General features: G+C 38.7%; 2 protein-coding genes across 3 annotated transcripts; both read left to right on the plus strand.

Moving 5' to 3' along the window:
- Positions 1-5,333: 5,333 nt before the first annotated feature.
- Positions 5,334-6,721, plus strand: LOC145125791 (uncharacterized). Of its 2 annotated transcripts, none has more exons than XM_079061203.1 (3): positions 5,334-5,453; positions 5,822-6,404; positions 6,529-6,721. In XM_079061203.1, exon 2 carries the CDS (start codon positions 5,831-5,833, stop codon positions 6,401-6,403), a length of 573 nt encoding a protein of 190 aa, XP_078917329.1. In that variant the 5' UTR covers positions 5,334-5,453; positions 5,822-5,830; the 3' UTR covers position 6,404; positions 6,529-6,721. The 2 variants fall into 2 exon arrangements, with proteins under 2 accessions (XP_078917329.1, XP_078917330.1); XM_079061204.1 differs by having other exon boundaries at positions 5,338-5,453; positions 5,810-6,404.
- A 17,400-nt stretch (positions 6,722-24,121) lies between these two features.
- LOC145127077 (uncharacterized) lies at positions 24,122-58,308 on the plus strand. Its single transcript, XM_079062324.1, has 8 exons — positions 24,122-24,443; positions 24,911-25,467; positions 25,519-25,809; positions 25,960-26,316; positions 26,422-26,908; positions 57,486-57,693; positions 57,985-58,119; positions 58,203-58,308. The coding sequence occupies exons 1-8, from the start codon at positions 24,122-24,124 to the stop codon at positions 58,306-58,308; spliced, it is 2,463 nt and encodes an 820-aa protein (XP_078918450.1).
- The last annotated feature ends 13,781 nt before the right edge of the window (positions 58,309-72,089 follow it).

The raw sequence follows: 72,089 nt of genomic DNA on the forward strand, positions 1-72,089 counted from the left end.
ATTTAAATTAATGTTTTATTAAATTAAAATATGGGCTCTCTCTCTCTCTAAAAGAACGTGGAAACTCGAAAGCCTTGAATCAACCATCATAGCCTACATTTTGTGATTAGCTTCTTACACACCACCTCCGGCCAACACCATATATACCACCGCTGACATCGCCTTCATACCCACTACCACTCGTGACCAATCTTACACACAAATATCGAATCAAGGTCCATCGTCTACATCTATAACACCAAATTTGACCGTGAACTAATAGATCTGTAACATCAAATTCGAGAGAAGAGGGAAGGATTACGATCAATTAGAGAAAAAGGAGTGAACCTAGTGTGATTCAGTAAATATAGAAATAGATGAGAGCTCGATCGATTTAGGAGAAAAGAGAGAAAAGGGATCTACGATTTTTGCCGCCTGATTCGATTAAGAACAAGTCGTAGAAAAGGGCACCGATATCTTCTTCTTGTCGGCACACGCATGAGACGCACGTATCCAAGAAGCATAGTTGACTGTGACCTCCTTTACAGATTGTGTCTTCTCCGATGACGGCAGAGGGGGAGTCTGAATGGGAACCCTAAATTTGAATCAAAAATGAAATCAGGTGTGTTTGTGTGAATGAAAAGAGGATAGAAGGGAAATAAAGTATGATTTAGGTAAAGAGACGAAAAGGGGTAGATCTTTCATGCTCTTTGTGGTTCTTGGTTTCATGTTTGTAGTTGTTTAAGGTGTTTTTTTTTGTAAAATCCGAAATCGGGTGTGTTTATGGTTCTTGGTTTCATGTTCTTCGCTCAAGAACATATTTTTTTTTGTATAGATCTTTCAGATTCATGTTCATTCATCCTTAGATGGTCATAATATATATATATATATATATATATATATATATATATATATAGAGAGAGAGAGAGAGATAGAGAGAGACCAAATTTTAATATAAATAGGATTTTGTTGATTTTGACTATTAATTTTGACATTTTTTTACTATGAATTCGTACAATTGTGCTAAATTATATACAAAAATTGTGTAAAAATGTTAGATTATCAGTTTTTATTTTGAATTTTCGTTTTATGGTTTTGTACTAAAATGAGTTCTACTAATTGTTTTGTTGTGGTTGTAACAGACCGAGGAGGTGGGAGGTAGTTAAATCTCTAGTAGCATATGTTTAGTCACCGGATGGGATTTCTAGAATATGTAATTTGGGTGTGATATTTTTGGAGTATAATAATTTTACTAATTTTTTATATTTGGTGGTTGTTTGGGTAATTTTCTTAAGTTTTGGATATTTCTCGCCAAGTGATTAATGATTTTCGCTAAATTTGTCTTTTCTTCGTATAACGATCATTTGTAAGTCGTAAGTCTTGCTAACTAGCCAAGAAAAATCTATGTGGCAGTGTAACATTATTTGAAAGAGCATTTGAATCCTGCTATGGATAGGGGGAGGAGCCAAAATCGGATATCCATTTTTTTAAACGGAAAGTTTAATATACTCTTAAGTTACTCCTATCTCTACATATGTCTCAAACGAGACTTGAACATTCGTCTCAATGAGAGTGTATAACACCATAAATCCAAATTTCAGATATCCAAACAATCCAGATAATAGATATTGATATCCGAATATGTATCTGAAATTCGGATATCCAAACTAAGAATTTTTTCTAAGTTTGGAAAAATGTGCTAACAACCTCAAATATTTTGGAGTTTTGAATTGGGAAATTCCCGATGTTTAAATATAGATTGTAATATATCAATGAAAAACTCTTGTTATGAAAAAAAACACAATGAAAAAAGAATTAGGTCAAAAAAAGTTCAATAAAAAGATATGAGGGTTCAAATTTGGCAAAATGTAAAATCTAAGAAAGGATGAAATTGGAGCCCATGAAGGTCCAACTGCCATTTTGGTGGTTGTTTGGGTCATTTTCTTAAATTTTGGATATTTCTGGTGATTAATGATTTTCGCCAAATATGTATTTTCTTCATATAACGATCATTTGTAAGTCGTAAATCTTGCTAACTAACCAAGAAAAATCTATGTGGTTGTGTAATCTTTTTTGAAAGAGCATTTGAATCCTGTTGTGGATAGAGGGAGGGGCCAAAATCGGATATCCATTTTCTTTTTGAATGGAAAATTTTAATATACTCTTAAGCTACTCCTAATTCTACATATATCTTAAACGAGACTTGAACCTTCGTCTCAATAATAGTGTATAACACCATAAATCCAAATTTCAAATATCCAAACAATTCAGATGATAGATATCGATATCCTAATATGTATATGAAATTCGGATATCCAAAATTTCGGATATGAATTAATATATTATATCATATTAAAAAAATATTGTCTCTTCATAAAAACCCCTTAACAATATCAACCTGTTACAAAAACAAGCATGGTACAAATAGCTTGAAACTATAAAACAAATAATTTTCTCTACATTCAATCTAAATAAAGGACGTAAACAAATAAAAATTATACTAATTAACAAAGGAAGGGCAATATATTAATTTACGGCTCTCACAGACATAAACCAAAATATATCGAGTTCATTACTAAATTTTATATTAAGTCGACCAATATCTTATAGTTTACTTTTATCCAAAAATAGCAAAATACAAAGGTTGATAGAATTTTAACCAAAAAAATTAGCAAAAATAGGTTAGCAAAATAGCTAAAATTAACCAAAAAAAAAAAAAACTATAATCAATATCTTCAATACAAAGGTTGACAAAATTTTGATTTCATTCTTAAATATTATTATTTGTTTATCATCAAAATCAAAGTCGACTCGGTACAGTGATGACCTTGGGGGCGTGTGGGAGGTGCGATCGCACGAGGTCTCCAATCGTAATCGTAAGGGTAATCCAATCGAAAATTTCATTTAATATTGACATTTTGTATTAATTATAAATTAGAACAAAAAAATAGTACATTAATTAAAGTACAATATATTACATGCTACTAATTTCATTCATAATTTATAGTTTGATTAGTTTTTAATTTAGGAATAGATTCAAAGTTTGTTGAAAAATGTAATAAAAGAATAATTTTAAGAAAGTAAATTTTAACGACACTTATTGATTGGTTAAAACTAAGAAAAACATAATGATAGTCTCAAAAGTCCATTTATGCATTGATTCTTGGTTGCCTTTTTTCAACTAGTATTTAGCTAGCTTTTTATATATGAAATATTTGTTGTGAAAAACATTTTGATTTGAATGATGTTGAGTCATCGTAACTAGTATATGAACTTTTTGCCTCAATAATGATTCATGATTCAATATTTTGTGCACACATGTAATCAAATTAATTGTTCATTAGGAGAAAGTTTGAGCAATACACACACTATGAAAACATTTTTTGTTACAAAAAAAATCAAGAAAATAGGTTACAAAATCGATGGTAATTCCCTGACATCAATGGTGATAATTTATACAATGAACTGTAATTGTTGTAAAAAATATCCAACTGAACATAATATTATATTTCTTAAAAATATTAAACACATATCCAATTTATTCTATAACATACAATAGAGATTACATGCTTAGTCTTTGATTTCGATAGATAACACATTTCTTAGAAATCTTATTTGTGATCTACCATGTTTCAAGAGGGATTATATGTTTAACCTTTGATTTCGATCTAAAACAAATTAATTGTTCATTAGGAGAAAGTTGGAGCAATACAAACACTATGAATACATTTTTTGTTACAAAAAAAAAATCAAGAAAATAGGTTACACAATTGGTGTATCCCAACATCAATGTTGGTAATTTATGCAATGAAGTGTAATTGTGGGAAACAATATTCAACCGAATACAATACTATATTTATTAAAAATATTAAACATATATCCAGTTTATTTTATAACATACAAGAGGGATTAAATGCTTAGTCTTTGATTTCGATAGAGAACCAATTTATTAGAAATCTTATTTGTGATCTACCATGTTTCAAGAGAGATTATATGCATAATCTTTTGATTTCGATTGAGAACAAATTTCTTGGACGTATTGATTATATTCAAGTATAATAGATGAGTTTGTTTATGAAAATAATAGAATGCCAATGTTTACAAAATAACAATGTGTTGACTGTTTATTTTCTTTTGAAAAGTTGTTTCTAGTAGTTTTAATTTATAAATAATGAGTGAAGACCGGTCCATGATACTCATGTAAGGAATTTACCAGAAATGTATCAATTTTAAGTTTTGAATATTAGTTGTACCAAAGTTGCTTAATAACATTTTATAAAAAAAATTATATAGTCTCAAATTGATTTTTGTACAAGGTCTTTGAAATGTTATAACCGAGCCTGCAACTCATACTACGTGACTGCATAACTTGATAGAAACATGTGATGAAATTTTAAATAAGAAAAAACATAAAATATACTAGGTAGCTAAGAATATATAAAAAAAATTAAGTAGTAGTGAAAGAAGAATGATGTCCAAATTGTGAGGGACTGAAAAAGCGAATGAAGGGGTCCAGTTGAAGTTAATAAACAATGCCTAAATCCCCGATTCTCCGCTCATATTCCACCTTAGTTCGATTTTTATACATTTCAGATATCGAATATTCGAAATATCCAAAAATTCAGAAAATGATTATCTGTGTCCAAATCTGAAATACATGATATCAGATAATTTTGTTTTGAAATTTCGGATACAAATATTTTTAAACAATTATTACTGTAGATACTCTTAGACTAAAGGGGTAAATATATTCAAAATTAATCAAATATGAAAACCCGATCCAAAAACATCTTACACATTTCAACTTTTGTTGGGCTCAAATTTGGATAGCAAATTAGCAATTCTAAACTTTTTCGACTATTCAAATATCTTGAATATTATGTGGATGTTTGTGATTGCTTTTTAGCTTAAAAAGTCATTTTCAACAAAAAAAAAAAATACTTTTTGACTTATAGCTTTTTCTAAAATTAGGTTTTAAAATATGTTTGGATTATCTTTTGAAACAACAAAGACAAAAAAGTAAAAAATCACAAATTGTGACTTTTAAAACCATAACTTTTTCTTCTTTGTCAAAAAAAAGTCATTGTAAAAGTACTTTTATAATTGTGAACAAAATTTTAAACTTTTAGCTTTTCACCCAAAAAGTCATTTTAACAACCTCTATATATATATATATATATATATATATATATATATATATATATATATATATATATATATATATATATATATATATATATATATATATATATATATATATATATATATATCTTTAATTATAGAAATTGCCTATTGGGTTTAGGGTTTACTGACTTTCCCGCTCACAATATTTTGGCTTTTTCCCGCTCACAATATTTATTATTTACAGTAACACAGATCACTCTTCCCAAATTCCCCAACTTACGATTTTTCTTCGAGACTTCGAAAATCGACTGTTCACCTATCGTGTTTGAGAATCGACACGTCAACAATCGGTATGCCCCTGAATCATCTTTCATTAACCTTCTGTATCATATTCTCTGATCTATGACTATGGTTGTTGATTTCTTTCCTTGTGCTTCCACTATGGAGCAGTAGAGCATCCGTTGCTGTTTTCATTTTTTCTTTAGACCCGCGAATGTGTTGTTTTATATTATTATTCCACTTCAATAAGCAGAAGAATCATGGAAGTAGATTTCTCTAGGTCTTACATATGATCCATAACCATAGTATTATATAATTAGATCCAATTATATACATGGCTCCTGTGAATTTCTCGATTCCATAACCATGAAAATGGTAATCACTTGATTTCAACAGTAAACTCAAGTAAGTATTGACAGATTTATAGTCTATCTTTCAGGTTGTTGGAATGGAAGTTCCTGATGCAAGCAATTCAGAATGCGAGTTTGTTTCTGAAAACAACGTGGTTTCAAACAACAAAAGAAAGAGACCCTCGAACAAGAAAAACACCCAGAATGCAAAACCTATGAAGAAAGAAGTATCTGAATGGTGGGACCATTTTCAAGAAACGAAAATCCCCAATTTTGCTGAGTGTATCTATTGTCAAGATCTTGTTCCTTACGCAACAAAGAGCACAATCAATCATTTAATAAATCACATGCATGCTTGCAAAGAGTATCCACCAAATGTCGATCTAAGACAAGAACTTCATCATCTTGAGTCGAAAACACATCTGAGTGATGAAGCTTCTGTTGAAACTGTAACAATTCCTAGGTTAAGGGATCCAAACCAAGAAGCTCTTGAGAAAGCTCTTGCAAAGATGGTGATTGTTGATAAATTGCCTTTATCTTTTATCGAAGGTGAGGGTTTTGTTAGATATTGTAAGACTGTTAATCCTTTTTTTGTTATTCCTTCACGTGCTAAGCTACGCACCATGATCTTGGATGGAGCAACTGATGATGAAACACCTGGCAATGTTTAAGGTACGTTTTGAGTACTTGTGATTTTGAATTTCTGATTATGTAATAGTCTAACTAGTTCATTTTGATTCAACAACATTACTGAATTGCTGTTGTTGGAATGGATTTTTTTTGTTGATATTGATAGAATGAACAAAATGCTACTGGAAGCTGGATGGAACAATTGTTAAGAACAAAATGTTGTTGGAAATCTGGAATGAACAAATGATGTTTTGGAACATTTGTCTTTTATCTGTTTGGCTTGAACTTTGAGATTGAATAGTTAATGGTTAATTGTAACTGAGTTTTTGTTTTTAGATTTATTAAATGTTATAGTAGAAGGAATGGGTTTTTGGAGTGCCATGGTATTTGAATCCGTATCCAAAAGTTAGGGTATGGATTTGGATACTAAATTTCTCTATCTGAAATATTCAAAAATTCGGATATCTGGTTTTGAACACCCTTACTAAACAGATGTTTGCTCAATAAGTAATTGAAAAGACTATTAAAAACCCATAATCCAAACAATACAATCGAAATCAATAAACACATAACTATGCATCATAAGGTAAATGGGAATGCATGACACATAGGTTTCCCCTCCCCCCAAGCATGTATATAACACCTTGTAGAGAGCATAGACAATTGGCTATGTATTATTAATACCCATTTGATGCTTTCACTCTTGAATAGAATGGCGTTTTTTGAAAGAAAGAATAGCAATCTCCAAGAAGCTGGTAGATCTATAGTATCAAAATACTTTAATCATTTTGCGTAGAATCTACTAATTAGATACTCAAAACCGATTGTTAGTAATTGTAAAAAATAGAAAAGACTTTCTATGGAATGTTGAACAATATTAATTAGCGATAGGCTATAATCCGTTACAACTGTGCTTAGAAATCTCATAACGATATACCGACACTAATTTCCGTATATGAAAGTGTGTTTTGTTGTAGTAGTATTTTTGTTATTCTAAGTTGGGAAAATGACTTTGTAGGTAATGAACTATTAATTTTGTATATTTAGTTATTTTTTATACCACTTATTACCATTAAATTTATATTTGTTATTCAAGAAATACTATTTTGATAAGTTATTATAAAACTAGTTGGTTTATGTGTTCAAGAAAAACCAGTAACCTTATATTTGTTCTTTAAAAAACACCTTTAAATTTACATTTTCATAAACGATTTATTATGAGACTAACTTTTGTATACATTTATTCACTTTTAACTTTTCCAACAATCATCAAATTTATGACCATTTTCTCCGACCAACAAAATTCAAAAATAATGAAAACAACATTCTACATATTCATTTTATAAAACATTGCAAATCGCATGGTCTCCTCATTCTTCTCTCCGGTGAAAACGACACCGCCACTCATACCTTTCCCGCTCCTCTCCATCTCATGTTACTTAGCAAAAACTGCTATACCCCAAATCCCTCTACTGTATTTTTTATTGAATCGAGCGTCACTGGTAACTACATCCGTTCAAGAATTGGAATCTGAGTTTGAATTCATTGGAAGTTTGAACTGAATTTTAGGTTTGAATTTGGTTTTGAATCAATTTTAGTGCAGGTTGAAGTTGGTTTTAGATTTGTTACTTGGTAGCGGTGAATGGTAGAGATGAGTGGTTGTGGTGGTGAATGGTGGTGATGGAAGGTGGTGTTTGTAGTTAGAGGTGGCAGTCGGAGGTGGAAAATAGTAAGACCATCGCATATACCTAGCACGAGATGGCTCACGGTCTAGCTGGCGATGACCGTGGTCCGTGCACACCATGCCGACCAGTCGTGGTCCAGCGTTGTCGTTGTGTTTCGTGGTCGGGAGAACGAAGGAAAAAAAAAGACGCGACCCACTACTACCCAAGAAAAGGGTGACATGGACAAAAGAGGAAGAAGAAAAGCTAGCAGAGGCATGAGTTTCGGCTTCCCAAGACCCAATCGAAGGAGATAATCAAACCTTCAATTGTTTTTGGGAGAAAGTTTGAACCGTGTTCTATGAGTTAACGGGAAGTGAAAATCGAAATCCCGATCAAATTAGCTCCTAAGTGGTGCGATACTCGACTAAAATGCACCGAATTTGGAGGAATGTACAACAACCTCCAAAACATACGCAAAAGCGGGTCAAACGATTTAGATGTCTTTAAGGCGGCCTTGGAACAATTTGAAAAAAAACACCAACCCACAAAGATTTCCCGTATGTGAAAGCGTGGCTAAAATTGAATGACGCTCCAAAATGGATAAAACAAACGGAAGGAACTTCACAAACCTCTTCCGGTTCAAAGCGTTCAAGAAATCTGAATGCAACTTCCCAACAATCGGACGGGTGAACACACATCGACATCAACGATGATCTGCTCGATCTTGAAAACGAGCAACCTCTTCGTTGGCCCGTTGGAAGAAATAAAGCAAAAAAAGCGACTTCGACGTCTTCGGGATCTAGTGTTATGGATCATTTTGGAGACAAATTTGATCGATATGTGCAAGTTCAGGAGAACAAGGTCGAGATAATGAATCGGGTGGAAAAAAATGATTGAAGCGCAAACATCATTTCAAGAGGCACAAGCGACGCTTCAAACAAAAACTGATATGAAAATCTTGAAAATGAAATTGGACGACCTCGCAGGCGAATATTTGGAGCTTTTTCTCGTGATGAAAGAGTCCGTTCGAGCCCGACGTAGGAATAGGGGTAGTTTATTTTACTTATGTTTGGTATTTTTAGGTTTTTTATTTTTATTGTTATTTTTTTTTAATTTTAATTAATGTAATTTTTTAATGTAATGTGGTATTTTAATTTAATGAAAAAGTAGTGTTTAAAAAAAGTTATATATTTTTAATGTATTTTTGAATTAAATTTAATTAAAAAAATGAATTGGAGTGGTGTGTTTAGTGGTAGATTTCCCATGGTTAGTGGTAGAGAGTGTGGTGATGATGTGGCACCCACTATTATAGTGGTTAGTGGTGAGTATAACAGATGACCTAACAAGAGTGGAGGTGTTGGTTGGATAAGATGACTGCGACATAATTTAACGGTAAGTCATTTACAACAAAATGTTTAATGATAAATCGTGTACACAAAATGACATTAACCTGCAATACTCAGTCAAAATGGTAGATTTTGAACGCCGTGGACGAGTTTAAAGGTAAAATATGTAAAAAAAAAGTGGTTAAAATACGTACAAAAGTAATACTTCATTACTTTATAAAATCATTTTCATTTTTTTATGATGAATTTACATTCAATTTATGTTGATTATTACGTAGGGAAAATCCTAGACAAACTTAAAACAACCCTTATATTAATTTTTTGCTCAATTTAACCATTATTAAAGTTGATCTATCCCGTTTTTATCTTTATAACCGGTTTCAATTTAAAAACCGATAACATAACCCACCTGGTATCATTTACACAAAAAAATAGGTTACAAGGCGAGGCCGCTTCAAAATCATCATCTTATTCCTCTTCGTCTTCTTCCTTTACGTAACTGTTGCAGGAAACCGTATAAGCTATTGAATTTATTCGATAACTTTAGATTAGCCGTTCTTCTCAGTGTATGTGGAGTGTTCGATCGTGGAAGAGTTCAGGGGATGAAAATTCAGAGCTTGATCAGAGGGCTTTAACCACCGATACATGCTAATCAGAGTGCTTGAACCACCGGTACATGAAAAATCGGAGCTTGATCAAAGGGCTTTATCCAACTGTTTCAATGGTTTAGGGTGTTCGGGTGCCGGAAAGTGGGTCCGTGAGGGCTGTTGCTTTCGGTTTTAGCAGGTAACGGTGATGCTGGTATATTTTGGATTTAACAGCCGTGTAGTTTGGAGGTGGTTTATGGTGGGTTGGCGGTTGAAGGAGGCTATAACAGGGACGTATAAGGTGGTAATGGTGGTGTTCAGATGTGACAAGGTCCGAGGGTGGTAGAGGTTCTCGATGTTGTGGTCTCGGATGAGGGAAAGGGCAGTTTCTCGGTTTGGTGTGCAGCAAGGAGAGGTAAACAATACTTTTTCTTTTCTTTTTGCATGTTTCTTTTTCTTGTTCTCGACAACATCAAAGAAAGAAGCAATAATCCTTCACTTTTCTTTTTTCTTTCTTTCTTATCTGTTTGGTTTTTGCTTTCCGGTTTGTGTTGCAGGTTTGAGAATTGAGATGTTCGAGATGAAGAAGATGATGAACAGTGGGCTCTAAGAGGGTGATGGTCTCCAGTTCTGTGATTTTTTTCTTATTCTTTTGATTCACGCAAAAAACAAACAAAACTTTGTTTGGTATTTTTTATAGTTTAGAAAAACGTAATTGCAAACAATAAATCAAACCACACTTTGATTAATTAGAAAATAACTCAAAACCGACTGTTTAAAATTGTGAATTCTTAATCCTAAATCTCGATTAAGACATGTATATATAGATTCTAATCTACCGACTTATAGAATTAGAATAGGAAATTATGACCAACTTGCCATAAACTAGATTGCTTGGTTTCCAAGGTCTTTTAGACTTAGGTGATAACATTGCCATATGATTATGATAGAGAAAAATTACAAGGTTCTCAATGAAAAACATAAAGGCTACAAAGAATAAAGCGGATATAAATACTAGCTAGACAAAACCCTAATGGGCTAAAGACTATAGGGCCCATAAACACGTGGGATAATAATATATAGGCTAACACCCCCCCTCAAACTCACAATGCCACAACAATAAGCATTGAGAGTTTGTCACACAAGAACCGAAACCGAGAAGCCGATAGAGCCTTCGTAAAAATATCCGCAAGCTGCAAGGTTGATGAAACAAACGGAAGCGATATGGTCCCAAGCTGTAGGTGATGACGGGTAAAGTGACAATGAATCTAAATGTGCTTCGTCTGCTAATGGAAAACAAAATTCTTCGCAATTTGTATCGCACTTTTGTTATCACAATGCAGGGGAGTAGATGAAGAAATGTGAACTCCCATATCCGCAAGCAGCCACCATAACCAGATAATCTCAAATGTAGTCATAGCCATAAAACGATATTCAGCCTCCGTGGAAGATCTAGAGACAACGTCATGTTTCTTTCTCTTCCATGAAATGAGAGACTCTCCAAGAAATACGCAAAATCCAGTGGTGGATTTACGATCATGACGATTGCCATCCCAATCAGCATCACTATAGGCACATAACTCAAGAGAAGACGTCGAGGGAAACAAGAGGGTCTGAAACTAAGTGCCACGAAGATATCTCAGAATACAGAGTACAACTCCCCAATGAACTGAGGTTGGAGCAGTAACAAACTGAATAACAACATGAGAAATATCTGGACGAGTAACTGTGAGATAAACCAAACTTCCTAAAACAGTGCGATAAAGATTCAGATCGGACAAAGGAACACCATCAGTAGGAGACTACTGTGCATTGGTTTCAAGAGGAGTATCAACAGTCCGATTGTCAGAGAGGCCCGCCTGTGTAAACAAGTCAGATATATATTTAGTCTGAGAAATAATATACCATTTCTTAGTCCGAGCTACCTCAATACCCAAGAAATAACGCAGCAAGCCCAAATCCTTCATAGCAAATCGATGAGCTAGATCATGCTTCAAAGACTCAATACCACCATGGTCATCACCAGTAATAATCATGTCATCCACATATAAGGACAAAAGAATCCGTCCTGCACTCGAGCATATAACAAACAAAGCCGGATCATGATTACTCTGGAAAATTTCTAAGAGAGGCAATCTGTAACACCCATAAAAATTGAGCCAAATTAAAACATTTTAATTCATTCAAAAACCATTAAGTTCATACTTCTCATTTTCAAAATAGTTTAAACATCAGAGTATCTCCCAGAACCATATCACATAAATCATAAAACATGAGGAGCGGTACGATCATGCCTTCGCCTTGCCACGATCTCCTGAAGTACCTGAAAAAATACACTGAACTGTAAGCCCGAAAGCTTAGTGAGTTACTCCCAAAATACCAACCACACATAAACATACTCATAATCATATCACAAATAGAACAGCCTTGCACATCGGGTCTACTGTGTGACTGGTCCGCCCGCACCGGGCCTTCAGTCCACCTGGTCCACCCTCCGAGTCTAGCCATGTACATCGAGTCTACAGTGTGATTGGTCCGCCCGCACTGGGCCTTCAATCCACCTGGTCCACTCTCTGAGTCTACAGTATGACTGGTCCGCCTGCACCGGGCCTTCAGTCGGCCTGGTCCACTCTCCGAGCCTCGACACGTCTGGTCCGCCCTCTTGGGGCCTTCAGCCTATCCGGACTGCTCGCTGGGCCTTCGGAATATCCGGTCCGCCCTGGGTATGTTGGCCTACAGCACAAAGCAGGACCCGCCTCAACCCAAACCCCCTCAAACAACCATGTGCACATAAAACAATTAACCACATAACAAATCCTTAACCAGACAAACAGTCTAACAGATCACATAGCATATCAACATCCTAACCAGGATTCCGACCTATCCGGTCACTAGCATAACATTACCCTATATACCGGGTACCGACCTTAACCAGGTCACTAACATAACATTACCCTATATACCGGGTACCGACCTTAACCAGGTCACTAACATAACACCACCCTAAATACCAGGATGCAAATCTAGCAACGCAATAACATAACAACAATACCCGGATTTCCATCCGATAAAGGGCCGACCTTGGTGCCGTAGACCCTGTCGATATAGTGAGGATAACTCACCTGCAATTGCCGACTGAAGAGATACGACCAAGCTGCTCCGACCACCGCCGCGAACTTCACCACGACACACTACCAAAGAACCAATACCGAAATTACCAAAATACCCTTGGAAGTCAAGCTGGTCAACTCTTGGTCAAAGTCAAAGTCCTCAGTCAAAGTCAACCTTCCTGGTTGACTCTACTCGCCGAGTCAACCCGTCGACTCGTCGAGTTCTCATACTCAGAAAACTCCCAAAACACGACTCAACTCGCCGAGTCACCCCAAGACTCGTCGAGTCCAACGATCTCCGAGTCCCATCCTGTCCAACTCACTGAGTCACCCCTCGACTCACTGATCCGCGTCTTAAACAGAAGAGGTTAGGGGTTCTGCGACCTGACTCGCCGAGTCCAAGAACAGACTCGCCGAGTCCAAGGCAATCTTCAACAGACTCGCCGAGTTGTTCTTCCAACTCGCCGAGTCCATGCACATGTTCATACAACTCGTCGAGTACACCCATGTGACTCACCGAGTCTCTCCAGTTCTCAATCCATACAGAGGCTTTTCGAGCCATGCAGGGGCTCCAATCCATAGATCCACTCTTCTACAGCCTAACCCTCACATAAAGTTGCAAACTTTACGTGAAACCAAGGAGATATAAGCCCAAAACACTCTAGGGATAGGGTTTATGACAAAGGGGCTTCACCAATAACTGTTAGACAGGAACTTTATGACATTAAGGACCATCACAAGCCTAGATCTGAAGTAGCAACCTCAGATCTAAGCCTCTAACTCGAAATAGCTCACAATCGTACCAAAATGCCCCAAATCTCAAATGATAATATATCTAGATACAAAAGAGCCCAAGCAACAGATTAATACCTCCAATATATGCTCCAACTGAAGTAGATCCCGGATCTACACCACTCCTTTGCAGCAAGTCTCTTGATCTTCAAGCCCCTTTCCAAGATTTTCTCCTCCAAGGCTCTATTCTCTCTATTAATGGAGACTCACCCGAATTTAGGGTTTTCTGGAACTCTCTGGGGGGATAGGAGGCTGGGAGAAGGACATAAAGTCCTTTAAATAGGGTGCAACCCTCGGGATTAGGGTTTTCTCATTCCAGCACCAACTCGTCGAGTACGTCTTCCGACTCGGCGAGTTGGCCACTTAACCCGCGATCAATCCCGCTCCGACTCGACGAGTAGCATACCTACTCGTCGAGTAGCTTCCTTAATTTACACTTAGCACCCTCCAACTTCTTGCTTCCGAACTTGGGATGTTACGATTCTCCCCTACTTAAATTAGGCTTCGTCCTCGAAGCCTGCGGCAACACAAACTTCCGAATGATTCTCCCACAATGCATCCACTGATCTCAAACCGACCCAGATTCCTTCAAACACAGTTATCGAATCCCTAAAATCCATCTCTTCCCTTGCAGGGTCCTGATCAACTGCTCCAAGCCGGCCACCGGCTTCTTTTCTCTGATGACAACACTCATCAACTAAGTGTCACCTGAAGACACTACCTTACTTCCGTCTTACGCATTCATTCGCCACCTGCGAAAACTGTATACCATTCTGAACCACCGGGTCTTGACCCAATATTAACTCTCTATCTTTCGCCCAACTGGCGCTACCTCTATTAACTTGCACCGATGGAAACTCATCCTGTTTCCTCCCTGAATTAAATCCCTTATCGCGCTGACATGATGGAACATTTCACAGCTTCCGAGCAACCCTCCCGAACACCCAGCTATAACGTTCATACACATCGTACCTGGACCAATCAGCCTCGGGCTAGAAGACCAGGCACGCCTACGATGGTCCAGCCATCCCTAGGATGGAACACCACTACATCCATAGCTCATGACCACAACCATAATTCGGAATCCAAGGATCTACCCTTGCATCACTTCCGAGCTCCCCTGACCCCGCGTCACGGGCATCCAACCCGTATGTGCTTCCATACATCTAGTACAATCCCAGTGCTTACTACCAAGCACTTTAGATCATCCATTTACTCCACTGCCTTCCTTTAAGAGGACCCCCACTCCTTCCGGAGCTACATACCCTTCCTTTCCAGGAAGTCTACTCAACAACCCTTACCGCACCTATAAGTGCCACTGGGCTAAACTCCACTCTACACTATCCATGTAGCGCAACTGCTATTCTCGAACTCCCATATACTCCAAATCCGATCACATAACTAACAAAGCCCACGCACAACCTCCAGCCAACTTCATCATCATGATCAATACTTGGGGCCAGACCATATCCATTACCATTGCATGGCGACACAGTCACTCATTCTTCGCATACAGATCTACTAACACATACAGAGTCTTCAGCATGACTGGGCCGCCTTACCAGACCTTCAGCCTATCTGGACCACTCTCAGAATCTTCAGCATGTCTGGACCGCCCTTATGGGCCTTCAGCCTGTCTGGGCCGTTCCCCCCCCCCCCCCCCCCCCCCCCCCCCGAGCCTTCGGTCTGACTGGTACGCCTTCTGGCCTTCAGTCTATCCGGACCGCTCAAAACTGTCGTACTTCACCCTGAACCATCCCTTCCGGGAATCTCTCCCATGCAGTCTGTTCTAACCCTCTTGGGGTTCCGAACTCCAGTTCCGTTCCCGAAATCCTTTCCATGGCCTAAACCCACGCCTCACATCGACCAACTACCTTTCCTAAAACCATGGTCTGTTCCCTGCCCCACTTGTCTATCACTTGCTCCAATCATGCCACACTCTCGGCTAACAACACTGATGAATCTAAACAACTAACCAACCCTAAATACTTGCTGTTTTCACCGGAGAATTTTCCAATTCTCCCCCACTTAGTGTACCAACTACTAACTTCCGCTGACAAACCGGTATAACTCGATCGACCTTACTTGATAAAGTTCCCCCTTCACCAAGAACTAATTCTCTCCGGAGTGAGCAACCTCCATAGTACACTCTCCCGTCATCGTACATCCCGAACTCCAAGGAAGTTCGAATTTCAACTGAACACTTCTCGCATCGCAGTTGCTATTCCTAGCAACGAGATCATAAACCTTATCTTTCGACCAAGAATCCTCCTAACCGCTAACCAACTACAACTCCTAACTACTAAGGTCCTCAATCATACTACGAAACATGCGGAACAAGGTAGACAGATTTACAATACCACATAATCAACAAGATAACAGGATATCAAAATGGAAACATACCCGCAGCTGCTTCCGGCTCTGCCCTGACCTCCTCTGCTGTAAGCTGGAAAGCGCGTCCCTGAGCCCTCGGAGGCTCCGCTCCTCCCTGACCTCCACCTGTAATCCTCAAAGTGGCCGGTGCTGGAGCCTGCACCGGTCTTGCAACAAGCTGTGGACAGTTGACCCTCAAGTGTCCCACCTGATGACAATGATAACAGATCCTCATATATCCTGAGCTGGGACCGACTGACGACAATCCCTCGCATAATGCCCCTCTTTCCCACTCTTGCGACACGCACCACCGGACCTACAAACTCCGGCATGACCCTTCCCATACTTCTCACAAGTGTGGCTGCTCTGACCTCCAACCCTAAAGTCAACGGTTTTGGACCGTTTCGACGCCAGCTGCGACTGCACCGGGGCCTGCCTCTGCTCTCGCAACTGCAACTCCATCTCTAACTCCCGCCGCCTGACGGCCTCCTGCAACTTAAACAAGGTATCATATCTCTGCGTGGACACAAACTGCCTGATGTCCCTCTTGAGCATACTCAGATATCGGGACATCTGAGCCTGCTCCGAAGCAAACTCCGGGCAAAACATCGCCCTCTCAGTGAACATCCTGGTGATCTCCGTCACCGACTCTGAATCCTGCTTCAGCTCCAGGAACTCCTGAGCCAACCTCTCTCTCTCAACCCGTGGAACATAACGAGTACTGAACATCTCCCGAAACTGATCCCAAGTAACCGCAGCCCGCTGCGCATCAGAATAAGATCCCGTAGTCAACCTCCACCAATCCTTCGCCCTGAGCCTCAAAAGGTTCAGAGCACACCTCACCATCTGATCCGCAGGACATGAACACGTGAAGAAACAACCCTCCACGTCCGACAACCATCTCATCGCAACAATCGGATCCCGAACTCCATCAAAGGTAGGGGGCTTCGTATTATCGAAGTCCCAATACTGAAAACCTCGACCGGTTCCTCCCCCTGCCGGTCCCCCTGGGTATGTTGGCCTATAGCACAAAGCAGGACCCGCCTCAACCCAACCCCCGTCAAACAACCATGTGCACATAAAACAATTAACCACATAACAAATCCTTAACCAGACAAACAGTCTAACAGATCACATAGCATATCAACATCCTAACCAGGATTCCGACCTATCCGGTCACTAGCATAACATTAACCTATATACCGGGTACCGACCTTAACCAGGTCACTAACATAACACTACCCTATATACCGGGTACCGACCTTAACCAGGTCACTAACATAACACCACCCTAAATACCAGGATGCAAATCTAGCAACACAATAACATAACAACAATACCCGGATTTCCATCCGATAAAGGGCCGGCCTTGGTGCCGTAGACCCTGTCGATATAGTGAGGATAACTCACCTGTAATTGCCGACTGAAGAGATATGACCAAGCTGCTCCGACCACCGCCGCGAACTTCACCACGACAGACTACCAAAGAACCAATACCGAAATCACAAAAATACCCTTGGAAGTCAAACTGGTCAACTCTTGGTCAAAGTCAAAGTTCTCAGTCAAAGTCAACCTTCCTGGTTGACTCTACTCGCCGAGTCAACCCGTCGACTCGTTGAGTTCTCGTACTCAGAAAACTCCCAAAACACGACTCAACTCGCCGAGTCACCCCAAGACTCGTCGAGTCCAACGATCTCCGAGTCCCATCCTGTCCAACTCACTGAGTCACCCCTCGACTCACTGATCTGCGTCTTAACCAGAAGAGGTTAGGGGTTCTGCGACCTGACTAGCCGAGTCCAAGAACAGACTCGCCGAGTCCAAGGCAATCTTCAACAGACTCGCCGAGTTGTTCTTCCAACTCGCCGAGTCTATGCACATGTTCATACAACTCGTCGAGTACACCCATGTGACTCGCCGAGTCTCTCTAGTTCTCAATCCATACAGAGGCTTTTCGAGCCATGCAGGGGCTCCAATCCATAGATCCAATCTTCTACAGCCTAACCCTCACATAAAGATGCAAACTTTACGTGAAACCAAGGAGATATAAGCCCAAAACACTCTAGGGCTAGGGTTTATGACAAAGGGGCTTCACCAATAACTCTTAGACAGGAACTTTATGACATTAAGGACCATCACAAGCCTAGATCTGAAGTAGCAACCTCAGATCTAAGCCTCTAACTCGAAATAGCTCACAATCGTACCAAAATGCCGCAAATCTCAAATGATAATAGATCTAGATACAAAAGAGCCCAAGCAACAGATTAATACCTCCAATATATGCTCCAACTGAATTAGATCCCGAATCTACACCACTCCTTTGCAGCAAGTCTCTTGATCTTCAAGCCCCTTTCCAAGATTTTCTCCTCCAAGGCTCTATTTTCTCTATTAATGGAGACTCACCCGAATCTAGGGTTTTCTGCAACTCTCTGGGGGGATAGGAGGCTGGGAGAAGGACATAAAGTCCTTTAAATAGGGTGCAACCCTCGGGATTAGGGTTTTCTCATTCCAGCACTAACTCGTCGAGTACGTCTTCCGACTCGGCGAGTTGGCCACTTAACCCACAATCAATCCCGCTCCGACTCGACGAGTAGCATACCTACTCGTCGAGTAGCTTCCTTAATTTACACTTAGCACCCTCCAACTTCTTGCTTCCGAACTTAATGTTACACAATCACTGTGGAGAATTTCTCAAACCAAGCACGAGGGGCTTGCTTGAGACCATACAAAGCTTTGCGAAGCCGACAAACCTCACTCGACTGGTGCTGATTACCTGGGGTAGGAGTCATATAAACCTCTTCATGGAGGTCACCATTCAAAAATGCATTCTTGACATCCATTTGAAAGATCTTCCACTATCGAACGGATGCAACTGCAACCATAGTACGGACTGTCGTTATCTTTGCAACTAGGGAAAATGTCTTCTCATAGTAAAAACCGTACTGTTGGGAATAGCATTTTGCTACAAGTCTAGCCTTGTACCACTAAACAAAACCATCAAATTTTGTTTTTATCTTGTACACCCAACGACACCCTATCGTATGTTTCCCAGGAGGAAGAGAAACCAAATCCTATGTATGAGTCTGATGAAGAGCAGTAAGTTCCTCAGCTATAGCATTCTGCCAAAGGGGATCTAAAACAACTTCTCTATACGATTCAGGTTCAGATAGATGATGGATGCAAATGGTCCTGAGTATGTAGAGTAAGCAAAATCTGGAAGCTTGGTGGACTTGACAGGACAAGTAGATCTCCTGAGGGGTGGTGGTGGTGGAGGTGGATCTTCAATTTCAACAGTCAAAGGAGCAGACTCAGGAATAGGGGAAGTCGAGGATCTCTCTGAAGAAGTGGGTGTGTCATGATCTGAAGGATCAGGTGGCATAGATGGGTCTCGAGCCTCTATCTCTTCATCAAAAGGATCAATATACAGAAGATTTGACTTCGTTACATTGTGGGCTGTAGCAGGAATCAAGTAGAAAGGAATATGTTCCAAAAACATGACATGCCGGGAAACATATAACTTCTGACTCACAGGATCGTAGCAACAATATCCTTTCTGTCCAACACCATACCCCAAAAATACACAAATAGCAGATTTCGGCCCCAACTTGTTCCTCTCAAATTGGGACGAAGAACAAAACAAGTACATCCAAAAACTTGTAAGGAAGAGTAGTCTGGTAGGTTACCATATAACTTCTCAAAAGGAGACATTCCTGAATTCAATGAAGTATGGATACGATTAATCACATAAACACCAGTTAGGACTGCTTCTCCCCAAAAGGCACTAGGGACCTGCGCAGACATGATCAATGAGCGGGCTGTTTCAACAATATGACGGTGTTTTCGTTCTGCCACACCGTTTTGCTGAGGGGTGTCGGTACACAATGATTGGTGTATGGTACCATCAGAAGCAAGTAACTGAGTAAAATAATTAGAGGTATATTCACCCCCTAAGTCACACCTGAAGCACTTAATCACAACCGAATGTTGAGTTTTAACAAGAGCTCTAAAATTGCTGTAAATGCCAATGAAATCAGATATGCATTCGTAAGATAAAACCATGTATATTGAGTATAATCATATGTAAAAGATACATAGTAGGTTGACCCACCCTTTGTGGATACTGGTGCAGGACCCCACACATCAGAATGAATAATATCAAAAGGAGCAGTAGAACAAGACATACTTTTATTGAAAGGCAAAACAGAGAATTTTTCTAGTTTACAACCACTACAATCAGAAATATCATAAGTGTTCAAATGAACCAAAACACCACTAGATGTTAGAAAACTCAAACATGATACAGACACATGTCCCAAACGAGAATGCCAAAGATAAAACTCAGACGACAAAGGACTCAAACGAAAAGAAGACAAATCAATGTTGGAGGCAACAACAACAGATAGTTTGAGAACCTCCAAGACATACAGTTCCCCCACTCTACGTCCAATCCCAATCACATTCTGGGTGTGTTGATCTTGTATAACACAGACAAAATCAGAAAAGAACACCCAATTATCAGACTTACACAAATGACTGACTGAGGCAAGATTCAAAGTAAGTTTGGGAATGTAATAAACATCAAGGAGAGTGATATAAGAAATAAAGACAAACCCAACACCCTCAACTAGCATAGATGTATCACTAGCAGACATAACATAAATATATGACACATGTGACATAGAAGTAAATGATGACAAATGAGGAGTCATGTGATGGGTTGCACCAGAATCTAAAATCCACAAAGATGAGGGAATACATGATGTACTGGATGAAGTAGGACCATAATGAGACATAGATGTAGACATGACAATGGGTTTAGAGGCCAAACACTGTCTGAAACTCTCAAAAACCTTGGGATCCAATGCAGACGGTGGCATGTTTCCAACAGATTCTGTGTCAACTGGTGGTGTAGCAGCAACAACAAACTGTGCAGGACGAGGTGTCCATGGAGGAGTACCAAAGGAACGTGGCTGAAACTTCTGTTGACCAAACCTTTTTTGTTGTCCCGACTAAGGCTGTCCAGATTTACCCTTGTTAACTAACAATTAACACTGAGCTTTCCAACGATTTTTCTGTTTGCAGAATACAAACTCATCATAAGCAACCCTTGAAGTTTGTAGAGACTGATTAGAGGAAACAACAAGCATATCAGGGGTGGAAGTAGGAATGAAGGTTGCTTTAAACCCTTTATCCGTATGAGAATTGATACGAGTCTCCTCAGTAATCAACTCATGAACAACAGAATCCACTGAGGGAAGGGGAGAGCGATGAAGACTCGTTCCACGTAGGCCTTCAAAATCAGAATGCAAGGCCATCAAGAACTGGACCAAACGTTGTTCTTCCCTTATAGCAATGTAAGGCTCAAAATCTTTTAACTCTTTAGATTCAGTAAGAGCCAATTGATCCCACAAATCAGACATAGTAGTATAGAAATCTTGAATGCTCTGGTCATTTTGTTGAAGGGCACGAGTATCATATTCTAACTGATACTGGTTAGCAAAGTTGGACTGAGTATACAGTCTCTCTAAGTGATTCCAAACTTCCTTTGCTGTGTCATATTTATCCAACTGCATACCAATAGACTGAGTAATAGAACTATTAATCCAAGTAATGACCTTGGAGTTATCAGTCTCCCAAGCATAAACCAACAAATCGAAATTCTCATCTTGATGCACCGAGGGTTTAGATTTAGTACCAGTGACATAGCCCCACATATTCTTCCCACGAAGGAAGTTCTTCATAACATAACTCCAATACATATAATTCTTTCCATCTAGACGAGTATTGATTGACTGAAGGGAATCATCCTTTCCAGTCATGTTGGCAATGGATAAATAACCACAATAATAGTATAACAAACTGAGAATGAGAGGAGTAACAAAACAGCAGAAGCAATCAATCGAAGAAACAAGAAATCGAGCAACAACAACGAATTAACAACAACAACAAACGAATATCACCAATGAAGAAACATCAAACAGGTTGAACGAAACTGCTATCGATCCGCGCCACAGATGACTGCTACAAAGTCTTCTAACAACGCATCAAACCTCCGCTCTGATACCATGATAACATTTCCATATGATTATGATAGAGAGAAATTACAAGGTTCTCAATGAAAAACATAAAGGACACAAAGAATAAAGCGGATATAAATACTAGCTTGACAAAACGCTAATGGACTAAAGACTAAAGGGCCCATAAACATGTGGGCTAATAATAAATAGGCTAACATTAGGATTCCAACATTTTGCTGCACATGAAAATCACAGGAACAACAAAAAAACTCTTATTTCCTTTTCTCCTTATTCTTGTTTCTATCGGAAATAGGAGGGTCTCGGGTCACTCTTATTTCTTTTTCTCCTTCTTCTTTTCTGTTTTCCGGCTTGATTAATGATATTGGTGATGTTGGTTTTGATAGTGAGCAGGTACGGGTGATTTGATGGAGGTTGGAATTATTTGGTTGTGATGGGTTTGTGGAGGGTGTAACTGAGCAGGTAAGTAAATTTTTCAGATTTAGATTTCAGTTGCAACAGGACTGAGAGGTGTATGGTGTTTCAGGTGAGTTCGGTGGTGAAGTTTTGAAGGCTGAAACAAATAGAGTGGTGACGACATGATATAACAGGTAAATAGGTTTCTATTTTTTTCTTGTGCCAGAATCGAGAGGTATTCAAGTGGTTGGTTTAATCGGTAAATGAGGTGGGTTTAATGGTTTAGTGATTTTGGTTTTCCAGGTGGAGGCTTTGATAGCAGCTTGAATATATGTAATATAACTTAAAAAATGAGGAAGGAGATCACAATATTTGAAGCATTAGAATTATATGCACATCATATATAGCATATACCGGATAATATACTTATGTTAGACGGTTTAAAATTTAATAATGGTTAAATTGAGCACAAAATTAATATAAGGGTTGTTTTAAGCATTGAGGTAAAATACATGAGGTTTTTCTAGGGTTTTCCCTATTACGTAAGAAATAACCATGTTTAATATATTTTTGAGTTAAATGTGATATTTAATGTGGTTTTTGTTTGCTATAATAACCAATAAACAATCAACATTAATCGAATCCAAATAATGACAAACAAATTTTATTGTAATTATAATTTGATAAAGATCGTAAAGAATAGATATATTTACGAAAAAATGCCCACTTCATAGCCTAAAACAAGAAACTTAACCAATATTTTTGCCCTTAACCGAATAAATATTCAGTCTGGAACATGAGGTTCTGAATTCTGAACACTATATAATGTCAATTTGATTTTCATTTACACCATCCCTCTAAAGAAATTTCTCTCAACCCTTACCACATATATGTTTAGATTTATTGGGTTTCCTCCGGAATGGAAGCATGTTATACTCTTAGATCGTATAATATACTTGTCATTGGTAAGTTTTTTTTTTGAGTTGTAACAATGCTATTCTACATGTTGGAAGTTTCAACATTAAAATTTCATCCTTTTTGTTTTTGTGTTTGTTATATTGCATTGGGTATTGGAAGTCATGTTGACTTTTGTTATATTGACTTTTTGTTCGTTAAAGTTCGTTATGGTAAGTCTGTTAGAGTTGGTTACTTCGGGCACTTAGAAGATGGTTTAACCATATTTAACTAACTTAACTAGCATTAGTTAGCTGTTAGATGATGAGTTAGTAGTTAGTTAAGTCTTTCTTGTATATAAGCTTTGTACTCTGTATTCATTATGAAGGAATTCAATACATTGAACATTTGGTTCTTCTATCTTGTTTTTACTCTGATAATATTGTATCAGAGAAGTTTTTTCTTTGCTTCCGAATTCATCATATCAATGATTCTTCAAAATTTTCCTCTTCGTGATTCATACTCTGTTTTTCATCTCTTTTCTTGTGATTTTTGATATTTGATCATGTCTGAGTTAATTCCTTCGGTTTCTACACCTAGTTCTTCCCAAAGTGGTGCTAGATCATCTGATGATCCGTATTACATTAATCATTCTAATAACCCTGGTGCATTGCTTGTTAATCAAGTTCTCACAGGGGACAATTATGCCTCTTGGTCACGATCGATGACGATTGCTTTATCCATGAAGAACAAACTTGATTTTGTTACTAGAGATCTACCACGACCTTTGCCTACTGAATTTAATCGTTTAGAGTCATGGAATCGAAATAACAACATTTTTATGTCCTGGATCTTGAATTCAATATCAAAAGAGATCTATGCTTCTGGTATATTTGACTACTGCTTCTGCTATTTGGAAGGAACTCAAGGAATGTTTTCAGCAGAGCAATGGTCCACATATCTTTCAGATTAAGTGTGATCTGATGAATCTCACTCAAGGAGATGATTCAGTAAGCACTTATTACACTAAATTGAAGGTTCTATGGGAAGAATTGTCTAATTTTGAAGTTCATTGCACCTGTGGTTTGTGTACTTGTGGGGCAAAGGATATCGAACACACTATGATGTTCTTGATGGGATTACATGAGAAGTATGCTCAAATTAGGGGACAAATTCTCCTAATGGATCCAATTCCCACTGTTAATCAGATTTTTTCTCTATTGATTTAGGAAGAATGTAAAAGAGAGATAAGTATTCCATCCATCAATAATTCTCCCATTTGTTTCAATGTTTCAAAGTAACTCAAGTTCAAATCAAAGGTTTAAATCATTTTCAAAGAACTGATCATCTCCAGTTTGTTCTCATTGCAAAATATCTGGTCACACTGTTGACAAATGTTATAAACTCCATGGGTTTCCAACTGGTTATCGTTCTAATCAAGACAATCCACGTGCTAATGCTGTTTCTGATCAAGCTCCAGTTCCAGTCAACAATGCCAAGGAGGATAATACAAGTGATTCCATTACTAATCTTACCACACATCAATGTCAACAGTTAATAGCAGTTCTTACAGGTCAACTTGCTTCTATTAACTTTGTTACTGCTGCTGATGACAAAGAATCAGGTACTCATTATGTTCTTACTTGCGAGTCTGGAACTTACCAATCTAACATTTGGATTTTAGACACTGGAGCAACTAGACATGTGTGTAACAATAAAAAGGTTTTCATAAACCTCAAACGAATCTTTGGAACCAAAGTTCGTTTACCAAATCATATGCTTATACAAGTAGAATATATGGGAAATATTAAGATCAATGAGCATATTGTTCTTCAAAATGTTTTATATGTTCCTCAATTTGAGTCGAACTTGATCTCTGTGTCCATGTTAGTTGCAAACAAGATGATTAAAGTATCATTCTATCACAATCGTGATATTGTGAAACATATTTCAATCAAGTAGCAGATTGGCACTGCTAGGATTGAAAGTGGACTCTATTTGCTTGAAGATATGATTGAAGAAGTTCCTGTTCATGCTGTTTCTCTTCAACATTGGCATCAAAGATTTGGCCATCCTGCAAATGAGAAATTTAAGTTCATTGATAGTTGTTTGTTTTCAAATAAAGATTTGAATAAACATTTTTGTACTGTGTGTCCTTTGGCTAAACAAAAGAGATTGAAATTTGACTCTCTTATTCATGTGGCTAATAAACCTTTTGATCTCATTTACTGTGATATATGTGGTCCTTATCATGTATCTGATTATAAAGGTTTCAAATATTTTGTTACAATTATGGATGATTGTACAAGTTTCACGTGGACATACTTTCTTAAGCATAAATCTGAAGTTCAAGGAATCATTCCAAATTTTTTTGCACTGGTGTGAACACTGTATAATATCAAGATCAAAGTGTTCAGATCTGATAATGCTAAAGAATTAGCATTCACAAAGTTCTTCAACAAGGAAGGAGTCATTCATCAATTTTCATGTGTTGAGAGGCCTCAACAGAACTCAGTAGTGGAAAGAAAACATCAACACATTCTTAATGTTGCTAGAGCCCTTTTCTTTCAATCTATAGTTCCTACTTCTTTTTGGTCTGAATGTGTTTCTTGTGCCACTTTTCTCATTAATAGAACACCATCTAAACTTCTCAAATTCATTACTCCATATGAGAAATTATATAACTGCACTCCTGATTTTTCAAGGTTTAGATTTTTTGCTTCAACTCTACCTAGTTCCAGAAACAAATTTACACCAAGGGCAAGATGCTTTGTTTTTATTGGTTATCCTATGGGCATGAAGGCTTATAAGTTGATGGATATTGAAACAAAATAAATTTTTGTTTCCATAGATGTTACATTTCAGGAGGATATTTTTCCTTTTACACATTCATCAAAGCATATTCCTCACAATCCTTTTGATTCCATAGATAATCCCAATTCCTATAATATAGATGATTCTTTTCAAACAGATCATGATTCTTCTAGTTCTTCTCCTGTTTCTTCATTGAATCCACATCCTCAATCATCTTCACCTAATTCATCATCACAACCTTCTGCGCCATCACAACAGCCTACAAGACCAATTCAGGCACGTAAACCACCATCTTACCTACAAGATTACCGTTGCAATATTATAAATAACATCATTATGGAAAATGGACCAAAATATCCTTTATCGGATGTTGTGCCTTATTCAAATTTATCACCACAATACATGACTTACACTATTTCTATCTCTTCAGAAATTGAGCCCAAGAATTACAAAGAAGCTTCTCAATCGTCTGAATGGGTCAAAGCTATGAATGAAGAGTTGCAAGCATTAAAAGCCAATCACACCTGGACAGTGATGGGTTTTGAGCATTCTAACACTCCTAAGGTGTGCATGCAACCCTAGAAACCTTGGATATATGTTTTCTCTATTATACATGCAAACTTTCATTTTTCCAAGGTTTCATCCTAACTAGCATACCATTAAGTATATGTAATACAAAAAACTAGTAGAATGACATACCTTTTCTTGTAGCTTGATTCCTTAAGCCTTTAAGAGCCTAACACCAATAATGTGAATGCCTCAAATGGAACCAAAAATCACCACCAACAAATGAATGAACTTGAGAGAGTATTACTTGCACTCAATTTCGGCTAGCACTCTTGTGTGTATGCTTAGGTCCGATTTTGCTAGCTAGAGGGGTTCTTATATAATGTGGCTTAATTAGGGTTACACCATGCAAACCCTAATATGCATCACTTTCCACATTCCTCATGCTCCATGGGTTTTAGCCCTCCATGGAGTATCCAGGGGTTACCACATAGGTTTAGCCCAACATAAGGAATCATGGATCATTAGCCAACTTCATAAGAATGAATGATTTACACAATCAATCCCCATATATTTAATTAGTCTCTTTTGATCACAAAATTAATTCCAAATTAATTCTTGATCAATACTAATTAAATAATATGAATTCATATTAATATATTAGAACTTATAATATATTAATAAATCATAATTATCCTCTTCTCAAAAGTCCATCCTTCAAATTCTCCCGGTGAAGTGCAACCTAAATAGACCATGCTACTCTCGGGTCAAGTACATACCAAATATAGTTATAGACTTAGACACCTTATCCAACAGTCTCCCACTTGGATAAGTCTAATATCTATAGTTGTAAGTGTAACTTCAGGATCCGATTAGCAATCGTGGCTCTTAAATGCCTTTGTCGAACTTAGACGTACCATTTTAGATAAGTGATCATAGAATCCTCTGTTCTCAAGATATCAGCCGGAAAAACACATGGAACACATTCAATCTTATTGTCCAATAGTTTGTTTCCCGATTACTGATTTGTTTGACATAGAACTAAATCGAACACATCAATTTAGTTCTGACCGGGCCCGACACATAAGTCAAAACAAAATCATCGAGGGGCCCAATATATCGCTTTTAATCCTCCAAGGACTAAAAGGAACGGATAAACTTTGACAGTATATGCTTGTACTGACTATTCACTGAGCCATACACAACAACACGTTTTATAACATCGAGTTACCGATGCGTTTTCGTACTGTCAATATACGACCAACTTATAGTCAACAACTCATATATCTAGGTTTGAAGATTATATGATATTATCGTCTCACGATCACTCGAGATAAATTCCATGAAGTGATACTAGTGAGCGTGGGTTGAATCCAATACTTATACCTTGTGAGCACTCATGAATGTCATATCAATGTCTAACCATTTATGACAATCTACAAGCCAAATTCATGACAGTCTTGCTTCAATACCTACTTCTAAAGTATGATCGACTGTTGATGGTTTTAATAATCCAATTATTCTGGAAATCAAAACATGCAAAAATGAAACAACAGTAAAACAATTGACATGAGACAGTACCATACTAGTAAATAAAAACACCTTTTATTTAAGCATCCAATGTCAATTACAGTTTATCTATTACAAGTTTCGAAAAAGCTATCTAATCATAAAAACTAATATCATCCCTCAGCCCAATACGCCTCACATGCTGTAAATATGTAACGCCCGGGTTTCGGGGCTAATCATTTTAGATGATGTAATAGTCTAGGTCAACTATTGTAACTCTTTTGAAATAATAAAAATGAAATATTTGAATACTATGTGAATTATGTGTATTTGTGTGCTTATTACTTATTTATAAATGAATAATAAATAAAGGATAAAAATAAGCGTCAAAATTAAAGTGTGAGATAAGCCCGATATCTTTACATAAAGTTGTAGTGGTCGAAACAAGGATTCCGGGGATATAAAGAACGCCGAAATCCGAGTTATAACGAAGAAGTTATGACCCGTCGAAGTTTCGCAACGGAACCGGCACGACACCGGGAAATGTAAATAGTGAATTTACGATAGAGTGAGTTTTAGCCGTAGCGATCTAAACAAAAGTCGTAGAATACGTTAAACCGAGAGCATCCATAAAAAGAACGCCTAAATCTGACTTCGTATGAGGAAGTTATGATTTTTCGAAGTTTCGGCTTAGCAGTGTACAACCCGAAGTTCGAATATTAGATCGAGCGGTTTTTAGCCGACACAACCTAAGCGAGAATCGAAGATCTCGTTAATAGTAGCGTAACGATAAAAAGACAGACGAAAACGGACGTCGGATGAAGAAGTTATGAGATTTTAACGGACCAATCCTGTCCCGACCTGTTAATAATATAACTTTTAAAATAAAGTCAAAATTAGCCGACGAAGTCTAAACGAAAGTTGTAGAGTACGTTCCCTTCCTACGCGTGGATATAAAGAGCGTCAAAAACGGAGCTCGTATGTGAGAGTTATGATTTTTAGAAGTCGGAGTGTGAATTTGCGAAGCTGTGACAAGATCGATGTTGTGGCTGAATCCCAGCCGTCCGATAAGCTCGCACCGGATGAAGACACATCGCCCCTCGCAGATACCCCCCGCGTCCGAGGCCAAGTACGCCCAGCGTACTTCGGCTCTTATCCACTTCCGAGACTGGCATATGCTAGACAGTTGGATGCGATCTGGTATCTTTATCCGAGCATTACGCCCAGCGTAACCGAAGGCTACGCCCAGCGTAGTCCGAAGTTCCAACACTATAAATAGGAGTGCGAGGCTGCCATTCTTCTTCACTCCATTCTCACTTCTTTCTCTCACTACTTTCTCTCTCTAAGGGTTCTAACCCCCCCTAAGCCTAGGTAAACCCCCTAGCATCCAAAGGAAGCCCCGAAGCTCCCAGAGTCCCGAGAAAAAGGGTCTTTCGGTTCGGAAACGCTGCTCCAAGCGAAGCCCGGTTTTCTTTAAAATCCGCTGTAAGTGAGCTACGCCTACCCAATTTTTAATATAGCTTTTAATTAATTATAGTAACATTATTAGGACCTTAAAATAATTATTTGGGCTATTATTATGAGTTATATAGAGTGTTGTTTAACACTTATATAATAATAATAATAGCTAGAGTATTAATTAGTCGCGGTTAACATTGGACTAAACCCTAGTGGTATTGATACTAGGTTTTGTCAAGGGAAAACTTATTTTGAGATAACGAAGCGTTGTCCGAGTTCCGAGTCACCACCTTAACAGGTGAGTGCATAGTCACTTTCATCTTACACATAGATATGAAGTATTTAATATAAATTACGTGCTATGTGTGCATATTGTCTGAATACTTGCTGTCTATGCTGATGAAAGATTTTTATACATGTTTTAAATGATTTAAACTGTATATGTATTTTATATCTACAAAATGTTGGGGTAAAACATGGGTAGATGTAATATACGATGTGTGATAAAATGATGAGAGGCCTCGATGTTGTTGTTGTTGATTCTGTCATCTAGCGGAGTATAGATGACAACCACGGACTCTTCTAGACAGTCCAGTGGAACGCTAGCAGGCTCGCAACCTGTAGGTGTTTGTGAACGATGTGTTCACCGGTGTACTCCATCCCCCTCATGGTTGCCTTTAGGACATTTATTGCTGAGGAACCCCTTAGCAGTAGTGTCCATCCCGATGATAATCCTTAGGCTAGGTCCCTTATGATATATGTTTAGGGACGTAAAGTGAGGATAATGGGAACAGGTAATCGGGTTATTGTTGGTTGATGAAATTAATAAACTTATTTATTGTGGGTTGAAAACCCTATGTGCTCACCAGGCTCCCAAGCCAGACCCACTCAGTTTCTTGTATTACAGGTAGTGGTGCACGAGTATAGATATGATGTTTGGGATGAGAGATTACGGATATAGGCCTGTAGATATGAATAAATGTAATAAGTCTTATATTGTACTGTTTATGCTTTTGATCTGTATCGAACATGACATCCCGAGGTTTTTATTGAAATACATTTCTACGGAATTGCTTTGATAAATCTTTATCATATTTTATTTTGGGAACAAATTCCGCAACACTTTTATTTAAAATGTTACTCTGATTTTTAAACAAAGCATAAACAAAATTCGGTCTTTTCTGGCCGTGAAAATGGGGATGTCACAGTTGGTATCAGAGCATTAGTTTAAGCGAACTAGGAATTTGTAGGATTTCTAGACTTAAACTTAGAATGCTAAGCGATGATTGTGAGGTGTGAGCACTAGCTTATTTTAGGAATTTTGCCTAAATACTTTTGTGTGCTAAATGCTTTATGCTTAACATGCTGTTATTTGTTCGGATCTATGGTCTGTTGCCGACCGGATCTGGAAACCTTATGTGTTTAGGATTCTAAACGTACGAATACAATATTAGAACTAGCATGTAAACGTTTCAGAGAGATAAGGATGATTTAAACGTCTATCCTGAATAAAGATCTAAATTCACCTTATTCGGTGTATAGATCAAGATGACAAGAACCCGCAGTGGACCTGGGAATGCGAATGGGAATAGGAATCAACCCCCAATGATTCAGCAAATACCTGTTGTAGTAGAAGTTGCACCCAAGCCAATCACCATGGCTGGAGTACAGGCCATGATTCGTGGTATGTTAGCAGAACAAAGGGAGGAAATGAAGCAGATGTTGCACGCAAATAGGGACGAACCTACCATGCCCGTTGAGCAACCCGAACTGAGTCCCGAGCAATAGGAGGAAGGGAACTATAGCCGCCATGTGAGTCAAGTTGGGACTCAAAGAGAACGAAGGAATGACCCGGAGAGGGGAAACAACAAGGATGGGTGGATGTATAAGAACTTCTTGGGTGCCAAGCCACCAAGTCTCTCTGGAAGCCCAAAGCCTGTTGAGATTATGGATTGGATCTCCGAAATGGAGATGGTGTTCGAGAGCTGCAGCTGTAGCGAGAAGCAGAAGACCGTCTTCGCAGTAAGACAACTAAAAATTGGAGTCTTGAGCTGGTGGAAGTTACTGGCAGATACAATGCCGCGAGGAGAAGCCCTAAATATGTCATGGGATGAGTTCTTGGAACAACTGAAGGCGCAGTACTGTTCAGAAATAGATCTGATTGATCTGAACAATGAGTTCCCAAACCTGAAGAAGGGGAGAATGAGCGTTGACGACTACGCTACTGCATTCACGGAGAAGATGAAATTGTTTCCATACCTAGTGCCAACCGAACTCTCCAAAATTGAGAAGTTCACAAATGGACTGCCAGTCGACTTTTTGGTCCGACAGTCAAGATGGCAACCACTCTGAAATCAGCTGTTCGAGCAGCTAAGAATGTGGAGATCCAGCAAAAGGAAAGGGATCTGGAGAGGGTCGAGGTTGGTGAGAAATGGAAATTCGATGGATCTTCAAGGTCCAATAAGAAAAGTAAATTCTCGAAGTCCGGTTCGAAGGGAGGAGGAGCCGAAGCAAAGTGGTGTGACAAGTGCAAGAAGAAGCACTCCGGAAAATGCGACGGAGAAGTCACCTGCTTTAAGTGTGGAAAGACCGGGCACTATGCCAATGAATGCACCCTCACCAAGAAAGTCTGTTATGGGTGTGGCGAGGAAGGGCACATTTCGAGGGACTGCCTGAAAAAAAAGGAGGCGGGAAGACCCAACATTCCACCAAAGCCGAAGACAAGAGCCTTCCAGATGACGCTCGAGGCTGCAAAGGAGGCAGCAGACGTCGCTTCAGTTATCTTTCTTGTAAATGGATTTCCTTACAATATACTATTTGATTCCGGAGCCAACTATTCCTTTGTGTCGCATAAATTTGGTGGGAAATTAGCATTGCCTGTAGAAAAACTTAATAATGCCCTAATTGTGGAAGTTGCCAGTGGCAAGTTCGTACCTGTTAGTAACCGTATTAGGAACATCGTCATCGACCTAAACGGAAACGAATTCCACGAAGAGCTATTTCCCATAGAGTTGAACGGTTTCGATATCGTTTTGGGTATGGATTGGCTTAGCGCCAATGATGCTGAGATTCAATGCCGAAAGAAGAAAGTAAGGGTAAACCCACCCGAAAAAGAGTCATTTATGGTGTACGGGGACAAACGCCGAGTAAATTATGGAATCATCTCCCTGATGAAAGCCAGAAAATGTTTGTCCAAGGGATGTGCATCATACTTGGCATTCGTAATCGATGCTAAGAAGGAAAAGAAAGAGGTACAGAATATACCGGTTGTGTGTGATTATCCGGAAGTCTTTCCCGAAGATCTTCCCGGATTACCACCTGATAGACAAGTGGAGTTTCGGATAGACTTGTTACCAGGTACAACACCGATAGCAAAGGCACCTTACCGATTAGCACCGACGGAGATAAAGGAGCTCATGACGCAACTTCAGGAGCTGTTGGACAACGGTTTCATTCGACCTAGTTCATCACCCTGGGGAGCTCCGGTGCTATTCGTAAAGAAGAAAGACGGAAGCATGTGAATGTGCATAGACTACAGAGAGCTGAACAAGGCAACTGTAAAGAATAAGTACCCTTTGCCAATGATTGATGACCTATTCGATCAGCTACAAGGTTCGAGCTATTTCTCAAAGATCGATCTTAGGTCAGGGTATCATCAGCTGAAAGTGAGAGATCAAGATATTGAGAAGACTGCATTCAGAACGAGATATGGACACTACGAGTTCTTGGTTATGTCGTTTGGACTAACCAATGCTCCAGCAGCATTCATGGATTTGATGAACAGGGTTTGTAAACCATTCCTCGATAAATCCGTGATAGTGTTCATCGACGACATTCTGATCTACTCGAAAAGCCAGGAGGAGCATGGAAAGCATCTACGAGAGGTGTTGGAGGTATTGAAGAAGGAGAAGCTGTATGCAAAGTTCTCCAAGTGTGATTTTTGGATCCGAGAAGTCTAATTCTTGGGTCATGTGGTTAACCAGGAGGGAATAATGGTTGACCCAGCAAAAATCGAAGCTGTAATGAAGTAGGAACGTCCAAAGAGTCCCACGGAGATTCGAAGCTTTCTAGGATTAGCCGGATATTACCGAAGATTTATCCAAGGCTTTTCTTCGATAGCCGCTCCATTAACAGCTTTGACCCACAAAGGAGCTACTTATACATGGAGTGAGAAACACGATGAGACATTCGAGAAGCTAAAGAAGAAGTTATGTGAAGCACTGATTCTTTCTCTACCCGATGGAGTCGAAGACTTCGCAGTCTACAGTGACGCATCTGGAGTCGGGTTGGGTTGTGTTCTGACCCAAAGAGAAAAGGTGATAGCATATGCCTCTCGACAATTGAAAGAGCACGAAAAGAACTACCCCACTCATGATCTGGAGTTGGCAGCGGTAGTATTCGCCTTAAAGATATGGAGGCATTACCTCTATGGCACGAAGTGCAAGCTTTTCACTGATCATAAGAGTCTCCAGTATCTCTTTAATCAGAAAGAATTGAACATGAGGCAACGATGCTGGCTAGAATTACTCAAGGACTACGACTGTGAGATACTTTACCACCTCGGTAAAGCAAATGTTGTTGCTGATGCTCTCAGTCGGAAAGTCAATCTTGAAAGGAAAATGCCAAGAGCGTTGAGAATTGAAGTTGTCTCGACAATTGTGGAAAGTATCAAGAAAGCTCAAGAAGAAGCTTCAGAAAAGAATGACCGAAAGGAAGAACGTTTGGGAAAGAAGTTGGTATTCGGTACAAACCGTCAAGGACTGAAGGTATTCCAAGATCGGATTTGGGTACCTAAGACAGGAGGAGTTAGAGAACTTCTGATGGAAGAAGCGCACAAGACCATGTATTCAATTCATCCCGGTAGCACTAAAATGTATAGGGACCTAAAACCCTACTACTGGTGGCCAACGATGAAGATCGATGTTGCAAAGTATGTGGCCGAGTGTGTAACATGTGCAAGAGTTAAGGCACAACATCAGAAACCGTATGGGAGTTTAGAACCTTTACCTGTACCCATGGGTAAATGGGAAGACATCACCATGGATTTTGTGACTAAACTACCTAGGACGAAGAACGGACATGACATGATTTGGGTGGTCGTCGATCGTTTCACTAAGGTGGTGTTTGTTTTTTGCCCGCAGATCTTCTTAGCCTCTTCTGTTTGCGCGACGCAGACCACGCGCAGACATTAGTCTTCGCAGACTGTTTGTTTTTTTTGAAGACTGCAGACCTAAAAATGTCTGCGCGCCATCTTCTTGGCGCAGATGTGGACTAGAGTCTTCTAACATCTTCAGACATCTTCTAGCTTAAAAAAACACATATATCTTGATTTTTTTTTAGTTTTTTTGAATTTATATTTATTCCAACTTTATTAATGATAAACAAATTGAAAAAAAAAGTTACAATACTTAAAAAAAAAATTCGACGACACAAATATGATATTTTTCACAATTTTATAAATAAAAATTTATTAGAATAATGGTTATTGAAGTTGTTTATATAAATATGAAAAAAATCATAATATATTCTTATATTTTTTGTGCCAAATTTTATAAAACATTATGTAATACAATATCGTCAATTTCTTAGAAAAATATTTATGGTACGATTTTAATTGATTTAATTGAAAAAATCAAAGTTTATTTCCATCAATTTATGTATCAAATTCTTTGATTCACAATTACAATGTTTAGGTATAACTTTGCAACCAAAATTGTTGGTTTTTATCAAATATATACATTAATTTGTACCATTTTTATTTTAACTTTTTATACAATAATACATAAAAGTTGATCTAGATTTGTTAATTATTTATAATAAAGTCATAAAAATATTAAAAAATCACTTTGTAGTTAGAACAATCACTTTATTTAGATTTTAGCTTATTTTAGTAGTTTGCAGATGTTAAAAAAACAAATAGTCTTTTTTTTTTAGACTGCAGACGTTTGGTCCACCTCTTCTGCTGCAGAGGTCTACAGAAGTGGTCCGCAGACTGCAGACATTTTGCCTCAGAAAAAACAAACATCACCTAAGAGTGCACACTTGATAGCAGCCAACGAAAGGTGGTCTATGGATAAGCTCGCAAATGCTTACGTGAAGGTGATAATAAGACTTCACGGTGTTCCTCTTACGATTGTATCGGATTGTGATAGTCGTTTCACATCAAGGTTCTGGAGAATCTACAAGAGGAATTGGGTACAAAGTTGTGTTTGAGTACAACTTACCATCCGCAGACTGATGGTCAGAGCGAAAGAACGATTCAAACACTTGAAGATATGCTGAGCGCATGTACCCTTGAGTTCCAAGGGAACTGGGACGAGCACTTACCTCTAGTAGAATTTTCCTACAACAACAGTTTCCACTCGAGCATCAAGATGGCACCTTATCGAGCTTTGTACGGACAGAAGTGTCGTACGCCATGTTGTTGGCTTGAGGCTAGAGAAAAGCAGTTTATGGGCCCCGAGATAGTCCATGAGACTGCTGAGAAGCTGAAGGTGATTAGGGAAAGAATGTTAGCAGCTCAGGATCGTCAGAAGAGCTATGCTAACAAGAAAAGACGACCAATGACCTTCGAAGTTGGGGATTCGGTTTTGCTTAAAGTCTCACCATGGAAGGGACTTATATGATTCGGAGAACGAGGAAAGTTGAGTCGAAGATTTATTGGACCGTTCAAAGTTCTTCAGAAGATTGGGAACCAAGCTTACAAGCTGGAATTTCCCGAAGAACTCGATGGTATTCATAAAACCTTCCATGTGTGTTATCTAAGGAAATTCACGGGAGAAGTTCCCGACATAATTCCCATCTCAGAGTTAAGGATGGATGAGAATAAGAGGCTGATCGAAGAGCCCGAGGCAATTGTTGACCATAAGACTAAGACGTTACGACGTAAGATGGTAGACCTAGTGCTAGTCCGATGGAAACGTTCGAATGGGCCGAATCTCACTTGGGAAACAAAAAGTGACATGATGAGTTGCTACCCACACCTGTTTGCTGATGCATGATTCCGGGACGGAATCATCCTAAGGGGGAGAGAATTGTAACGCCCGGGTTTCGGGGCTAAGCATTTTAGAAGATGTAATAGTCTAGGTCAACTATTGTAACTCTTTTGAAATAATAAAAATGAAATATTTGAATACTATGAGAATTATGTGTATTTGTATGCTTATTACTTATTTATAAATGAATAATAAATAAAGGATAAAAATAAGCGTCAAAATTAAAGTGTGATATAAGCCCAATATCTTTACATAAAGTTGTAGTGGTCGAAACAAGGATTCCGGGGATATAAAGAACGCCGAAATCCGAGTTATAACGAAGAAGTTATGACCCGTCGAAGTTTCGCAACGGAACCGGCACGACACCGGGAAACGTAAATAGTGAATTTACGATAGAGCGAGTTTTAGCCTTAGCGATCTAAACGAAAGTCGTAGAATACGTTAAACCGAGAGCGTCCATAAAAAGAACACCCAAATCTGACTTCGTATGAGGAAGTTATGATTTTTCGAAGTTTCGGCTTAGCAGTGTACAGCCCGAAGTTCGAATATTAGATCGAGCGGTTTTTAGCCAACACAACCTAAACAAGAATCGAAGATCTCGTCAATAGTAGCGTAACGATAAAAAGACAGACGAAAACGGACGTCGGATGAAGAAGTTATGAGATTTTAACGGACCAATCCTGTCCCGGCCTGTTAATAATATAACTTTTAAAATAAAGTCAAAATTAGCCGACAAAGTCTAAACGAAAGTTATAGAGTACGTTCCCGCCTACGCGTGGATATAAAGAACGTCGAAAACGGAGCTCATATGCGAGAGTTATGATTTTTAAAAGCGGAGTGTGAATTTGCGAAGCTGTGACAAGATCGATGTCGTGGCTGAATCCCAGCCGTCCGATAAGCTCGCACCAGATGAAGACACGTCGCCCCTCGCAGCTACGCCCCGCGTCAGAGGCCAAGTACGCCCAACGTACTTCGGCTCTTATCCACTTCCGAGACTGGCACATGCGAGACAACGAGATGCGAGCTGGCATCCTTATCCGGCATTACGCCCAACGTAACCGAAGGCTACGCCCAACGTAGTCCGAAGTTCCAACACTATAAATAGGAGTGCGAGGCTGCCATTCTTCTTCACTCCATTCTCACTTCTTTCTCTCAATACTTTCTCTCTCTAAGGGTTCTAACTCCCCCTAAGTCTAGGTAAACCCCCTAGTACCCGAAGGAAGCCCCGAGGCTCCCGGAGTCCCGAGAAAAAGGGTCTTTCGGTTCGGAAACGCTGCTCCAAGCGAAGCCCGGTTTTCTTTAAAATCCGTTGTAAGTGAGGTACGCCTATGCAATTTTTAATATAGCTTCTGATTAATTATAGTAACATTATTAGGACCTTAAAATAATTATTTGGGCTATTATTATGAGTTATATAGAGTGTTGTTTAACACTTATATAATAATAATAATAGCTAGACTATTAATTAGTCGCGGTTAACGTTAGACTAAACCTTAGTGGTATTGATACTAGGTTTTGTCAAGGGAAAACTTATTTTGAGATAACGAAGCACTGTCCGAGTTCCGAGTCACCACCTTAACAGATGAGTGCATAGTCACTTTCATCTTACACATAGATATGAAGTATTTAATATAAATTACGTGCTATGTGTGCATATTGTCTGAATACTTGCTGTCTATGCTGATGAAAGATTTTTATACATGTTTTAAATGATTTAAAATGTATATGTATTTTATATCTACAAAATGTTGGGGTAAAACATGGGTAGATGTAATAGACGATGTGTGATAAAATGATGAGAGGCCTCGATGTTGTTGTTGTTGATTCTGTCATCTAGCGGAGTATGGATGACAACCACAGACTCTTCTAGACAGTCCAGTGGAACGCTAGTAGGCTCGCAACCTGTAGGTGTTTGTGAACGATGTGTTCACCGGTGTACTCCATCCCCCTCATGGTTTCCTTTAAGACATTTATTGTTGAGGAACCACCTTAGCAGTAGTGTCCATCCCAATGATGATCCTTAGGCTAGGTCCCTTATGATAGGTGTTTAGGGACGTAAAGTGAGGATAACGGGAACGGGTAATCGGGTTATTGTTGGTTGATGAAATTAATAAACTTATTTATTGTGGGTTGAAAACCCTATGTGCTCACCAGGCTCCCAAGTCTGACCCATTCAATTTCTTGTATTACAGGTAGTGGTGCACGAGCATATATATGATGTTTGGGATGAGAGATTACAGATATAGGCATGTAGATATGAATAAATGTAGTAAGGCTTATATTGTACTGTTTATGCTTTTGATCTGTATCGAACATGACATCCCGAGGTTTTTAATGAAATACATTTCTACGGAAATGCTTTGATAAATCTTTATCATATTTTATTTTGGGAACAAATTCCGCAACACTTTTATTTAAAATGTTACTCTGATTTTTAAACAAAGCATAAACAAAAATCGGTCTTTTCTGGCCGTGAAAATGGGGATGTCACAAAATGCTTAACCCTACCCAGTCCCTTCGTGAGGGGATCTGCCGGGTTCTCATATGATGATACCCTCTTTTCCACGAGGAGTCCTTCTTCTATCTTGTGTCTTATGAAGTAATATTTCCTGTCGATGTGTCTGGACCTGCCATGATCCCTTGGTTCCTTGGCTAAGGCAACCGCACTATCGTTGTCACATAAAATCTCCACGGGCTCCTTTATAGCTGATATAACTCCAAGGTCTCCGATGATGTTCTTCAGCCATATCGCCTCATTCGTCGCTTCACTTGCTGCTATGTACTCTGATTCGCACGTTGAATCAGCTACAGTCTCCTCCTTGGAACTTTTCCAAGTAATTTCTCCTCCATTGAGGGTAAACACCCAACCCGACTGAGAGCGGAAATTATCTCTGTCGGTGTAACACACATAAAAATCATGCCCAATTTAAACTTTTAAAAACATTTCTAACCATTAAAAATCATTACAACTTTGTTTTCAAAATGTATAATGTCAGAGTTTCCCAGAAACATAAACAAATCATGAGGAGCTGTACGATCATGTCTTCGCCTTGCCGCGATCCCCTGATGTACCTGAAACAATAAACTGAAACGGTAAGCCCGAAAGCTTAGTGAGTTCCCCCAAAATACCCATACCCGTAACAATACACATATAATCATAAACATCATATTATGGGTCCAGTCAACCATCGGGTTGGAATACCCCAGGCCCTCAACCATCCGGTTGGAATACCAACATACTATGGGTCCAATCATCCTTGGGATGGAATACCCCAGGCCCACAACCAACATGTTGGAATGCCCACATACTATGAGTCCAGTCATCCTCAGGATGGAATACTCACGGCCCACAACCAACAAGTTGGAATGCCCAGGTCTATTGGCTTTCGCACAAAGCAGATAAGCCTCAACCGCCAAACAAACATGTGCACATATAACAGATAATCATGTAACAGTCTATAGACAACAACTGATCTAACGGATCGTACCACATACCACATAATATTATCCTACCCTCTAGGATACCGAACTAACAGGTCATACCACATGTCACATAATGTCATCCTACCCTCTAGGATACCGATCTAACAGATCATACCAGCATAACATAACCAATAACAATTCAAAGGGCCGACCTTGGTGCCTTAGACCCTTGAGTATAGTGACGATAACTCACCTCACAATGTCGCACTGAAAATGATAGGCTCAACTCTCGAATCACCAACACGAACACCACCTATAGTTACCATAAAACCCTTTTTCCATAAATTTCCAAATTACCAAAATGCCCCTAGAGGTCAACTGGTCAACCATTGGTCAAAGTCAAAGTTCACAGTCAAAGTCAACAGTCCATGTTGACCCGACTCGTCGAGTGTAGTTCACCGACTCGTCGAGTCCTTCCTGAACTCGAGAAGTCGTGAAATCCTTGGTTGACTCGTCGAGTTCCCCTATAACTCGCTGAGTTCATGCGTGTCCAAAGGTTGGGAAAAACCCTAGCCGACTCGCCGAGTCATTCGACTGACTCGCCGAGCCCAAGCCAAACTTTATCGGACTTGCCGAGTTGTTCATCAACTCGTCTAGTTCGATTAAACGTAACAGGCTCCAATTTTGAAGCCTTTGGGACCATGCTTCACTATTAAGGTAAGAAGTGTGAAGTTTGTCCCATCAATTTTATTTCTTCTAATAGGCAGGGTTACACCAATTTCGTTATTTTTATGATTAAAGAAATCTCCAACTAAAACCAACATTAACAGAGATGCATGCACCCGAGAATAAGGAAACTGAATGAAAGTATTTTGCTAAGCTACTTTCCCATTTCCGTCTAAAAAAGATTAAAAAATATATTTTGGATAATTATACAAAAACAAGAAACTCTTTGTCTCCTTCCCTAAAAAGATTCATTTTTAGTTAACTTAATTGCATTATGTTTTGTAAAATTCGGGAATACAAGTTTCTTCATGTTGTCTTGTTAGAGCAGTATTTTAGATATCTGTTTTATAGAACTTTTACTAACTAAATCTTAGGTTAGTATTGCATTTTTTTAATAAACGGTTAATTACATTAAAGATTAATACATTGATTTTACTGGATAATATCTTTACTTTTGTTTTTCTTCTAAAAAAAACTTTATATTTTAACATGTTTACCGGTAATTTTTTAATTTTATAAAAATATATAAGGTCTTTTAAGAAAAATAAAGTTAAGGTTGAATATATATATATATATATATATATATATATATATATATATATATATATATATATATATATATATATATATATATATATATATATATATGTTCAGGTTAATTTGAGACCATGCTAATTTTGTGAGACCGTGAGATGCAATCTAAAAATAATTTTAAAACGCAAAATAAAAGGAAAAATCCGAATTTTTTTTAATATTATTTTCGTCACATTTTTAACCTAAAAAAATATAAAAAAAATAAAACAATTACCGTTTTTTTGAAAATTACGTGAAATATTTTAATAGAATATTACACTCTAAATATTCTAATGTGATTTTTAAAATGTTAGAATATTCTACTAGATTTGTCAGATATGTAAAATATCCTAATATTCTACTAGAATATTCTAATATTCTATTAGAATATGTAAAAAAACGGTAATTTATTTTTTTTTTATTTTTTTTTGGAAAATATAAATGACGAAAATAATATTTTAATTCTTTTTTCGAAATTTTCAATTATTTTTGCATTTTAAAAATGTTTTTTTAATCTATAAAATGCGTGGCTAAGATTGCGTCTCACGGTCTCACAAAATTAGGTCGTTTCACATGAACCTAACCCTATATATATATATATATATATATATATATATATATATATATATATAGGGTGAGGTTCAATAGAGAACCATAATTAACCAAGGAACCAAAGAACCAATCTTTTTTTCAACTTTTAGAACTTATTTTTTATAAAAAAAAAACTAAAAATACAGAAATTCATAATTTTTTTATCCTTTTTCCAATGATATCAAATTTGATTTTTTTTACGTCAAATTCACAATGTGAATTTTTGAAAATTCACAATGTGAATCCGGATTCACACGGTGAATCCGAAAAATATTTTTCACATTCACAATGTTAATATATGAATTTAGATATTTTTAGATTTTTTTTTTCGATAAAGAATAAGCTCTAGATATTGAAAAAAAGATTTGGTTCCTTGAAGAGCTAATAATTATGGTTCTCTATTGAACTTTTCTATATATATATATATATATATATATATATATATATATATATATATATATATATATATATATATATATATATATAAAAGACAAATCAAAAAAATGAAAAAGAAACTCAGTAAAAAAATTGATATTTAATCCAAAAAACCACCGGTACATTGAATTTTGAATACGATTGACCCTTAAATAAATAATTATTTTATAGTTTTTTTTTTTTTTTTTTTTTTTTTTTTCAAATATCGATCTTTCGTTTTGACCAAAACATATATATATATATATATATATATATATATATATATATATATATTTTCGTCTTAAGACAATTTTTGTACTCAACATATTAAAATGGCTTATTCTCTATTTTCCTCCTTTCAAGCTTCACATGTTCACGAGGCATGTGAATAGACACTTTATCGACGTAGTTATGCCATGTTAGCTTCTTAAAAAAGAAAGAAAAAAGGATACATACAAAAAATCAAACCAACAACCTCACATTTGTTGAGGGAGGTATTTGGCACCAAGTAGATCTGGTAATTCCGTGTCAATATGTTGTGTTTTGTGGCATTGGTCAAACACTAATCATGGTATGAATTCTAAAATATGTTTATATATTAAACACGAACACGATACAAAATTAATCATTGTCACATTTGACACGTCACGAACATAACACATTTTTAGCCGTATTATATGAAAACACAAATTTACAAGAATTTATACGAATTTACATGAATTTTTATTAAACTATGGTACATGAAGGAAAAACTAAGATTTCAAAAGATATTAACTTGTGTCTTATACGGACTTTTATGGGTTGCGTGTGCACGGATTTTATCCATGTTATATACGTGTTTAAACGAGTAAATTTGTATCTAACACATATAAGACACGAAACACGAATTTGAAATACGTGCTGACATAAATAAACACGAAAGATGGATTTTCAAACCCATACACGAAAAACATGTATTGTGTCAGTCGTATTGTGTATTGAATTACCGGGTTTACCACTAGACATTTGGAATGAATGGTGTATTTTAAAAATGGAAAAAATGACACTATAGCCCATCGAAGTTTCAAGTTCTGGTCTAAATGATCTATATATATATATATATATATATATATATATATATATATATATATATATATATATATATTTTTTTTTTGACTTTATGGGGATATAAGATCAGTAGTGACCGGTTGTTTTAGTCATCGGAACATAAATCATCCGGTGGAAGTTGGCATATGTGTAAATTTAGCCAGATCAATAGTGACACTGAAGGCTTAAAGGTGAAACGACGTCGTTTTCGTCTTCTGCGAATGACTGTTCAACCCCTTCCCCATTTCATTCTATCATCAAGAAATTAGTAGCTATGGGGGTACCTGATGGATGGAGGAGTGAAAATAATAACCGTTGTTGATATCAATCTCAATCCTTGATCGCTGAAATTTTTTGATTGTGAAAAAACAATCAAGTATCAAGCATCGATGATTGCGGAGAACACAAAACATAACAAGTTGATATCAGAGGTGTTAACTGATTCTTTTGATTAATTTTTTACAAAGGATTACAACCGTATAAATACAAATACACAATGAAATACAACAATAAACAAAATCAATTTAAAATAAAGGGAGATTATCCCTTCTCGTTAACACCCCCTCAAGCGAACCGATGGAGACGACACATGTATATCTTGAAAGTATTAGAACATGGGCTGGTAGTGGTTTGGAGAAGATGTCTGACACCTGGAGCTTGTTAGGAAAAAATTTGGTGTGAAGCTTTCTTAATGAAACAAGCTCTCAAACGAAAAACGGTAGTCAATGTCAATATGTATGGCACGTTTGTGAGACACTGGATTTTAGCTTAGAAAAACGACACTGAGATTATCACATAATAAAGTCGGGTGTCCCAGAGGTAGCGCATGTAAGTCACGAAGGAGATGTGTGACCCAAATGAGCTCAACAACATTGTTGGCCATGACACGATACTCGGACTCACACCTTGATCGGAAAATAATTGGTTGTTTCTTATCACTCCATGAAACAAGATTGTCACCTAGAAAAATGGAATAACCGTATGTAGAACGTATAGTTTCAATACACCGGGCCCAATCCGCATCTGAATAACCAATTAAAGAGCCTGTGGGTACATTTAAAAAAGTAAGGTCATAAGCAGTTGTTCCCTTAACATAACGCAAGATTCATTTCACCATCTGAAAATGATCAACGGTTGGTTCATGTAAGAACTGATTGTCTTGATTTACAACGTGTGATAGATCGGGATGAGTAATGGTTAGATACTATAAAGCACCGACTAAAGAACGACAATGATTTGGATCATGATAAGGAGTGCCAAAGGAAATAAAGATATCGTTCATACTCGATTGTGTAGCAATCAGTTTGGAGTCAAGTTGACATGCACGTGTAAGAATATCATGTGCATATTTGGATTGATTTAAAAACATATATAGGAGAATTCAAGGCCTAAAAAATAGTTGAGAGTATCCATATCTTTGATTTCGAATTCAACATGAAGACGATTAATAAAACCGCGGATAAATGACTCATTATTGCCCGTGATAATGATATCATCAATGTTAACGTATCCCACTAAGAATACATCAAATGTAACGGAGATCACGTCTGATAAACGTGGTAGTCAAGGATCGATGTACGCCTAGCGGCGAGACCATGCCCTCGCCCTCGCGATCTCATGATTATTCCTTGGCACCCATGCACTGAAGCCAACTCGGAGACAAAACAGTACCAGTCATCTCCCATAGGGACATGTGTAATGCTCAGGGCCACGCCTCCTGATAATTCTACACCAACGACAACTAATCAGTAGTGGAGAATGATCCGCCAATAGGATGCCTCCACGTCCTATCGGCCCAATAGGGACCAAAAGGTATTGTCAGGATCTTGTCCCCGCCATGACAGATATAAATAGAACCCCTCTCTTTCAGGAGAGGGGATCTCCACTCACTCACTCTTCAACTAAACCCATACTCTCTCGACAAGTTACTAACTTGACCGTCAGAGCTTCGTTCCGGGAGTCCATCCCGGACGACGACTAACGGCCTTTTTATCTGTGCTGTGATTCTCAGGCTTAACTCCATTGAGACAACGAAAGGCGACGTTAAGCCCTGGGAAGATATCACAAAACCTGGATCCATCCCGACGTGTCCTTAGAGCTACACAACCAGTAAAACGACCTTAAGCTATCAGAAATGGTAGATAAACGACTCACGCTGACAGAAGGTGGAGAAGCCAGCCCGATCAGACTAATGTTGTCCCTCAATGACACTGGTTCATCTGTACCGGGAGGGCAAACACCCACATAAACACCAACGACACAAACAGTTAGCTAGCGACAGAAGCCATAGCTAGTCTATGGCGTCCACCACCCGTCGCAGCAGAACACCTGGTTACAAAGACCAACCCAACACCTCAAATGGTACCTACTCGCCATTCACAACTAGCTAATAACAGAACGCAACCGCCACCACGGCGAGCGGAGACAAACACCTGGTCTCCAAGCACAATCATACTACCTCCCCATCAACAAGCGGTGACCCACCAATTTTCTCCTACGAAAAACATGGCACACATTCCGCTCTTCGAACAACAACCAATGTTCAACCCCTACTTCCATCACTTTCAAGGAGTCCCCCCTCAAACACCACAATCACAAGGCCAAAATACCAATACAACACTAGAGCATGGGAAAAACTCACGCACGCTAGGGTAGCGAGACTCTAACTCACTATCCCAACAGTTTACGCACACAAGCATGATGCAACCATCATATGTTCCACAAACGACATGGTACAATCAAGGGTACAACTATGGACATGAACAAGGATACAACAGTCCGTACTACGACCAAAAAACCATGTAATATAGTGGTTTCCCCTCTATGGACAGACCAGTGCGAAGCGCCGGCTCTGCATTCTGCTCGGAGCTCTTGCATTACAAGATACGCCACTCAACAATGATCCTAAATATACCCAAATACAATGGCACGAAAGACCCAGACGAACACATAAATACTTATGAATGGACGATGAAGTCGCTCCGAATGGACAAGAGGTTCATCTGTACATATTTTCCAGTCATGTTATCAAGGAACGCAGGCAAATGGTTTAAAGCGCTCCGTCCGGGAAGTATCTCAAGCTTCGAGCAATTACGATACCTCTTTCTCAAAAACTTTATCCAACTCCGGAAAGGGAAGGGGGACGCGAGCTCCATCATGGCGTGCAAATAAAGGAAGAGGAGTCGATACAAGAGTATTATGAAAGGTTCACTCTCACGACACTCAGTGTGCCGGGACACGAAGAATTCCTTGTTACAGGAACTTTCGCCCAAGGACTTCTCCCCGCCCCCTGTAAAAAAAGATGCAGGGGACAATGCCAAAAACAAGAGACAAACTCAAATATAGGGTGGAGAAGTGTTGGATTAGGTGTCTAAGCCCATAACTATTATTAGTATGTACTTGACCCGAGAGTAGCATGGTCCATTTGGGTTGCATATCACCAGGACAATATGATAGGATGGACTTTTGAGAAGAGGTTATTTATGATTTATTAATATAAAAGTTCTAATATATTAATATGAAATCATATTATTTAATTAGTATTGATCAAGAATTAGTTTGGAATTAATTTTGTGATCAAAAGAGACTAATTAAATATAAGGGGTTGATTTGGTAAATCATTCATTCTTATGGTGTGGGCCAATGATCCATGATTCCTTAGGTTGGGCTAAACCTATGTGACAATCCATGGATGATCCATGGAGGTTTAAACCCATGGAGCCTAAGGAATATGGAAGGTCATGCAGATTAGGGTTTACATCCTTAGCATCCAAAATTGGTGACTAGACACACTAGTGTTCTTGGAGATCATTGAGCCGATTTGTGTACACCATACTCTCTCAAAAGTCATCTTTTGTCCAAAGGTGTGTTGTGATTCCATTTGAGGCATTCACACTATTGGTGCTAAGTTCTTAAAGGCTAAAACTACAAGCTACAACAAAGAGGTAATTCCATAACTCATTTCTATGTTGTTTATTGCATGCTAGTTGTAGGCCTAATGCTTTGGAAACAATATTGCATGTATAATTAGAGAAAACATAGATCCAAAGCATTTAGGGTTGTATGTGCACCATAGGATGTTGTAGTATACTAAAACCCTTCAGTGGTATCAGAGCCTAGGATTGTTTTCTATTATACTTGATGCTTATTGTTTTTTAAAGCAAGAAAAATCGTTTTTTTGGAATCTGCCTGATCACCACGAGGTGGTGACTGTTCAGTGAAAAAAAATTTCGTTTTTTTGGCCTGTTTTGGATTAGGATCATTACCACAAAATGTTTTTGTTCATAAAATTTGATTTTGTTGCTATGGTAATGATTATTCTCATCCAAATAAAAGAGAATTGTCAAAGTTTCATGATTTGTATTAGTTTATATGATTTGGCTAATTTCTTGAAACTTGTTTGATATGAATTATCTTAATTTGTGAGTTTAATTAGATCATAGGCAAATTGTTTGATTTTGTTAGTTACAATTTTTGATCTAAATGTTTTTGATGAAATCCATAACTTGTCCTCAAGTTATGGAAAGTGAAAAGTCTCATTTTTAAATGTCATCATAAAATGGTTTTAAGTCTTCCATAACTTGTCCTCAAGTTAAGGAACTTGAAGAGTCTTTTACATAAATTTTTTATGAACTCCATAACTTGTCCTCAAGTTATGGAATGTCAAGAGTTTTTTCATAAAAACCATATTAAACTCATAAGTTATGGAAACCAAAAGTTTTGACAAGTTTCAAAACTTGCCCTCAAGTTTTGGAATTTGTAAAGTTTCACTTATGAATACTTTAATTCCAAATTAAACCCTAGAGTTTTAAAAGTTAAAATTCAACCCCTTATACTATTATATTATTATAAGTTTAATAATTATATATATATATATATATATATATATATATATATATATATGTAAGAATAAGTCAGTCTTACCATTAGTAGACCTCATTCACAAAGCCGGTCTATAAGGGGGGTATAAGGTTACTGCCTATAAAATGACAGTTTAATGGGTGTCCACTCTCACCCACCGTTTCCTTGACTGGTGGAGGGTCGTTAGCCGAACGGGTAGGATAAGACATTAATTCTCCCTCATTGAAAGTATAATGATAAAAATAAAGTAACTATACTTTTATTAAATTCCCAATCTTAGTTACTTTAGGAAAAATGTGAAAATGGTGCTAATCCATAAAATTACACTTTGCACCTTGTTAAGTCGTTAGTGGAGCGTGTGTGGTTAGCCGGCACACTAACTTGGACTAACAAGGTTGGCAAAGGGTAGCTCGATGTTTGTCATAGATCAATAGAGCGTGTGTGGTTAACCGACACATTGATTAGATGATAAATGACATCGAGAATACCAAACTAATTTGCATGGTTATTCACACCTTGTTTGTGATCCTCGGTATCCCAGTCACAAACTTGAAGGGCATAATCGAGATTAAACATGCCATTGAAAAGTTCAATGAATCTAAAAGTATTTAGGAATTTCAATTCATCTAAAACTTAATAATCAATTTCGTTTTTCATGGTGGAAATTGGTAAATCGTCATTTACCTACCTTCAAATATTTTGCAATTGGATTACGGCATCCCTCTTCCGAATTGTAAAATATTATGTTGGGTCCTAGCCTTAATATCCCATTTGGGTGTTATTTTAAGGACTTAAATCAACTAAACTTGAATTTCTCCCTTTTAGATGTCTAGTTCTGACAACTATGGTCTTCCTCATCCTTTTGGAAAAATATTTCTTCATAAAGATGATATTCGACAAAGACGATCAAGGTGAAAGATTAATCCCTTTTTCGTGCTGTAGTGAAACTTCTCTTCCTCCACCTCCTCCAATAATTATCCCTGACCCACAAGTTCAAAGACTTGAAAAGTTCAATGTCACTCAAGCCCTATTGGCTAGAAAACACCAAGATGGAAGGTCCGTGTGTGCACATGTCTTGGAGATGAAGTCATACATTGACAAGCTGAGAATGTTGGGTGTCATTGTTTTAAGGAAGTTGGCTGTTGAATTGGTTCTTCAATCACTTCCTAAGTTATATAGAGGGTTCTTTAAGGACTACTATATGGAAGATCACGACATGAGCCTTATTGATCTAACATATTTGCTTGTTAATGCTAAATTAGCAATGATTTGGCGCACTAGTAAAGCAAATTTGGTTGGAAGATCTACTTCCCAAACTTCCATGGACATTGACAATGGAAACGTTGGAAGTCCAAAAAAGCTTTCTCTTCCCAATGGAAAGGGATCGACCATAGTCAACCCGGTTGACCAAATGGTAAAGAGAAGGGCTAAATCTGAGATAGTCCCATATACCGTTCCCAAAGACTCCATATGTTTTGTTGCCAAAAGAAGGGGAATTGGTTGCGAAGCTACCATTTTTACCTGAAAGATTGCAAGGATGGTAAAGTCAAAAAGGTTTGACTCTACTTTAGGTAAGTCCACTATCTAACTCGATTAAGTTCCTATTTTGAGATTCTTAATACATGATGTAATGTAATTACATTTTGATGTTTTGGAGAAGCGAAGAAAAGAAAGGAAACTTAAAGGAAGAATAAGGTGATTCTAATCGCGAAGAGATGGATTTCGATCGCATGGTTCGGTGATCAGAATTTTGAGCTGTTGCTTAAGAGTTGTGATAGATTGCTTAGGAATAGATAACAACATAGTTTTCATTTGTAATTGCATAGTAAGGAAAAGTTTTTCCGCAGTTTTATAAATAAAGAAAAGTTTTTTTTTATTTTTATCTTATTTTAAGTTTCCTTACAATAGCATTTGTGAAAATTGTTGTTTATATGATTCCATTGATAGCAATATTGGAAAATGGATTTGATTCTTTCGTTTGTGGTAGAGTCAAAATTTACCAAATAAGGGAAGATTCCCATCACCCAAGTTTCAATTGGATAGAAACTCAGAATCATGCAACTTGTATTGTGTGATGAATGAGAACCTTCATCTTTGGGAAATTAAGACTAATTCCTTGTTCACATGTATATGTGACTCAAGTGAAGGACTAGGCGATCGGGTACAATTGGTTGTGCGCTAGTCAGGTCCACCACAAAGAACGATAAGACTATTCGTCATGATTTACTAAAGTTTAGTAAATATGGTTATGCTTACAAGTTTAAGTATAATTCTGAACATTGGAAAAGTTTCAATGTATGGCAGGACGAATAAGAAGAATCCAATTAGGTAGAAAGATAAAAGTTTCTCCAATCTAAAAGGATGGGAGAGTACTTGAGTATCATGTTTTATGATCATCTTAATGATTATGAAACTATATCACAATTGATCCTCTAAGGATATCTTAGTGCATTTGTATGGCTAAGAAGAGGAATCGTGAATTATTGAAATGGTTAAATCAAGAAGATGAGTCATACTTCGTTCCAAAACAAGTCTTAGAGTTATACTCCAAGATTGTAACCTGAGTGACATAATCTTAAGAAAGGTTTATAACACTTATCAAATGTAGAGTAAAATGTTTCTACTCTTGTACATTTGAAATTGGTAAGTTGTGATGTTTTGGATAAAACAAAGACCAACCAAGGCCAATTATGTGAAGTGTCTGTCTTGATAAGAAACCGCACTAACTCTTGAATATTTGTTTGTCAAGTGATGTTCCTTGACAAAGAGAATCTTATATGTCAAGAGGTCAGTGGGAGTCTTAAGGATCTTGAATAGCTTTAAGAACTAATCAAGAGTAAACCTATTGTTAGTCACTAGCACACGACTTGAGGTTTGTAACCTATCGTGTTGACATATTCTTGTTTCTGTGCCCATTCCAGTTAAGTTGACTATGTATGTGAGTTTTATGAGTTCTCAGTTGTTTACATAACAACCTAGGAAGCAATGGTAGGCCCTTATGCTGCCGGGTGGCAAGAAATTAAGATTGAAAAAGTTCAGTCCATATGCATTTGGATTTGTCACTAACCTTGTCTTGTGATTATGGTTATGACAAATTCACATGGATAGGAACACATACACCATAAAATCTAACTGTCATAAGGTTTCTCTCTAATTCATGAAAATGATTGTGAGGAAACGCTTTCACTAAGTAGATTTTAAGGGATAAAATTGTGATATTTGCATTCTCCAATTCAATTATTATTACGACATCCCTCTTCATAATTTGAATTGTGAGAAATGGCAAAGGGTCTAAACATTTGAGACTTATTGCTGTAAGTTCTAAAATTGTTAAGACACACATGTGAGCTATCTAAGAAAAGGTATATGATTTTGAGAAGCCTAGATAAAGTCTTATCGAAGCATCTCGTATCATAAATCTGAACTTTGGTAATGAAAGTTAATAAGTATTGATTTCTAGAAGTCCAGCTGATTTATGGGTACATGTCAAAGCTAGTGGGAGCATACGTGTTATGCTAGTAAGATAATAATTATTGTGCTAGTGGGAGCATAATTATTATGGTAGGTGTTGCAAGTTAGCAATGTTAATTATAGAAAACAAAAGTTTCAATTCGCAAAGTTGTGGGTTTGAAAAGTTGTTTTGCTATAATTAAGGGAAAGAAATTTATACTTCATTTCAAAATCTAAAAAGCTTAGATTGAGTTTTAATAATTTTAGTCATATTTATATGAATGTTATGTTGGAACGGTTCAACATAAGGAAATTCTATATATGGAAATGTTAATTGCATTCTCAAAATTTGATTATGATTATGGCATCCCTCTTCATAATCAAAATTATGAGAACATGGCAAATAGAAATATTATAGCAAAAGGCTGATCAAGTATCATGTCTTTATGTTAGACATTATGAATCGCATCCCATATGCTTAGGGTATAGGATCGATTGCATATGCTATAATATTCTCGCGTTCTAAATTTTCCAAATGCCTAGGGCACTAAGAGGGAAAAAGGACTAGAACCGGATATGACTAAAGTGGTTAACAACTGTTAAGGACAATCTAAGGTTCGCCAAGGATTGGTCACTTGTAGTTGGAAGTATAAAATTGGAAAGGAACATATTTATATATTTTGAAAAGAGGCAACTCCTGTTCCGAAGTGATAGTCAAAATGGGAATATGGAAATGTCTCCATAAGTGGAAGTTATTCTTTAAATCTGTGTAAGATTAGGAAACTTAATGCAAGAAGGATGTTCAAAGGAATGTATTTTGAATTTGAGACTTCGCTTCCTTGGAATTGCTTTGTTATCAATCTCCAGCGGAAAGTTTTTGTAATATCGTTGGTCAAGTCTCTGTGACTTTTGGTGCCATGACATTACAAAGGCTGCATTACATGAAAGATTAGCAGTGACAAGAATTTGGAATTCTTAGACTTGCAATAAAGATTTGGAATTGTGAAATGAGCATCATTGAAATGTTTTTTTAATTGATTTATTTCACAAAGTCAGGACCATAGACAAACATAGTGTGCATGCTTGGATCATGGCATAGCTATTGTTTTAATTCAAGTATTAAGTTGATAAATCGAAACATTATACAATGAATAATGAGTAATCAATATGGCACTCAAAAGTTTTGGGGCCATATAGGATTAGTATTATTCTTGTGTTTCACTTTGCATGTTTTGACTTCCCGAATAACTAGGTTATTCAAACCATCCACAGTCGATCATATTTTGGAAGTAGGTATTGAGACAAGACTGTCATGAATGGGTCTGTAGAGGTGTTTTAGTCATAGCACAAGTTTGCTACAGTGTTCATGAGTACTCCTGGAATAAGATTTGAGTATTGGATTCAACCCACGCTCATCTGAATCACTTCATGGATTTTATCACGAGTGATTGTGAGATGATAATATCTTATATTATTGAAACCTAGACATGTGAGTTGTAGTTACAAGTCGGTTGCACAGTGACATATGTGAACGCATCAGTAACTTGGTGTTATAAAACATATCGTTGTGTGTAATTTGATGAGTAAGTACAAACAAGCATTTGGGTCGAAGTTTATCTGTTACTTTTACCCCATGTGGATAAAAGCGATATCTGTGGGCCCCTCGATGATTTAGTGATGACAAACCTAAGTGCTTGGCCAAGCCTGGACTGATTTGATTTGTTCAATTAGTCGGGCGTCATAAATCAGAAATTGGGAAACAACAGATGGATAGAGAGAATGATTATAATCCATGTCTCATGTCCATATGATATCTAGAATGGAGGAATATATGATCCCTTATCTAATGGACGTGTCATTGACTAGGTTAGAGTTTGACAACGACTTTTAAGAGCTACGATTGCTAGTCGGGTTATGGAGTCGTACTTGCAATAATAGTTATTAGACTTATCCAAGTGGGAGACTGTTGGATTAGGTGTCTAAGACCATAACTATTATTGGTATGTACTTAACCCGAGAGTAGCATGGTCCATTTAGGTTGCATATCACCAGGACAATATGATAGGATGGACTTTTGAGAAGAGGTTATTTATGATTTATTAATATATTATAAGTTCTAATATATTAATATGAAATCATATTATTTAATTAGTATTGATCAAGAATTAGTTTGGAATTAATTTTGTGATCAAAAGAGACTAATTAAATATAAGGAGTTGATTTGGTAAATCAATCATTCTTATGGTGTGTGCCAATGATCCATGATTCCTTAGGTTAGGCTAAACCCATGTGATAATCCATTGATGATCCATGGAGGCTTAAACCCATGGAGCCTAAGGAATATGAAAGGTCATGCACATTAGGGTTTACATGGTGTAACCCTAATCTTGCCATACTATATAAGAAGCCCCTTAGCATCCAAAATTAGTGACTAGACACACTAGTGTTCTTGGAGATCATTGAGCCGATTTGAGTACACCATACTCTCTCAAAAGTCATCTTTTGTACAAAGGTGTGTTGTGATTCCATTTAACGCATTCACAGTATTGGTGCTAAGTTATTAAAGGCCAAAACTACAAGCTACAACAAAGAGGTAATTCTATAACTCATTTCTATGTTGTATATGTCAATTGCATGCTAGTTGTAGGATTAATGCTTTGGAAACAATATTGCATGTATAATTAGAGAAAACATAGATCCATAACATTTAGGGTTGTATGTGCACCATAGGATGTTGTAGTATACTAAAACCCTTCAGAAGTACTTGCGGCAAGTCAAAGGCGAAGAGCGGAAGGAAGAAAACATTAAAGAAGTGGAAAATACATATATCAAACAAGAGGAAGCAGACGCTCGTCCCAACTCCCACCATCGGGAGCACCACGAAGGGCGCCACGATAAGAACAACCGACACTTGAGACACTCATCTCGAAGGTTTCGCCCATTCGGGAGGGACAAGCCCCGAGGAAACATGTAACACTTGATTTAGGTATCATTTATTTCTCAACATTTTAGGGCTTTGGTCTGGAGCTCGACGATTTAGGGAGCTCCAACTCGTTGTGTAAGGATTTATTTGGATGCGGGATAAGGACTCAACTCGACGAGTTGGGGAGCCTCAACTCGACGAGTAGACACTGGAAAAGAAAACCCTAATTTTTAGGGTTTGCACCCTATTTAAAGGCCTTAAGCCTCATTGTTAGCCTCCCTTACCGCCCTTTGTCCAGAGAAACCCTAGTTCGTGCTTGTTCTCTCATTTTGTGTGTGTGAGCTCGGAAAGTGATTTTTGATGCTCTTTTGGAAGGAATTTGAAGCTTGAAGAGGTTCGATTGAGTAGAAGACAGTAGATCCAGGATTTCCTCCAGTGTTGCAGCTACATTGAGGTATAAAGTCGATACCTTGATCATTCATTTGCTAGATCTCCCCATTAGAGGGTTTAGTGTCATTGTTTTAGCTTATTCTTGGGTCATTCTTGGATTTAAGCATGTCTTGAAGCTATGAATATAGATCTGGACGTATTAGGGCCTCCATGGACTTAAATTTGCCATCTTTATTAAGTCTTGGCCCTCCTTCATGCCCTAAATCCCTTAATAAGCTATGTTTGAGTGTTTTAGCCCCCTTAATGCCATGCATGGACGTAAAGTTAGCAACTTTACATGGTATCTTCACCCTAGGGGATCAGATCTATAGTTTGGGGCTTTGGACTCGCTGGAAAAGTGGCTGAATGTGTTAAGACTAGGAAAAATTGACGAGTTGCCCTGCCAACTCGGAGAGTTGACTCGGGTTTCCCTGATCCTCTAGACACTATGCGAACTCGACGAGTTGTCCTGTAAACTCGACGAGTTGACTAGGATTTTTCCCAGTTTTCTGAGAACTGAAGGAACTCGACGACTCAGCAAGTGCACTCGACGAGTTGGGTCAACATGGACTGTTGACTTTTACTTTGACCATGGTTGACCAAGTTCGACTTTAAGGGTATTTTTGGTATTTTGGGATTTTGATGAAGTTGGTCACATGGTGGTTGTAGGCAGTTGAGTTCGGAGCTGAGAGTTGGGATTTGATCTTATCAGTTCAAAATTTCTTAAGAGGGGAGCCTCCTCACAATACGAATGGGTCGAAGGCACCAAGGCCTGGCCATTATGTGATATGTGGATTGTTAGTTGATTATGTGTTATGTTGGTATGACATTTGCATGGAAGATCCCGAGGGGTTCCCGTGGCAGTAGATTAAGACCATGTGGGGGTTCCCATGGCATATAGTGTAAGACCTTGGAGGGTTTCCATGGCATCCTAGTATGTTTGTATGTTTAGCTTGCATGATAACTCTTTGGTTAGCTAAGACCATCTGAGGGTTCCCATGGCAGCTAGTGAAGACCATGTGGGGGTTCCCATGGCAGGTAGTTAAGACCATGTGGGGGTTCCCATGGCAGTGGGTTAAGACCACGTGGGGGTTCCAGTGGCACCCGGTGTAAGAGCTTGGAGGGTTTCCATGGCATCCTTATATGTTTGTATGCATGGCTTATGTGGTTTATGTAGCCGATATAGCTAATCTGGTTTATGGGATTATGTGGATTGTGTGGGGTATGCTATGGTGAACTCACTAAGCATTAACTTATAGTTTGTTGGTTGTTTCAGGTACTTCGGGATCTAAGGGCAAGGGTCCGACGTGATTGCACGGCATGCACTCTCTGGCATTTTATTTGGGACACTCTGATATTATGAATAGTTTTATCTGATGTTATGGATTTTGAAAACAAATGTGTTTAGTAATTTGAAATCTTATGGAAATGTTTTGGTTATTTAAAATGAAAAATTTTATTGGAAATTTAGGCCATTACAAGTTGGTATCAGAGCCTTGGTTTGAGGGATTCGGGCACACTCTCGGGTGTGTCAGGACTCAAATTAAGGAAATGGTAAATTGTTTTCAAAAAAATCAAAAGTTAAAAACTTCTTAAAACCAAAAAGGGAGAGTGCAATGCGCGTAATCGGCCGAGCTCAAGTGAGTGGTTCCCTAATATGTTAGCTATGCTATATTGATATTTGGAATATGATAGTCGGACGGATTTTTCTATGTGTATGCTTTAAAAATTGTATACGGCTAGGATCTTATAGCCTTAGAAAAATTAATTTGGCCTTATTTCCTATTCCTTGTCTGGTTGTGGTCCTAGGGTAGAGTCTGTTATTCGACAGTCTATTTAAGCCTGTTCTGTGTATAATTTGCATGCATATGGCAACCTATTATGATTGATTTGAGTTCTGGTTTGATGGGAATGGAGAAAATCTTAGGATAGCCTAGGATTTGAGTTATGCGGTAGTTTTTGAGATATGTTTTGTTCTGGGACGAATTAGAGTTAGCAGGTAGAGCCTTGGGGAAGGTACAGGTAGGTGTGGAAGGTAGTATTAGGCCAGTATTACTGAAAGCACATGACATGTACCTGAACTAATGTTAGATCTGGAAGTTCTAAGGAGAACCGATATGGAAGGATCCCCTTTTTGAATATCTTGATCATTCTGTCTTATGGTATTTCAGATCAGAATGGTGGTGACATGTCATGGAGTAGGGGATCAGGATTAGGATCAAAATCCAGATCTGGGTCGGGCTATGCTACAGAGCCCGTTGACAAGAGGCTGCGAGAATTTATTGCAACCGAGGTTACGAGAGGCATCCTTGATGCTACCCCAGTGATTTTTAGGACATTCAAGGAGGGGACGATGGAGATCATGGAGGAGCGACTCAGGTCTTTCCAAGCCGAGATTGCTGCGGGCCAGGTCGGGGCCCGAACTCCCTCGTTCCAGGAGTTTAGGGCATGCAGAGCGCTTGAGTTCTTCGGGGTCAGGGACCCCATAGCTAGTTGACGCTGGGTGGCAAACATGGATAATGCCCAGCGCATGAGATTTTGCCCCGAGGCGGCAAAGGTAGGGTTTGCCTCGTGTATGTTGAGGGACCGAGCCAGGGATTAGTGGGAGGAGGTGACTAGCCAGGTGGGATCAGCTGGTGTGGTTGAGATGTCATGGGAGGAGTTTTTCAGGCGCTTTGGTATGGAGTTTGCACCATTTATTGAGGTGAAACGGTTAGTGAGGGAATTCCAGGAGCTACAGCAGACCACCGAGATGGTGGCGGAGATCACCGCCAAGTTTCGGGAGCGAGCAATGTTGATTCCGCAGTATGCTGCGGATGAGGATATGAGGAGGACGAGGTATCATTCCATGTTGAGGGATGATATCCGTGAGTTCGTGAGCTTCACAGGGTGCAAAGCCTTGAACGAGATGGTGGAGAAGTCCCTGGAGCGGGAGATGAAGGTGGAGTTCCACACCAAGCAGAAGCCAGAGCAGGCTCAGACAGCTGTAGTTAAGGCTAAGAAGCCTAAGACCTTAGATTCTTCTGGTAGGGGCCAGCAAGGCCGTGGCCGGTGTGCCAAATGTGGGAGGTCGCATAGTGGAGTCTTCCGGGTGACGGGCCCGATATGTTATACCTGTGGTCAGCCAGGCCACGTGAGCAGGGACTCCCCCATGAAGGGCTTGATTTGTTTCCACTACAACCAGACCGACCATAAAAAGGCCGATTGTCTGAGGTTGCAGGGAGGAGGAGGAGCGGTGGCGGCGCCTGCGCCCACCACAATCAGGATCACTGATGGCCGCCCTGCCAAGGCGGATGCTCCAGCGGTGAAGAGCCGCACATTTCAGTTGACTACCGAGGAGGCTCGGGCAGCACCAGACGTCGTGGCTGGTACGTAATTTATTTTCCTGCTTGATATTGATTGCTATGCTTATGTATATATGTGCTCCTGTATAGGGACCTTTTTGGTCAATGGTATGTCGACTCATGTTCTTTTCGATTCAGGAGCTACCCGATCGTTTGTATCTCTTGTGCTTAGTAAGAAGTTTCGGGAATCTTCGGGGACTTTGGATTCCCCGGTTGAGGTTGAGATTGCGGATGACCGCACTGTGAGTGCTAGGAGGGTATATCGGGACTGTGTCCTGAATGTGTTTGGGGAGAGGTTTCATGTCGATCTGGTTCTGATACCGCTATGAGGGATGAAGGTGATCTTCAGAATGGACTGGTTGGGGGCCAATGGGGCCATGATAGACTGCGCACGCCAGCTGGTGAGAGTTCGAACCCCAAGTGGGGGAGAACGGGTTATTCATGGGGAAAGGGCCTCACAGTGGCCAATCCTCTATTCGGATGCGAGGGCTAGGAGAGTTCTCCATCAGGGTTGTTCGGGATTTTTGGCATACATCTCGGATACGAGGGTTGAGAGCCCGAAAGATCTGGACAGTGTACCGCTGTACAGGATTTTCGGGATGTCTTTCCCGAGGAGTTGCCTGGGGTGCCTCCGGAGAGGCAAGTAGAGTTTCACATTGATTTGGTGTCGGGTGCCGCTACGATAGCTAAGGCACCGTACCGGCTAGCTCTGCCCGATATGCAGGAGCTGTCTATGCAGCTCCACGAGCTGCTAGACCGAGGGTTTATTGGTCTAAGCAGTTCCCCGTGGGGAGCACCGTTCATATTTGTGAAAAAGAAGGACGAGTCATACAGGATGTGTATCGATTATCGAGAGCTGAACAAGCTAACAGTGAAAAACCGTTATCCGTTTCCAAGGACCGATGATTTGTTCGATCAGCTGCAGGGTGCATCTTGGTTTTCCAAGATTGATCTTCGGTCGGGGTACCAGCAGATGAGGATTAGGTATGAGGATATACCAAAGACAACTTTCAGGACTCAGTATGGTCACTATGAGTTTGTGGTGATGCCATTCAGGCTCACCAATCCCCCAACAACGTTCATGGGCCTCATGAACAGAGTGTGTAGGCTGATGTTGGATCAGTCTGTGATCGTTTTTATCGATGATATCTTGGTCTATTCTAAGACCAAGGAGCAACATGATCAGCATCCGAGGGAGGTATTGGAGACACTGAGGACGGAAAGGGTTTATGACAAGTTCTCAAAGTGTGATTTCTGGTTGCGAGAGGTGCAGTTTTTGGGGCACATCATCAATCAAGAGTTTATTTTGGTTGATCCAGCCAAGATTAAGGCAGTGATGCGATGGGAAGTACCGAAGAATGCATCAGAGATCCGTAGCTTCTTTGGTCTAGCGGGGTACTATTAAAGATTCATCTAGGATTTCTCCAAGATCGCCGTACCTTTGACTCGCTTGACCAAGAAGAATGTGACTTTTCGTTGGGGCCCGAACCACCAGTTGGCTTTTGAGACCTTGAGATAGAGGTTATGTGAGGCCTCGATTTTAGCCCTACCCGAGGGACTGAATGATTTGGTGGTGTATTGTGATGCGTCTATCTCGGGGTTAGGGGATGTTTTGATGTAGATAGGGCATGTTATTGCGTACGCCTCGAGGCAGCTGAAGCCTCATGAGGCGAACTACCCCACTCACGACCTGGAATTGGGGGCGGTGGTGTTTGCCCTCAAAATCTGGAGGCATTACTTGTACGGAGTTCGGTGAACCATCTTTACTGACCACAAAAGTCTGAAGCATTTGATGGATCAACAGAACCTTAACATGTGGCAGAGGAGATGGTTGGATGTATTGAAAGATTACGATTGCGATATTTTATACCATCCAGGGAAGGACAAAGTGGTGGTCGATGCTTTGAGCCGTAAGGCGGAAAGTGCTCCGATCGGGAACGTTTGTTTGAGGATGACGGTGATCTCTCTATTGTTGGATATGATCAAGGGGGCTCAGGTGGAGGGTTTGAAGAAAGAGAACTGGAAGATAGAGTGGATTTGGGGTCAGATTCCCTTGTTTGTTCGGGATAGTCGAGGTCTCTTGACACAGTGTGGCCGGGTGTGGGTATCGGTATACGCGGGTGTAAGACATAAGATCTTGGAGGAGGCACACAAGTCCAAGTTCTCTATTCATCCGGGGGCCACAAAGATGTATCGATATTTGAGGTTGAGTTACTGGTGGCCCTGCATGAAGCGAGAGGTTGCTTGGTTCATGGAGCGGTGCTTGACCTGCAGAAAGGTCAAGGCCGAACATCAGAGGCCCCACGACAAGGTTCAACTGTTACCCATTCCCATGTGGAAGTGGGAAGAGATCACCATGGACTTAATCTCGAAGTTACCGAGGACGACGAGGGGTGTGGACTCCATTTGGGTTATTGTGGATAGATTCACGAAGACTGCCCAATTTATTCTGATCCTTGAGAGTATATCTGCTAAGAAATTGGCAGATATCTATGTGCGAGAGGTGGTGGTCAGGCACAGAGTGCCAGTATCAATGGTCTCGGACCGCGATGTTCAATTCACCTCCAGATTCTAGAGGAAGTTCCACGAGGAATTGGGCACATAGTTACACTTCATCACTGCGTACCTCCCCCAGACAGTCGGCCAGAGCGAGCGAACGATCCGGACGCTCGAGGATATGTTGCGGGCAAGCGTACTGGATTTCAGAGGGAGTTGGGATTCATACCTCCCACTAGCAGAGTTTTAATATAACAATATTTATCATGCTAGTATCGACCGAACCCCGTTCGAGATGTTGTATGGTCGAAGGTGTAGGACTCCAGTTTGTTGGGGTGAGGTTGGCAACCGAGTCATGGGAAGCACTGATGTGGTGCTTAAGACTACCGAGTTGATCCAGCAAGTGCGCGACAGGCTATGGGTCACACAAAGCCGTCATAAAAGCTATGCTGATCGGCGCCGCTCGGATCTCGAGTTTCAGGTGGGAGACTTCGTTTTGCTGAAGGTGTCACCATGGAAGGATGTCATTAGGTTTTGGAAGAGGGGCAAGTTTGGGCCCCGATATATTGGTCCGTTCAGGATTTCTGCCTGGGTGGGCAAGGTGGCTTATCGTTTGGATCTGCCAGACGTGCTTAGCCAGATTCACAAAACCTTCCATGTGTCTCAGCTTCGGAAGTGTGTTACAGACGAGGCCGCAGTTATTTCTTTGGATGACATTCAGGTGGATGAGAGCCTGAACTACATTGAGAGGCCCGTTGCGGTTTTGGATAGGAAAACTAAGGTTCTTCGTAACAAAGAGGTGAAGCTAGTGAAGGTGCAATGGCAGCACCAGAAGGGCTCAGAATGGACATGGGAGCCGGAGGATGAGATGCGAGAGCATTACTCGGATTTGTTTGCGTCGGCAGACTTCGAGGAGGAAGTCTAGTTCAAGTGGGGGAGATTTGTAACACTTGATTTAGGTATCATTTATTTCTCAACATTTTAGGGCTTTGGGCTAGAACTCGACGAGTTGGGGAGCTCCAACTCGTCATGTAGGGATTTATTTGGACGCGGGATAAGGACTCAACTCGACGAGTTGGGGAGCCTCAATTCGACAAGTAGACGCTGGAAAAGAAAACTCTAATTTTTAGGGTTTGCACCCTATTTAAAAGCCTTAAGCCTCATTGTTAGCCTCCCTTACCGCCCATTTGTCCAGAGAAACCCTAGTTCGTGCTTGTTCTCTCATTTTGTGAGTGTGTGAGCTTGGAGAGTGATTTTTGGTGCTCTTTTGGAAGGAAATTGAAGCTTGAAGAGGTTTGATTGAGTGGAAGACAGTAGATCCGAGATTTCCTCCAGTGTTGCAGCTATATTGAGGTATAAAGTGTTGGATTTGGTGTCTAAGCCCATAACTATAACCGGGATGTACTTGACCCGATTGTAGCATGGTCCTTTTGGGTTGCCTTCACCAGTGCAAATTGATAGGGTGGACTTTTGAGAATAAGGTTATTTATGATTGATTAATATATTACAAGTATAATATATTAATATGAAATCATATTATTTAATTAGTATTGATCAAGAATTAATTTGGAATTAATTTTGTGATCAAAAGAGACTAATTAAATATATGGGGATTGATTGTGTAAATCAATGATTCTAATAGTGTGGGATAATGATCCATGGTTATTTAGGATGGGCTAAACCAATGAGATAATCCATGGAGGTTAACCCATGGATCCTAAGTAATATGAAAGGTCATTAGGGTTTACAAAGTGTAACCCTAGCATTTTCCACACTATAAATAAACCCCCTAGAGCCAAAATCGGTTGCCACAACATTCTTGGAGAGTGATATTGATTTTGTGCAAGTAACTTATTCTCTCAAGCCTCCTCTTGCATATTGGTGTTTGTGAACCATTAGAGGCATCACACTTGGGGTTCTCAAGCTTTTAAAGGTCAAGAACTACACGTCCTTCTAAGAGGTAAGTCATCTAACTAGTTGTATTGTTCATTTGACAATTTGTATGCTAGTTAGGATATATGCTTTGGAAAATTGAAAATATGCATGTATAATTAGAGAAAACATAGATCCAAAGCATTTAGGGTTGCATGTGCACCATAGGAGTGTTATAGTGCTCAAAACCCAACAGTGGTATCAGAGCCTAGGATTGTTTTCTATTATATTTGATGCTTGCTAATTTTCAAAAGCTGAAAAAGTCGAATTTCTGGAGTCTGACTGGTGAACTCGGTGAGTCTATGAACTGACTCGACGAGTCCACTCAGTAAGAGAGCAACTCGACGAGTCTGTTCATGCACTCGACGAGTTGCAGGCTTTGTTTGCAGAATTTCAGGTTTCTTGGCCTGGATTGGATTGGGAACACTACCACAAACTGTTTTGGATCATTAAAATGTTTTTTTTTGTGATTTGGTAGTGCTTGTACTCATCCAACCACAAGATACTTATCAAAGTTTTGAGAAAATTGTTGTTTTATGTGATAAACAAAGTTGCTTGTAAATTGTTGACTTAGAATTATCTTGTTTATGAGTTTAGTTAGATCAATCATGAATTATGTGATATTTTAGTTGTTAGAAAATTGATCTAAATGAATTTTAATGCCCTCCATAACTTGTCCTCAAGTTATGGAAAATGAAAGGTCTCATCTTTAGAATTGCATTAAACTCATAAGTTATGAAGACCAAGAGTTTTGACAAGTTTCAAAACTTTCCCTCAAGTTTTCGAATTTGTAAAGTCTCACTAATGTAACTTTAATTCCAAACCCTAGAGTTTTAAAAGTTAAAATTCAACCCTTATACTTTATAATATTATAAGTTTAATAATATATATATATATACACATACACACACACACACACACATATATATATATATATATATATATATATATATATATATATATATATATATATATATATATATATATAAGACAAGTCAGTCTTACCGTTAGTAGGCCACATTCACAAAGTCGGTCTATAAGGGGGTATAAGGTTACTGCCTATAAAATGGTGGTTTAATGGGTGTCCACTCTCACCAACCGCTACCTTGACTGGTAGAGGGTCGTTAGCCGAACGGGTAGGATAGGACATTAATTCTCTCTCATTAAAAGTATAATGATAAATATAAAGTAACTAAACTTTTATTAAAATTCCCAATCTTAGTTACTTTAGGAAAATGTGAAAATGGTGCTAATCTATGAAATTACACTTTGAACCTTGTTAAGTCGTTAGTGGAGCGTGTGTGGTTAACCGACACACTAATCTGGGACTGACAATGTGTGGCAAAGGGTAGCTTGATGTTAATCATAGATCAATGGAGCGTGTGTGGTTAACCGGCACATTGATTAGGTGATTTGTAACATTGAGTGTACCAAGCTAGTTTGCATGGTTATTCACACCTTGTTTGTGATCCTCGACATCCCAGTCACAAACTTGAAGGGCACAATCGAGATTTAAACATGCCATTGAAAAAGTTCAATGAATCTCAAAGGATCTAGGAATTTCAATCCAATTAAAACTTAATAATTTATTTCGTTTTTCGTGGTGGAAATTGGTAAATCGTCATTTACCTACCTTTTCAAATATTTTACAATTGGATTACGGCATCCTTTTTCGTAATTGTAGAATATTGTGTTGGGTCCTAGCCTTAATATTTCATTTGGGTGTAATATTAAGGATTATCATCTAATCTAAACTTTGTTCTTCTTCTTTTTCAGATGTCTATTCCAAACAATGCTTCCAACCCAATTCCTTCAGGCTCTTTCTCCCTCATGAACCTATGTGGGAGGGTCATTTTCGATGGCTCGAACTTCAATGAGGATGAAGAATATGTCCTAGATAAAGAGCTCAAGGAGATTGAAGTCACCACTGCTACTCCCGAACAAATCGCTGAACATACTACTCATGAGAGGGATGCGGCAAAGGTATCACGTCTAATGATTGCTACCATGACTGCTGAGTTGCAGAAGTCCTATGAGGACTACTATCCTTTTGAAATGTATCAAAATTTGATGGAAAGATACCATCAAAGTGCTCGGCAGGAGAGGTATGAGATCATTTCCTCCATGATCACAACCAAGATGAAGGATGGAGAACCCATCACGGACCATTTGCAGAAGATGCAGAGATTTGTGGACCGCTTGCTTAAATTGAATGTCAATTTTGATGAAGAGTTGGCCATAGATATCATTCTACACTCTTTACCTTCTTCTTGTGATAAGTTTCGTATGACTTATCATATAAACAAGGAGGAGGTCACTCTTAGCAAGCTTCAAGGCCTTCTAAGAACTGCAGAAAGCAACTAGAAAAGCAAGTCGGTTGTGTCTACTCCTACTACTACTTCTGCCCCTGTTCTGGAAATTGGACATGGGAAGGGAAAGAAGAGGAAGGCTCCCTAGAAGAGACGCAAGGGAAAGTCTCTTGATGGATCCTCTTCCAGTGGGACCAAAGCTGGTTCTGCTAATCCCTCTTCCAATCCGAAGGATGAAGAGTGCTTCCACTGTCATGAAAAAGGGCATTGGAAACGAAGCTGCCCCAAGTACTTGCAGGACATAAAGGATGGCAAGATCAAGCCCTCCTTTGCAGGTATTTACACTATTCAATCTAATAACTAATCACATGCTAATTCTTGGGTCCTTGATACAGGTTGTGGTATTCACATTTGTTCTGATTTGCAGGGACTAAAAAGAAGTAGGGATGTGGAGCACGTGAAGATAAACTTAATCATGGGAAACAGGAAAGTGTCGCCTGTGACCAAGATTGGAGTTTATTCTTTATTGCTTAGTAATGGTTTAAATTTAGATTTGAATAATTGTTGTCACTCAGCTGATATGGCGAGAAATATTATTTCCTTTCACAGTTTGTATAAACAAGGTTTTACCTTTTCTTTTAATAATGAAAATGGTGGTATTTATGCTTATTGTAATGGTGTTTTTTTATTTTGAATCATTACCTTGCAATGGTATATATGAAACTATGATGGTTGTAGATAACTTAGGAAATAATGTGCTAAATATTGATTCATCCAATGATTTGGACATGGCATGCTTGTGGAATTGTCGTCTTGGACATGTCAACAAGAAGCGCATAGCCCAACTCCAAAAGGATGGAGTCTTGGAGTCTTTCGACTTGAAGTCGGATGACACTTGCGAAGCTTGTTTACTTGGAAAGATGACCAAGTCACCCTTCACTGGTAGGGGTGAAGGTCTGTTGGATCTCATACATAATGATGTGTGTGGACCATTCAGAACTGCCACAAGGGATGCTAACCGCTTCTATGTGACTTTTACTAATGATTATGATAGATATGGGTATATTTACTTAATTAAGCATAAGTTGGAAACCTTTGAAAAGTTCAAGGAGTTTAAGCAAGAAGTGGAGAATCAATTGGGCAGGAAGATAAAGATGCTGTGATCCGATCGAGGAGGAGAGTATCTTAGTATCGATTTCCTAGACTATCTTAAGGAATGTGGAATTGTTTCACAATTGACGCCACTAAGGAAACCACAGCTTAATGGTGTGGCTGAAAGGCACAATCGAACCTTGCTAGACATAGTTCGTTCCATGATGAGTCGAGTTTCGTTACCTATCTCATTCTGGGGTTATGCCTTAGAGACTGCCGCCCATATCCTTAATCTAGTCCCTACCAAAGAGGTTTCCAAAACACCTCACGAGATGTGGACATGGAAGGTACCCTCGTTAGACCACATCAAGGTTTGGGGTTGCGAGGATTTCGTGAGACGTGAGACTCATGACAAGCCCGAACCTCGGAGTGAGCGATGTATTTTCATCGGCTACCCACAGAAATCCTTTGGATATCTCTTCTACAGACCGAGTGACAATGTTGTCTTCGTTGCAAGGAGAGGAGTCTTTTGCGAGAGAGAACTCATAGGCCAAGGAAACAGTGGGAGGCAAATTGACCTTGAAGAGCTTCAAGAGTCAAGCGGTGAAGGAACCTTAAACACTAGCAATCAACCTGAGGAGGAAACTCCTGTTGAGCTAATTGACGAATCTGTACTTCTGAGGCGTTCCAGTAGAGTCAGTGTTCCACCTGTGTTATATGGTTTTCATATAACAGTTGAAGGTGATACATTTATCAGTGATAGCACACTGGTAAGTCTGGATGAACCTAATAACTACAAGGAAGCCATGGCAGGCCCCGAGTCTGCAAAATGGAAAGAGGCTATGGACAGCAAGATTCAGTCAATGTATGACAATCAAGTTTGGAACTTGGTTGACAATGTACCGGGTTGTAAGACAGTCGGGTGCAAATGGATCTTCAAGAAGAAGACCGACATGGATGGGAAAGTACACACATATAAAGCGCGAGTGGTTGCGAAGGGATTTACTCAAACTCCGGGAGTTGACTATGATGAGACCTTCTCACCAGTAGCAAAGATTAAATCTATAAGGGTTATGTTGGCCATAGATGCATTGCATGATTATCAAATATGGAAAATGGATGTAAAAACCGCTTTCCTTAGTGGAAAGTTGGCTAAAGATGTTTACATGAGTCAGTCAGAGGGTTTTGTCAATGCAAAGTACCCTAATAGAGTGTGTAAGCTTGAAAAATCCATTTATGGATTAAAACAAGCATCTCGCAGATGGAATCTTTGTTTTGATGAGAAAGTCAAAGAGTTTGGATTTTTGAGAAGCGAGGATGAGTCCTATGTATATGTCAAAGCTAGTGGGAGTATAGTGAGCTTTCTGGTATTGTATGTAGATGACATACTGCTCATAGGAAACAACATCCCAACCTTGCAGGAGGTTAAGTCCTGACTTGGTAAGTGTTTTGCTATGAAAGGCCATGGAGAAGCTGCTTATATTCTAGGGATAAGGATATTGAGAAACATGAGTAAAAGACTAATATGACTTAGTCAAACTACCTACTTGGACAAGGTGTTGAAACGTTTCAGCATGGAGGAGTCCAATAAAGGTGACTTACCTATCCAAAGCAATACCAAACTAAGTAAGACTCAGAATCCGAGTACAAAGGCTGAGATAGCAGAGATGAGTCATATACCATATGTTTCCGCAGTTGGGTCGATCATGTATGCTATGACTTGTACTCGCCCTGATGTGGCCTTTGCTTTGAGCATGGTCAACAGATATCAATGGAATCCCGGTAAAGCTCATTGGACTGCAGTTAAGAACATTCTTAAGTACCTGCGGAGGACTAAGGACTGGGTCCTTACCCTCGGTGGGAGTGATGACTTGAGAGTGAAAGGGTATAGTGACGCAAGCTTTCAAACCGACAGAGATAATTTACGCTCTCAGTCGGGCTGGGTGTTTACCCTGAATGGAGGAGCAGTGACATGGAAAAGTTCCAAGCAGGAGACTGTAGCTGTTTCAACGTGCGAATCAGAGTACATAGCAGCAAGAGAAGCGGCGAAGGAGGCGATATGGTTGAAAAACTTCATCGGAGAGCTTGGAGTCATTCCATCCACAAAGGAGCCTGTGGAAATTTTCTGCGATAATGAAGGGGCGGTTGCCTTAACCAAGGAACCGAGAGATCATGGTAGATCCAGGCATATCGACAGAAAGTACCACTTCATAAGACATCAAGTAGATGAAGGACACCTCGTGGTGAAGAGGATATCGTCAGAAGACAACCCAATAGATCCCCTTATAAAGGGACTGACTAGGGTTAAGCACTTGCATCATGCGAGGGGCATTGGGCTAACGGACGATATTAGTTTTAGTAATTAGATAAATCGAAACTTGTAATAGCTAAATTGTAATTGACATTTGATGATTAAATAAAAGGAGTTTTATTTATAAGTAAAGTTACTGTTTTGTGTCAATTATTTACTATTGTTTCACTTTGCATGTTTTGACTTCCAGAATAATAATTTTTTTTCAAACTATCCATAGTCGATCATACGTTGGAAGTAAGTATGAAAGAAGACTGTCATGAGTTGTCTTGTAGATTGTATAAGGAGTTAGACATATCAAAAGTTTGCTATACCACTCATGAGTGCTCCTGAAATAAGATTTGAGTATTGGATTCAACACGCGCTCACCTGAATTACTTCATGGAATTTATCACGAGTAATTGTGAGACGATAATATCATATAATCTTCAAACCAAGATATATGAGTTGTTGACTATGAGTTGGTTGTGCATTGATGGGATGAAAATGTATCAGTAACTTGATGTTATAAAACGTGTCGTTGTGCATGATTTGATGAGTAGTTAGTACAAGCATATAATGTCGAAGTTTATCTGTTCCTTTTATCCTAAGAGGATTAAAAGCGATATCTTGGGCCCCCGATGATTCTGTTTTGACTATGTCCCGGGCCCGGTCAGAACTAAATTGATGTGTTTAGTTATGTTCTATGTCAGACGAATCGGAAATCAGGAAACAAATTGCAGGAAAATAAGTATGACTATGTCCCATGTATTTGTCCGCATAGATATCTTGAGAATAAAGGAGTATATGATCCTTATCTGAAGGACGCGTCACTGACTAGGTCAGAGTTCGACAACGGCTTTTGAAAGCTTACGATTGCTAAGTCGGATCCTGAAGTCGCATTGGCAGCTATAGTTATTAGACTTATCCAAGTGGGAGACTGTTGGATTTGGTGTCTAAGCCCATAACTATAACTGGGATGTACTTGACCCGATTGTAGCATGGTCCTTTTGGGGTTGCCTTCACCAGTGCAAATTGATAGGATGGACTTTTGAGAATAAGGTTATTTATGATTGATTAATATATTACAAGTATAATATATTAATATGAAATCATATTATTTAATTAGTATTGATCAAGAATTAATTTGGAATTAATTTTGTGATCAAAAGAGACTAATTAAATATATGGGGATTGATTGTGTAAATCAATGATTCTAATAGTGTGGGATAATGATCCATGGTTATTTAGGATGGGCTATGTAAGGGTCGAATTGTTGTAATTAGTCGAAGTATGTTTTGTACTCTTCGAATATTTTGTAATGTATTTTACTAGGGCACTTTTATTCGAAGCTTTAGTGTCTATGCCTTAGTATATTTTTTGTACGCTTTCAGTTCCCTATAAATAGGGTTATTTACTAGAGTTAGATAAGAACTTTTACAGACTTGTCTCTTGTACTCTGTAAAGAATTCGAAAGCGTAATAGAGCATAACTAATCATATTTACATTCCGTGTTCAAATCTCGCACTCTTACTTGAATTCATACTCTGATTAATTCATTACTTGATTCTTTGATTCATCAATTGGTATCAGAGCAGGAATCATATCTCTGATCTGATTTTCACGATGTTCAAAATGTTTTTGAATCAACTCTTTGATTCAAAAGTTTCCGCACTTTTTTGAAAGTGAAAAATTGTCAAGATCTTAGTCTGTGATTCGATTATGCATTTGAATTGTTGAATCGAGTGTTATTCTCATCAATTCGATTTGATTCATCTAGTTTGTTTTCAAATTCTCAAATCTTTTCAAACTTCTCAAAATTTTCTTCCGTACAACAATGGCGAGTTTCAATCTCAATTCGATGACCTCGTTTTCTCATCTGCTAGGTTCATCAACCAAAATTCCAATGCTAATCCCTGAATACTATGATCAGTGGGCTGATCGGATGCAGGATTATCTGAATGGTCTTGATGAAGAATTATGGACATGTATCACTGGAAGTATCAATGTTCCAGTGAATGTTCAACCAATCGGATCTTCTTCCACAAATTCCGGTGTTGATAATCAAGGTGATCGTCTGAAGAAATTGGAGAAAAGGTGTATGAGGGAATTACGAGGTGCTTTACCTCCAGTTGTGTACAATTACGTTAGGAGTTGTACAACTGCAAAGGAAATCTAGAACAATCTGAAAGATAAATTTCAAGGAAGTGAGAAGACAAAAATCAATTCAGTTAAACAGTGTTTGGTTGAGCTGAAAGACTTGAAACAAAAAGAAGGAGAAACAATTGAAGTTTACTATGATCGTCTGAATGAGCTAATATATCGATGCAATCGCTATGGAATTACCAGGACTTCAATGGAATTCAATCTCATCTTTGTAATGGGGCTTCGAAAAGAATGGAGAAGTGTGAGTATGATGGTGAAGAATCAGCAAAGTTTTGATACATCAACTCTCAATGATTTGTACAATCAGTTGAAAACACACGAAGTTGAAGTAAATGAAATTGCTGAGGAATCGAAGTTGAATTTGGGAGGTCCATTAGCTCTTGTGTCAAAGATTTCGGAGAAAGAAGCTGAGAATGGTGATTCTGAGGAAGAAGAAGGATTCATCATGAATTTGGATGATGAAGCAATAACATTTTACTCGAATAATCGTGTCAATAAATTTTTCAAAAAGCCGTTCAATTCGAAGATTAAGCTTGCTGAGGTGAAAGGAAATTCTGTGAGTAAAAATGTTGTTGAGAAGAAAAAGAAAGTTGAGAAGCAAGATTCGAAGATAGCTAAAGGAAAGGGTGAGAAGAAGTTGAAAGGTGATGCTGGAATAGATTGTCATTATTGCAACGGTGCGAATCATCTTGCAAATGACTGTATGCTTCGAAAGAAGGATAAGAGGAAGAATAAAGTCAAGGATGAGACATACTATGCAGAGAAGCTTGAGGTGGTTCGTGCTAAAGCCAAGAATTTATCATTGGTTGCAAAGGGTGAGCATGAGGATGAAGAAGGAACATATCAAATCTGGTCATCTAGATCAGATGATGAAGAAATGCGAAATCCGACACATGGGGCACTGTATGCGAAAATGGAGGAAAACTCAGAGGATGAGGAATTCGAAGTGAGGGGACGATGCTTCGTATCCAAAGCTGCTGACAAATCTCCAATGACTACAAAGGTACGTAAAATTTTCGAATCTTTTAATATTCCTACTCATTATTATGATTCTGAACTAATATCTTTTGATGAGACGGTTACTTATTTTGATTCAATTGTTGTGTCTGCTAGTAATGAGGCCAACAAATTGTCCATGGAGTTGTT

Source organism: Lactuca virosa, chromosome 7 (assembly GCF_052849685.1).
Source record: "Lactuca virosa cultivar CGN04683 chromosome 7, Lactuca_virosa_CGN04683_v6, whole genome shotgun sequence".
NCBI classification, from domain to species: Eukaryota; Viridiplantae; Streptophyta; class Magnoliopsida; order Asterales; family Asteraceae; genus Lactuca; species Lactuca virosa.

Excerpts from the sequence above, each read along its gene's own strand:
- LOC145125791 (XM_079061203.1), top strand. The coding sequence starts at position 5,831 with ATGGAAGTTCCTGATGCAAGCAATTCAGAATGCGAGTTTGTTTCTGAA.
- LOC145127077 (XM_079062324.1), top strand. The coding sequence starts at position 24,122 with ATGTCTGAGTTAATTCCTTCGGTTTCTACACCTAGTTCTTCCCAAAGT. Across the intron at positions 25,468-25,518 it reads TTGCAAACAAGATGATTAAA|CAGATTGGCACTGCTAGGAT; the intron begins GTATCATTCTAT and ends TCAATCAAGTAG. Across the intron at positions 25,810-25,959 it reads ATATATGTGGTCCTTATCAT|ATCAAAGTGTTCAGATCTGA; the intron begins GTATCTGATTAT and ends TATAATATCAAG.